Genomic DNA, 72,089 nt, shown 5'->3' on the forward strand with positions numbered 1-72,089 from the left:
GTATTTTCTTAATGATTATAGTTTTCAATATAAAAATGTGACATATGTTATAACCTGTTGAAATGGCCAAATGAGAATATTAAATCCAGAGCATTAGTTTTGAAAGATCTACATATCCTTTTAGATTTAATTGATAGAAGCAGTGTCAAAGGGATCTAAATTTTCTAGTCTTGATGACTCTTAATCATAATATTCCCTGTTGTCCATTGGATATTGAAACCTGTTTTGCCTAGTTTTTTTGCCCATGAGCAGAAAATGAAAACCATTTTGACATTCTCGGTTGTACTCTTAGTGGGACATGTGCAGTTTTGACAATTTTTCATTCCTATACATGTCTGCCATTGTTTTAGCGTTGAATTAGTTCTAGTGTTTATGTTAAAATGCTGAAAAATTATATATTTTGTGTCCTAAACTGGCTATTGTGAGTTTCAACGAGTTTCATGCCACCAATATTGTAAAGTTATTGTATCCTGAGCTTTGAATACCTTAGCCGTATTTGGCACAACCTTTTGCAATTTTGGGTCCTCAATGCTCTTCAACTTTGTACTTGCTTGGCTTTATAACTATTTTGAACTGAGCGTCACTGATGAATCTTATGTAGAAAAAAACGCGCGTCTGGCGTACTAAACTATAATCCTGGTACCTTTGATAACTAAATATACTTGTTTTGCCATGGATGGTTAACAAATAACGTGCACTACATTGGACAGTTTTCCTCAGTTTAATATTGATATAATATGCTTTTCTTCACTTATTTTAGAACAACATTTGGACAAAGCAAAAGAAAAATGATCTATTCAAATTGAGCAACACAATTTAGGACAAGTTCTTTCAGATTAGCTGTTTTTTTTTTATTCTTACTTTTTTTAACAAAAATTATAAGATGTTAAAAAAGATACTTAAATATTGAAAAGTTTTTGTATAAAAAAGGGATGGTATGCCTGAAAGTAGCAAATCTCATAGATAAGAATTGCAAATCTCCAATGCCTTAATCAAGTAATACTTTAATAGTAAGTTTATCAGTAGACCATAGAAGAATCACGAGAAAGAACGGAACTAGTTGACAGCATTGATAAATCAAACACAGTTTCTTGTATCACTGAATGCATTGTCCTTAATTTAGTGTTAGACATTAGACATCTACGTTAAAGTAAAATAGTCATGGTAGAATAAGGGCAATTAGAACGGAATATATTTGCAGTCCATTAATGCTTAAAACGTTTAAAACATTAGGGTTAGGGGGAAGGTTAATATCAAAACTCCACCAAATAATAGCTTATTTTAAGATATTATTGAGTTGTGAATCATGTAGGTAACCGATGTACTAATCTACTTGGTTGATCAATCCATAGGGGCCTAACATTGATCTACTAAGCTGGCCACTCACTGTATATAAGGGCTAACAGTTCACAAGCAGCGTTATCCAGCCAATGCTAGCGAATAAAGATCATTTTTTACAAATTTTGTATGTCCGAAAATCAATAAAGGGACATGTAAAGAAAACGTGAAAGATATGATTTTTGGGCACAAGCGTATCTTCAGTAACCTTCAAGTTGGTCTGAGGCTAGAACATTTTGCAACAGAAAATATTTAAACATTTGAAAGGATGAAAGGGATCTAACAGAATTCAACAATAAAAGCAAAACACAAATCTGACTATTGTCTGAGGATCACACCCAGGGCTGATATGCATAAAACTACTTATGTTAAGATGTGTTTCAAACAGACGTATTTTTCTACATGTCCTACGATCAATTAGTTCTACGAATGTATCTTAACTTAAGTGGTTTTATGCATATCAGCCATGACGCTTAGAAGAAAGTTCAATTAAAAGCGCAAGAAGCTCCATCACTGATTATCCATTCTTCATCGTTTTATATTAAAATTGGCAGATTGGTTTTAAAACTGAACATGACATATGTCAGATCAGATAACATTTAACTTTTATAACACTACACTTTCAAAATGGAAAATGATTACTACATTTTTAACATCAACTATTTAACAAGGATATTATATATACTTTCTGAAATGAATAATGTTAAAGTACTTCAATGATCTCTTGTATCAGTATACTTATTATAAATAATTTACTGTTTAAATATGATTAACACGAATGTATATGAAAGAAGTATATGTTTTAACAGAATAAGATAAATATACAAACTAAAGCCATTTGTTTTAACTGGCATATTTACAAAGAGGTGAGACATAAAGCATATTTTATTCTAGATTAAATATGAATTCCGTTTGTCTAAAAAACAAAAAAAGTGAGAAACGATAATAAATATAAACGAACAGATCAAAAAGCACATATCAATATAAACATTGTATGTTATTACGTAGAAAAATACACTGACAATCATGTTTTAATTGAAATGAAACGGGTCTAATGACGAAAAGTCATGTTGATATTTTAGAAATTGAACTGCTTATGAGCCAGCTAAGGAGGATAAGTCAATGGGGTTTTAGCAAACACTGACTGTTTCTTGTTTACAGTTCAGTGAGACATATTTCAAAATTGTTTTTACGAGAAAGAATTGACAATTGTTCAGCAAGTTAGGTTGATCAGGATGAATAGCGGCAACAGGAGAGTAACGATAAGTTGGATAGGGGACAAAAACGTCCGACTGTAGATGGCTGGGTATTAATACTTCCCCCGCAGCCAAACGTACGCTAGATGCATATAAACCAAAGGTTCTACTCCCGAACGGTCTGCAGGAAAGGCCATGTTGTTTTACCCTTACTTAATTATCCACTTTATTTCAGTTGGACATAAGGCTAAAACAAACTCCCCCACTTCTCTCTGTCCTTAGCCATGTACTGGGCCTGATCCCAGGTACGTGTAACCAAATGTTTCCAATTTTGCTGTTACAGTTCTTCGCCAGGTGATTCTATGTCTCCCTGGTTTCCTTTTTCCAGGTGGTGTCCAATATAGAGCTGGTTTATGTTTGCGGTTGTGTGGCCATCTCAGTACATCTAAATATTCGTTTTATTTCAGGTGTTATGCTCATAGCATTACAATTCTATCAAAGGCTCTTGTTGCTGATCTTATTTGTCCAGACTATTCTATTCATCTTTCGTAGGTAGCTAGTATGGAATGCATATACTTTTTTTTTTTAAAGTTTCTGATACAGAAAGACATATTTTATATGCTGTTGTTAATTAATAGTTTGGTCCTTAAACTGTACTGGTTGGCCGTCATTTCTTTACACTAGTCAACCGTTTAGTTATAAATACGCCAAATTTGGTGCAATCTATTGTTCAAATGTAATCCGTGATAATTATATCTTTTTAATGTATCATTTAAGATGCACATGTGTTTTGCCAAGGCTGTTACGTCTGTTGACAATCGTATAACATGACATTGTGATGAAGCTTTCTGGAATTTCTACAAAGTTTCAGTAGCTACATGTATATAGTTTTAAAGTTTGCGTCGTAGCGACTATAATCGCCTATATTTTATTAACGTAATAGTGCATACATGTATATACTCGAACCCTATAGCTTAAACTCGCACCTTACTATAAGTTCCAGACACCTCTACGTATACGGTACAATAATGGGTCAACGCTTTACTAACTATGATACAGTACTGCGTAAAAAGAGGGGCATATATATGTTTATTCTTTAAAAATTGTATTTTATTTTGTACTAGTAATTAAACAGTGGTGCATGAAAAACCCTCGTAGTTTTTTAGCTTCTTGTATTAAAATATAAAGATATTTGTTATAGTTGCTTAGTAGACAGGATACAATTCTTTTCACCCAAAAGGGGAGAATTGTCCAACTAAAATGAAAGACACCATCCTGCCTCCAACCATGAACAAACCCAATACCGGATATTAATCTACAAGAACCCCGAGATGGTACTTGATTTTTACAAGTAAAAAGTTGTTTTCCCTTTTTTCCCAAACGCCTTACCTTATGCAATATCTTGATAGTTGCGTGTTTTATATCGACCTCTAACAATACTAAAAATATTTACTTACTGGTGCTATAACCTGATACTTCCCAATATCTTCTCAAACAGGGCTATGATGATAAAATATAGAGAACATTAATTCATAAAATTGAAAATGGAAATGGGGAATGTGTCAAAGAGACAACAACCCGACCAAATAAAAAACAACAGCAGAGGGTCACCAACAGGTCTTCAATGTAGCGAGAAATTCCCGCACCCGGAGGCGTCCTTCAGCTGGCCCCTAAACAAATATATACTAGTCCAGTGATAATGAACGCCATACTAATTTCCAAATTGTACACAAGAAACTAAAATTAAAATAATACAAGACTAACAAAGGCCAGAGGCTCCTGACTTGGGACAGGCGCAAAAATGCGGCGGGGTTAAACATGTTTGAGAGATCTCAACCCTCCCCCTATACCTCTAACCAATGTAGTAAATTAAACGCATTTATAACAATACGCAAATTAAAATTCAGTTCAAGAGAAATCCGAGTCTGATGTCAGAAGATGTAACCAAAGAAAATAAACAAAATGACAAAAATACATAAATAACAACAGACTACTAGCAGTTAACTGCCATGCCAGCTCCAGACTTCAATTAAACTGACTGAAAGATTATGATTTCATCATATGAACATCAGGCACAATCCTTCCCGTTAGGGGTTTAGTATCATACCATCATAACATATATGAGAAGAACATAACCCGTGTCATGCCAACAACTGTTTTTAAAAAAATAATGTTTTTAGTTCCGATGCAAAGACCTTATCAGTGACTCAATATTAACGCCAACATATGCAATCTTTAATGACTTGACAACAGTATCGTAATTATATCCCTTCTTAATAAGTCTATTCAAAGGTTTTGTAAGTTTCTGAGGTGAATAATGACACCTTTGTGCTTTATAAAGAATATTACCATAAAAAATTGGATGTGAAATACCTGAACGTATTAGAAGTCTGCATGTTGAGCTATATTTACGAATGATGTCTTTATACCGATGATAAAATTTAGTAAATGTTTTGACTAGTTTGTGATATCGAAAACCCTGGTGTAATAATTTTTCAGTAATACATAAATTTCTCTCGTTAAAATCTAAAACATTGTTACATACACGAGCGAATCGTACAAGTTGAGATATATAAACACCGTAAGATGGTGACAAGGGAACGTCACCATCTAAAAACGGATAATTAACGATAGGAAATGAAAAATCATCCCTTTTATCATAAATTTTAGTATTCAGCTTTCCATTAGTGATATAGATATCAAGATCGAGAAAAGGGCAGTGGTCATTGTTAGTATTAGCTTTATTTAAAGTAAGTTCAACAGGATAAATTTCATTAATATAAATTCTGAAGTCGTCATTATTGAGAGCCAAAATATCATCCAAATATCTAAAAGTATTATCAAATTTGTTTATCAGATGTTGTTTCGATGGGTCTTTGCTTATTTTTGTCATAAATTGTAACTCATAACAATACAAAAACAAGTCCGCAATAAGTGGTGCACAGTTGGTCCCCATTGGAATTCCGATAATCTGACGATATACGGAATCCCCAAAGCGAACAAAAATGTTATCTAGTAAAAATTCAAGGGCATATATAGTATCAAAGCATGTCCAATTAACATAGTTTTTTTGTTTATTGCTACTAAAAAATGACCTAAAAGAGTTTGAACATATATATTCACATTCTGATTTTTTGAATGCCCATTTAATTAGGTGTGTGAATTTTTTCTTAATGAGAATGTGAGGCAATGTGGTATACAGGGTAGAAAAATCAAAACTTTGAACAGATTCAAAATCACCAATATAAGCATGCAATTTATCAAGTACTTCCAACGAGTTCTTGACACTAACTTTCTCATTCCACATCTGTTTAATTTAAATTTAACTTTCAACTTTCTAGAGTCATGGCGACTCTTTGTCGTTGATTTTTATATTATTTACTAGTATTCTCACATTGAATTCAGCTTGGTCTTATTCTTTATGTCTTCAATACTATTTTTTGGTTGTGGTCAGAGTAGAGCTAGTAATGTTGTGACTTTTATCAGTCCTATTCAAGTCTGCTATTGTTTTAGCCCTAGAATAGTTCTAGAAGACCGTAGTTTTTATGTTGATTAAGCACTGCTATGTACTGTGTTCTAAACTATAATATCGTGTGAGCTTCATTGAGTTGCGTACTATCATTTTTGTAAGGTAATTGTTCAGAGTTGTATATGCTTGTTATGCTATATGGTTTATACAAATAAAGTGCATTAAATTGTTCAAGCTTCTTACGCTATTAATTGAGTTTTTTTCTAAGGGTGGGGTTATAGAGAATGGGTAATCAGTGATGTAGCTTCTTACGCTTTTAATTGAGTTTTTTTTCTAAGGGTGGGTGTTATCCGCAAGCAGACAATTTTAATAGCAAACTTTTGATGTTTGCTTTTATTGTTCTGTTAGGGCCGTCAAGATTTATTTGTTAAAAAAAATCAGACATTTTACGTTTTATTTGTTTGTGTCTTTGTTGATTTTCGGACGCACGAAATTTATGAAGTAAAGTTTTTATTCTAGCACGGACTGGATACCACTGCTGATGGACTTCTACCATATTGGGGATTGACCAGCAAAGTAAATACTAGTAGAACTTCAGTACTAACATGATTTGTAACATATTTTTCTAAAATTCCCTGTTGATTAATTAAGAAATTACAAGTGAGACTAAGGTGTCAACTCTCTCAGGCAAAGTTGACCTTAAATGAATTTGGGGTTAATTTTAGGTTTTCTTTTGGTCAATAGCTTCTAACGTTTCTACGTATCTATTCATCTCGAGCTTTCACCAGGATGAGGTTTAGTAAGTATGGAGTGAACTTTTTAAAATTAGCAGAATTAATATCGTAAAACTTTGATATTTAGTGAAGCGTTGGTGGTAACCATCCCCATGTCATAAGCAACACTTTACTGCACATATATTCATCCTTAGATCTCCAGCTGTATCATGTCAACTTTGTTCTACAATGCCAAATGTCAGACACAACATCAAGTAATATACCTTCTACTAATACAAGAAACTGTGTTTGAAATATAAATGCTGTCAAAGAGTTCCGTTCTTTTTCGTGATAATTTTTTGATCGACAAATAAATGACACGAAAGTATTACATGACTGATTAATGGTGGAGGATTACCAGAAGTAAAACAGAGTGTTATAAGATCCTTATATATATATATATATATATATATAAGCCAAGGTTCCGTGTTGAAGACAGTCCATTGACCTATAACGGTTTACTTTTACAACTTGTGACTTTGATGGAGAGGCACTCATATAACATCTTCCTATATCTTTTTGGACACATGAAATGCAGACTTGCATTTTCTAGAAAATGAGACTGGCTGCTTTCCATCCTCTCATGTCTTTTTTTTTATGACTGTGCACATTTATAGAATCTCTTTCAACATATCATATTTTTTGTAACAGATAATAAAACAAAAATAAACAAAATTCAGCCAGGTTTTTTTCAAATGAATGTATGCCTTGTTCTTAAATTAATAGTAGTTGAAATTAGATGGGAATTCAAATTTCTAAACTGGGACTATTATTAAACTAAGAAAACTACATCACTGATTACCCATTCTTCATAATTTTATATCAAATGATATAAGCAAATTGTTTTTTAAACTAAACATGACATATGTCAGATCAGATAACATCTAAGTTTTATAACACTAAACTTTCAGAACGGAAAATGATTATTATATCTCTAACATCAACTATTTAACAAGGATATGATAATATACTTTCTGACATGAATAATGTTAACTACTTCAATGATCTCTTGTATCAGTATACTTATTATAAATAATTTTCTGTTTAAATATGATTAACACGAAATTATATGACAGACGTATATGTTTTTTCACAGAATAAGACAAATATACGAACCAGAGGCGGATTTAGGAGGGGGCAGGGGGCCCGCCCCCCCCTTTTTTGGGAAAAAATTTGGTTGCTTATATAGGGAATCACTAAAGCGTGACTGGAGCGGCCCCCCCCCCCCCCCTTAGGTCAGTCAGTGGGTCCCCTCTTATGAAAATTTCTGGATCCGCCACTGCCGGAATTAAAGCCATTTGTTTTAATTGACATAGTTCAGGGGCGGATCCAGCCATTTTAAAAGGGGGGTCCCAACCCAGAGTAAAGGGGGTGTTCCAACTATATGCTCCCATTCTAATGCATTGATCGTCCAAAAAAAAAGAGGGGGTTCCAACCTCCCGGCCCCTCCCCTGGATCCGCCAATGTATTTACAAAGAGATGAGACGTACAACATTCTGTATTCTAGATTTATTTAATAAAACATTCCATTTGTCGAAGAAAATAGTGAGCAACGATTAAAATAAATGAAAAGATCGAAAAAAACATACTAATACATTGTATGTTATAACAGGGATAGTCTTTACTAATTTACATTGGTATAGAAAGTACATGATTATAATTTAGATAAATATACACTCATAATCATGTTTAAGGGTCAGCTGAAGTCGGCTTTCTGGTGCGGTATTTTCTCGCTATGTTGAAGACCTTTTGGAGGCCGTCGGCTATGTTTTTACTCTTTGGTCTGGTTGTCTCTTTGACACATTCCCCATTTCCATTCTCTATTTTATTTAATTAAAAAAAATGTCTAATGATGAAATGTCTGTTCATTGATATTTAAGTGAATGGACTGCTTCTTATAAACTTATAAAGGAGAATGAGTCAGCGGGCTTTCGACAAAAAAGAAAGAGGTATTGAGTGTTTCTTGCTTACCGTGCATTGGAGAATATTCTAAGAATGTTTTTTACGCGAACGAATGAACAATTGTATATCGATGAGTCAGCAAGGTAGATTAAACGGGACGAAGGGCGAATTTTTGGACGGCCACAGCAGAATAATGACAAGTTATCTAGGTGACAGAGAGAACAGAATATTTCCCACCCGTAGCATCATTTTAACGTCGGACTAGACGTGGATGGGTATTTAAACATCCATCGTAGCCGAAAGTACCTCATAGTTTAGAATCTTCTTGAATTAAAATAAAACGAGAACACGATAGTAGATGACAACCATTAGATGTGCGCGTGGATACATGCAGACGACGAATGAGGACGGCTCAATATTTTAACAATTCAAGTCTTCCAGATATTATATAGACGTCATATCTACATTTTGTAAGTACATGTACCAGAAAACAATAGTACTGCTGTTGTTGAAAACTACGATACTTAGGATTACATAACATTAATTATAAGTATAAGTAGGCGAAACTATTTTAGTGGTAATATCCGCGGCTGCTTACCATTTCCTTTTTCGATAAGTTGGGAAACCGCTTACTTCTGGAAACCCATACATGTAAAGTACTAATACTCTGTTCGAACATCTTGTTTGTACTCGACAAATTTAGGGCGGATAACGTGTTTTGTGCTATACAATAATGTTATTTGCAATAGTCCATATAACATTAAAAAGTACACAAACAATGTGAAATATTATTGTCGCAACTAAACAAATACCCTCCCATATTCTGTAAATCAGGAGCTGCTGATTTTTCACAATTATAAATCAGACAGCTCCAGCATTTCATTCTTTGATATTTTCTCACTTCGGTCTCATAAATTGTTCTTGTTGTCTTTTAGTATTTTTATCCCTGTCATTATTGTATTTTATTCAGTATTTTATATCGTACTTTGAAAACTTCTTGCTTTTCATCCTCGTTCTGAGCCAACTGAAACTGAAACAGACATGACTTGATTGGTTGATATAATGCTTAGTTTTATGAGAGTTGGTATTGTCAAATCTTTAGTAGACGAAATTTTCTTCTGTAATCGAGTTAACATGCTCCAGGGACTAGTTATTTAGAAGTTTAATAATTTTCGATGATTGTCTCGATTAGGTATTGTCCTATCGATTTTGATTATCGACAGGTACCGTATCCTAATGACTTTTGTAAATATTCCAATCACAGTATGCTACGATCAGATGGATACACACTTCCACCATGTGTTTTGTTATAGTTACTGCTTTCTTCTGCACAACCTGCTTCCATCGACTGTCATAAAATATTTATGCTAGGCTTTAAATTATATAAAGATTTATTGGGTTCTGGATGTGATGGTCTTCATTTTTATAATCTATAAATGTTTCGGCAAAATTTCTGTTTTCTTTATTTATTTATAACATTTTTACCATTTGTATTTTCAGCGACACAATTGCCTCGAACCGTGATTGTCTGGCCTAGGTTTTCTATTTTGCTTTTTTTGTGGCCCATTTCAACAGTCATGGCCCATTATCATACTCTACTGTGTAACCAACATTTATACCATCGTTTTTATTCATTATTATTAGATAGTTATCAAACAAAAATGACACACTATTGTCCTATTGAATACGTAGTTTACTTCAACGTTAAATATTAACATATAAAGTGGTTCAAAGAATTTAGTCTTAAATCAACTACTTTTGATATATATAACTCATATAGTATATGACCCGGTTATAATCGTGACTACAAAATATGTGTCTTCTTATAAAAACACTCTGAGAAAATAATCTACTTTGAATGACATCGTTTTCCGTCATTTTCACCATCGTGTTTCTCTCGCATCCATTATTTGTTGCATCTATAAAATGAACTATTTAATTTATTTACACGACTAAACTGCTGTTTTCATTTCTTTGTGCATTCTACAATTTTACACTGGGATTTACATTATGGTGCATGTATGAATTTATTCCACAATTCAACCACTGATATTATGAGTCTACCACTAAAGCAGCATGATTCAATCAATATTAATATGCTTTCAGATCTGTAATTTTTGGTGTCTTTTTTGTCGTGGGGATGTATAAATTATTATACCTTGCCACGTTGGTCTTATTTTTGGTTTCTTATTTTTCTACTTTGTACTGATCAAATGAGTTAGTTTTATTCATATATTGTGCTGAAACACCACTGTCATATGTTTATGGAGGGTTGGGCAGCCGCAAATAAGTTTAACACCGCCATATTCTGTACAGGAAGGAAGGAACCTGTAATTTGGTGGTTTTCATATGTTGCTGTTTATGGTTTTTGTTTATTTCGTTCATTGTTTTGTACATGACGTACGTAAATAGTATTCTCGTTTGCATTGTTTTAAATTCGTCATTACGGTGCCTTTTATAGTCGATTATGCGTTATGGGTTTTGCTAATTGATGGTTATACTATAGTTGTTAACATTTATGTCATTGGGTCTCCGGTCGAGAGTTGGCAATCATAGCACATCTTGTATTCTTATATTTCAATAAATTTGAGCTTTCTCGCCCCATCCTAAACATTATTACTTCGAATCCCATTGGCTTGCCAACACTACCAAATATCATGTGATTGGCAGATAAGCAAAAAAGAAAAAAGAAAAGGAAAACCGAAACCACACTATTGTGTCCTCGATAACGACATTACAATGGAGGTAGATCTCAATTGATTTTGATTGTAAGTTGCTTTACGTCCAGTGGCAAATATTTAATGCCTGACTAGAACGACGAGGAGAGAATAATTCAATCAATTCAAATTACTCAAAAATGACCCGGTTATAACCGTGACGTCAAACAATGTATCTTTTTAAAACACTCAGACAGATTAGTTTCCGTTGGAGGTCAACAATTTCCGCCACTTTCACCAGCTAAATTGTTGTAATGTTTCCAATAGTGATAAGTAGATGAAGTAAAACGTGTACTGCATGGCATAGTTTTATCGTTTAAGTATGGTTTATACTATTAATGAATAATATTTTTTATAAAAAAAATTGTTCCACAAGGTAAGACGATGTGAAACAGATACGTACATACTGTATGTTGTTTTGGCCAACTACGCCATTGTTTATGAATAGATGAGTGCATATCCACGGTCAAAAGTTGCCGCATTACTGGTCTGACCTCGAGTGTGGATGGTCAAGTGATCGATTAACGGATAGGTTAGACCAAAGCATTGACATCGTTTTAGCTGCCTTTCCGCCAAGAACGAAGATTTAAGAACAGTCTGGTAGACATATGAGTCAGAGTAAGGTGTGCTGCTATGGTGACACGACTTCTGCTTTGTTAACTTGGACGCATCATGTCAGTCTTGTTCAACACATTATTTTTCATATTTACATTCAAATGATCGATTATTGCTTATATCGCTTGTAAAAAAAACTATTAATGACTTTTTACCTATTATGTTTGTTTCGTTCACGCATCGTTTTATACGACTGTAATATACAATGAGAAGTGTTGCTAGATAAAACCAGGTTTAATCAATTTAATCAACCCTTTTTTAAATAAGAAAATGCCTGTGCCTAGTTAGAAATATGACAGTTGTTATCCATTCGTTTGATGTGTTTGAGCTTTTGATTTTGCCATTTGATGAGGGACTTTCCGTTTTAAATTTTCCTCGGAGTTCGATATTTTTTTAATTTTACTTTTTGCCAGTTTCATGTACCAGATATCACAAAAATGTAACTAGAAATGTCATAAAACAATTCAGTACAACTAAAGGTCAATTTGAGTCGATAGTTGTATAGTATTGTGAAACAAGTACTTGGCATATTGTTGAACTTACTACTTTTTTCAGTCGCATATGAGTATGGTACAGTACTTCAAACCTCCGATGGAATGTATATCTTATCTATCATTAGCCTAGTAGCCAGTACTTTTGTATGTACAAGATATTATTTTGGGTTTTACTGTTTACTTCAAGATATGCAATCAGTGTTGTGATGTTATTTTGGGGTTATTTCAAATAGTTGGTTCGAGCACAACTATTGACTGATAAATTTTCAAAAGGCGCAGGTTTTGCAGCTACTTACTTTCTCTGGTATAATAAAGAAAGGAAACTGTTATTATTATTATATTGATGTTTTGGGAGGCGACTTTCCTGATATGGAACTTGCGCCCTAAGGAAACTGTTAGCTGATTTTGCTAGTATATATATTCAAATTTCAAAGTTGTTTTTTATGCTTTCTGTTTATCACAAGCTACTGACTATTTACAATAGTGAAACCTTTCTGTATTTATACAGTAAATTTTCAGTTGATAAAGTATGTAATTGAAGCAATAACACCAGCATTCGAACACCGTGAGAATCGGACAATGATGATTGGTTTGGTCTTTTTCATTTCGTCCGATACTTTTGATTATTCCTGTTATAATATCTTTTAATGTACTGCTTCAACTCAGTGATATTGTTTGCCTTAAATTACCGGAGAATAAAGGCTTTTTCCCCTGGAGAAGAATCCCAATTTGAAAATAAAATGGCTTAAAATTATTCCCAAAAAGACAACTTTTTTCCCAAACATTGCAGTCTCAGTGGTAATTGTGCATGAACACAAACTGAAAAAACACTCATTTTAACATTTTTCATGCCTAAAATGATTATATGTGCAGATATGAGGGTTTATTTACGTATCATCACTGACATTAAGAGGTCTTAATTCAAATTAAGGTTACCTCTTGAAAGGGGGTCTGCAAATTGAAGTTCCAGTCAAATTCATGCTTTGATATAATTTTCCCAATTTGATAAAAATGACGCATATTTTCCCAATAAAAAAGGGTAGAGGTAGTTTGAAAAAAGCCAACGATATCACTGCAACTATATTAGTAATTTTGTTGTTGCGATTTAGTCCTTGCATTTTTGTTGATCTTAATGCTCCCAAATATTAAGATGTCATTTTGCTTCAAAATATTTTGGTCATGGAGATATTTGATGAAGGGGTTTTAAGAAACACAAAAGACATGAAACATGAACATTAATTTAACATGGATATATATTTTTTAGGTTATATGATGCTTTGACGATATTCTTTTCTCTTTCTTAGCACAGTTCTACTAATAAAAGATACTGTATTTATCAAAGATATAAAACATGCAGTGGTCTCATGGTAGCGAGATTGCCTCTCGCTCTCTGTTTCTCTATATAACAGCACGTTTAAGATATGGTTCAGCTTTCTTGTCAGTTTAGAACAAAGCAGGGTTGATATATTCATATCGCATAAAAATGTTTAGTCCTGAGTATGTATTTAATTTACCACTTGACATTTTTTTTGTTCAAGCCATCCGTCATTGTTATAGCCATCATCAAAGATATAATAAATCTAAACCGGTAAACGATACACAAACCATAGATTTCATACATTTTAATACAAAAGTCTATAACATTGAAGTGAAAATAGAGTACTGCAAAAATAAATTGGCACATTTGGAATGGAAATTAAAATCACAATATTTAACGTTACGTACAAATATAAAAAAAATATCAAAATTACAACAACATCTTCTTTTTTGGAAGAGTGTCAATTTCCTCGTAAAGATTTACGCTGTGTAATGAAAAGTTTTCAGAAAATCTTTTTGACGGGTCGAAACTAGCCACAGATACTGGGGTCTCGTACCCCTCGTCGTCCTGCATTACACCAGAAACGGTATTTACTGCTGAAGTGTCGAGTCTCAATTTCAGCGACCGTCTTTTCCGTCTTATTCGAGGGCGTTCGGGCATGGCAAAGTATAGTTTTTCTAAAAACCAAGGATCTGTACTCTTCAGGTAAACTTTACTGTTTAAACATAATTTCAGACCAGGACCATACAGTCTTTTGTCTAAATAGCCCTTCTGAATTATAATTAAATTCTGGGCATTGTTTTTCAAAGCACTTTGATGAGCTATCTGAAACTCCGTGTTTCTCCATTCATTATTTAATAAATTGTCCGATAAAACTACGATTGTTCTTCGACTTCCTTCGATTGATCGATAAATTGTTTCGCCTATCGTTTGCATAATGGGAAATTCCCGGAAGTGAACGCACAACTTGTACCTATAAGGTTCCCCTTCTAATTTGCTGACGATTTCTTGAAAAACGAATTGTTCATCTTTTCGGCTGTATGAAATATATGCGTCATAAATTTTGCTCTCTTCCCCACCATCATGGCACATACGAAATCCACATTTTGAATAGAAAATCACCTGCAAAAATTCTCTACTCATGCAAAGAATTATGCAAGCAAGAAATATGATAAATAAAGTCAGTGCAATGGCAACAATCGATATCAAATACTGTCTGCTTCTGATCGCAGATAAAGAATCCGGTGGCGTATAATTTCCAGGACAGAGTTCATACAACTTAATGGAAAGAATTTCGAGTTCTTTCCTCTCATTTTCTTTTATCTGCTCGCACCATACGTGGTGACTGTCAGACATATTGATATTATCCGACGTAATTAGACGCTGTAAACGTGGCGTCTGATCGCAATCGCATTTCCATCGATTTCCGCTCATTCTGACATCGAAAAGGTCGGGAAGAACTTGAAATAAGCTTTCTGGTAGCGTATACAGTTTGTTATTTGCCAATGACAAATAGCGAAGATTTGGCAGCTTTGCAAACACATTATCAGAAATAAAATGAATGTTATTATTCTGTAAATAGAGAGACGTCAATGACTGTAGCCCATCAAAAACGCCATTTTTCAATCTCTGCAAATAATTGTCATTTAGATACAAATTAACGAGATCCATTAAACCAATAAAACTTCCTCTCTCAATAAAGTACAAGTTAGAATTGTTTAGATAGAGTGATTTGACATTTTGAAGTTGCACGAATGAATTTCGAGCTCTGTATAAATCTGTCATATTGTTTCCATCAAGGTACAAATCCGTAGCTATACTCGGAATGTGACTCGGGACGTCTTTGAGGTCTTCATTCGAACACATTATGTGATTTTCGTTTGAAACACCTGCTTTGCGGTAACATGTACATTGTGCAGGACACATATATCTACAGATACATCCATGATACTCACAACATACACACGTGTCTCGCCTGCAATCGTCACGATAAGAGCACAACATCATGTGCGGATCGACATTTTTCAACAAAGTTTCAGTTTCCATTTTGAAACCTTCATCGCATGTTAATAACGCCATATCGGCAATGACGTATTGCTGCTCCTCTAACGGCCAATCATTGACATGCTTTCTTAGCCACGCCAGACGACAATCGCATAAGAATTTATTCCCTCCAAATAGGAAAACTGGTGGTTTAAGTAATCTAGGCGAAACTGACAATGACATCTCAGTCAAACTTTTTAACTTATTGTTTTGTAAATTGACTTCCCTCAATTTTGGATATTCATAAAATGCATACATATCAATACTCGATATTCGGTTTTCTTTCAAGTTTAAAAATCCGACAGAAGGCGAAAACATCCCTGAACGAATTTTCTCATTTATCTCGTTATAAGACAGGTCTAGTTTAAACAGTTTCGGTAAAGGAGTAAAAACTAGATCGATGTTTTCAATGTAATTATGGTCTAGACTAATCCAGGACAGAGACGCCATGTCTTTGAAGGCATCATAACCAACAGCACTAATGTTATTATGCGATAACTGTAACATTCGTAAATTTGTCGCCTTCGTGAACACGTAATTTTGGATGTACTCGATTCGATTCCTAATAAGATTAATTCCTTCTAGTTTCTCTAATCCTTCGAACGTTGATGACTTGAACTTAGTAATGAGGTTATCTCTGAAATCCAAGATTGTCATTTTTGTCATACCATGTAAACTTGGAACACTCTCAAGTTTGTTATAGGAAATATTCAAATATACAATATCCGATGTATGCTTGAAATTATCTTCTGGAATTTCCGGTATATGATTATATGATAAATCCAATTTCCTTAACCTATCAAGTCCTCGGAAAGCAGCAATTTTAACATCAGAAATTTCATTATTTGTCAGATACAACGTTTCCAGTGCACTTTGACCGATAAATGTGTTCGTTTCAATGGTTTGAATTTTGTTGTCGCTCAAATCCAAATGTTTGATATGTTTCAGCCCTTGCAAAACGCTTCGGTCAATTCGATTGATATGGTTCTTTCCAAGTTGAAGCTCAGTTAGATTGTTCAGGTTCTGTAATTCTTGCCAAATATCGCCATTTATATCTGTATCGATAAGTCCTAGAACTTGTAACGATGACGTGAATCTGAAAAATCCGTTCGGAAGAGTTCCTAAAGGATTATTTCCTAGACCAAAAAGTTTCAGATTAGAATTATTCTTCAGCATTTCATTCGGAAGTCTAGACAGAGAGTTATTTGTAAGATCAAGCCATCCTAATCGAGGAAGAGAATCGAATGCCCCAGCTTGAATTGACCCAATTAGATTATTGGACAGGGACAGTTGCCATACATTCGGAATGTACCTTCCGAATGTTGATTCGACTTGCTTGATTTCATTTTCAGCTAATATAACATGAATAAGATATTTCATAACTCTTCTTTCCGGACAAGCTATCCCGCTTTCATTTAGTTCAGCAATATTATTTCCCGTCAAATTCAGAAACTGCAATATAGGAAGTCGGCATATTTTCGCCAACTGACGTAATCCACTATGAACGATAGATATTCTCCTAAGGTATGGCGTGTTTGCAAAAGCATCTGTATGAATTTGTAAGCTGTCGGCGTTTTCGATTGAGACTTCTTGTAAAGCTGTCAACCCAGCGAATGCATTTCTGGGAATGTATCGAAATTGACAATTTCGAATGCGAATTCCAGTGAAAGAACGTAGTCCAATGAAAATGTTGTCGGGAAGACTTGATGGTTTTGTAGAATTGCACGTGATGTATAAATTACTGGTTATATTTGTCTGTATTATAGAGAATTTAGTTTGTGCGTTAAGGACCTCCACCTTGCAGACGACATCGACAATGATTTTATTACTGTTTCTAAGGTAGCACGCGCACTCTTTAGGACACGGATATGTTGTAAGTTGTCGTTGGGAATTAACGTCTGCTGCCGACAATATGGTCGCCAGAATCACCAGAAATAATGTTGGGGTGTCCATCCTGAAACGAGAAAAACGTAAATCAGTTATACCTTTTTAAAGGCAAAGAAAGGAAAACAAATGATAAAAAGAAAAGGGAAAGGGAATAAACGACCAAGACTTCGGGATTAAACAAACCTCGATCAAATATGCGATTCAATATGCCATTTTGATCAGTCCTTCAAGCGTTTTTAGCTTATATAATATTATCAAATACAAATCGCTGAACACAATATGGAAGTTATTTTTTTATGTTTTGCGTGTTTCATGTCGTCTCCAAAATAACTAATACTGCTACTGTGTAATATGTAAAACAGATAATACTGTACGTTCTGAAAATCTTGCAATAATTGCAACGGGATGGCTTAGGGAGCTACCATTTGATTTTTATGGGGGGGGGGGGGGGTAGGATGAAATTTGAAAAAAAAAGGCAGGACAGGAGTTTTGAGTAAAAAAAAAGGCAGGATGAGCAACTTGGTAAAAAAAAAAAGGCAGTTTTGTGTAAAAAAAGTCAGGATAAACTAGTAAAAAAAAAAGGTAGGACCGAATAGAGTAAAAAATAAAAAGGCAGGACAGGGATTACAACTAAAAAAAAAGCAGGACAAAATTTTTCATCCTAGCCCCCCCCCCCCCCCCATAAAAATCAAATGGTAGCTCCCTTATGCAAAAAAAAAAAAAAAAAAAAAAAAAAAAAACACATTTTTGGTTTTGATAGCATTATTAAAAAAAGTATAACAAAAATACCGAACTCCATTGGAAAATCAAAGAGGGAGAATTCTATCAAAACTTGACAAAATCACACGTTATATATAGACTTTATCAACCAACAAAATAAATGAAATACGACTGTCATGCATGTCCAGAATCGCATTTTTACATAATTAAGTCTATTATTCCTCTGTTGCAATAGTAAATGCACATATTCTGAATGGACAGTTTTCTGGTTTAGTATTGCAAATACTTTTTTTCAAACTTTGTGTACAGCCCGTATTAAACAGAGAAGTGATCGAATTCGCGTTTCTTTACCGTCAGAATAAGTTACGTTATCGACAAACTTATTTCAGAAGTGACATAATTTAATTTTCTTCATCGACAAAATATTTCATGTACAATGTGTAAGTTTTCATTCTTTAAGTCGAAGTTTTTTTCTTTATATCGTCTATAATCTCTATACTTTCGTTTCCATGAAAAGGCAAATATAGCTTACGTTTACATAGAACAAGAACGAATTGCACTGTACATGCTGTAGTTTATACATTGTTTCTTTGAAAGTCGTTATAAAGAATTATTTACATCACTGTATACAGGTTCATTTAATTTTAGAAATAACCGATTATTTATTATACACTGCTTGCACTGTGAATATTTATGGGATTCAACACTGTAAAAGTTTTTCTTTCGTCTGATACAGAATACCCCATATCTTTTCTTTTTCATACCTATCTGTTTATTGTGTCCCCGGGATTATGTCAATCATACATTGTTGCAATACCGACATATAAAAAAGAAGATGTGGTATTATTGCCAATGAGACAACTATCCACAAAAATACCTAAATGACACAAACATTAACAACTATAGGTAACCGTACGGTTATGCGTGTACTTTGTCACAGAAAAAACTGAAATAAATTTCTTTCAAATCGAAGCAAAAAATACAAATGTACCCTTTAACATTTGAAATTTGAAATGTTAAAGACAAAATTGCTCTTTATCTTAAGTTATTGACGAATATTTGAAATTTAAACCTCTATAAGATGTGATGTACGGCATTTCATTTTATCATTGGTAATGATCCATATCTGACAGAGAAGAAATATTCATAATTCTCAGAAAGTTTTCGTAAATATTGTTAGATACCACTAATCGTTCCAACAATCAAGACATCAGAGACAAACAGGAAAAAAAATATGAAAATGAAAAGATATGACTTAAGTGTTAGCATGTTCAGGGAGACGGCACCCAATTTACAAAAAAAATAATTGATGTTTTAAGAAACTGTAGAGAACTCCACAGGTTTTCAACAAGGGTAGAATTCAAAACCTTGAATATGAAAGCCTCGAAATCCATGATACTTTTTATGTGCGGTAGTTATATCTACAAAATCCAATCATGTACACGACATATAATACATATATATTCATACATGTATATGTATATATTGGGAATTTATTTTTGTTTCCAAACAGAATTATAAGGTTATGTATAAGTGCCTACGTTCACTGCACAATTGTAAATTGTCTTCCTAACGACCAGCAAAAATAAATGGCACAAGTTCACGTAGTCATAAAAAAAAGTCGTATAATTTACGTTTGAAGTACCAATTATATATATATATATAATATCACAGTATTACATAGTATTATACTTATGGTAGACCAACTGACATTAGATTATTATTACGAGCTTACGAGCTTCAAAAGCTTGACTTAAATAAGTGAATGGTTAGGAAATCCCGTTTCCCCTGCGTGTTTTAAAAGTCAAAGACAAATGTTTTCCCTGATACAAACGTTTTAAGAACTAGCTTTGTGTAACCTATAGACAAATTCGACTGTATATAAGGAAGTGAATATGTTTACTCTGATTTGAAACTATCTTATAGAACTTGTTTTAGTAATTGAGAACCTATGTTGTTTATGGGTAATAGGTGAAATGTTGCATGACCCAACAAAATGACAGCAAACGCAGTTTTCCGGACGATTTTTATTTGTACACTGTTACGGGCTGTATGTTATATGGAGAATCGCAATATATCCGTGTTTAGAAGCAACCACCAATTTAGTAAGGTTTTAGCAATAAATACTAATTTTGCAAAAAAACTATCAGCATAATTTATTATTAAAACCAAGCAGTTGTATAGTAAGATCATATCTTACATCATATCTTACTATACAAATCCTTGTAAAAATTAAAATAAGTATAAGTATTTAGTTAAAACATACTAATCAAAATTATTAATCATTTTTATAAATTCTTTATGTTTCTATAAATTGAGTTTCATTGTTGAAATATATTTACGCTAGTATCAGAATAAATTGCGGCTTACCTCTTAAAAGAATTCCGTTATGTTAGCCACGCGATTATAAATTGAGTTTCATCTGATCTGGTATTGCAAGCCTAACGTTTTGAAGTATCTTACAGAGGCAAAAAGATTCTGAGAGAGTGAAAATCAATAACAGTTTTGTTGATAGAGATCTTAACATGGTGTCATATTTGTGTATAGTTGAAATTTTGTAATTATTTCTTGCAACATAACGCGATGCGCTTGAACGGATGCTGATCACAGCTTAAGTTAAAAAATATAACGGTAACAGACAGCTATTAACCTGGCTTTGATGTTATCTTAAATTGATTTTTCTTTATTTAATTCTGACCTAACAACAATTGATACGAGTTTTTAAAATGTATGCACTATAAATATAATTATAAAAATTGGAAATCAATCAAGTGTGAAGTCATCCAGCTGTGAAAAATAAAAACACAGACGCCAGATGATGTTTTAAAAAGAATATTAAAATAAAGCCCCACGAGAGATCACGAGATGTTTCCAATATCCGTTTTATGCATCTGTTGTGTATATTGATATTGTGTAAAATTTGTAATCTATCGAATAAGAAAATATTCATTTTCTGCATATTTTGATAATTTCAATGGAAAAATCACGTACAATTGTTCGAGATAAAAAATACATGAAAACTATTTTACTGATAACTGTATTAATATTGATAAAAGCTTAACTTTACAAGTTATAAAGATGAATACAACTATCAGATCATTTTTATGACAATATTTCAGATAAAAGATAATTTTTCCCTAGACGAAGGTTGCAATTGTATCTTTATTTGACGAAAATTGACACTCAACTGTAACAAAATTTATTGCTAAATCAAATATAATTTTAGATGCGTCAATAAATAATTTGGTTTAGCAAATAATGACTATTGGATTTTGATTTTGTCTTGAAAACAAAATTACGACATGGACAATTAGTAAAATGAAATATTTGATAGTTTGTATTTAGTTATGATTACTTTTCTTTTAGTGGTATTCGTTTCGGGTACGAATTGATTTATTAACAAAGGAATTGATGGTATGGAAGATTAAAATTAAATGTAATCTTACAAAAAATAGAGACTATCAGAATTGAAAAATTCTCATCGCAGAGATGAAACGTGATTTTTTTAACGAAAATATAGAGATATAAATTTAGAAAAAAGTAATTGCAATTGTCTCAATTTCACTCTTAAATTTTGTGTAAAAAGCTTTTTTTTTGTACACATGTTTATTGGGGGGAAAGGAAGAAAGATATGTGTGTGTGTGTGTGTGTGTTCAGCTTTCAAACGATGTGTTTATAGATGTCTATAGTATATGCATAAAAAGATTGAAATAATTATTTACAAATGCAAATTTTTTTATATGTGAAAATTCAAGTCCAACAACGTCTGTTACGGCACGACAAAACACACAAAACAAGAAAAAAATTGACCGAGAGAGTGGGTGCTCATCATTCTCATTTTTAATGTTAGAAAAAAAAAAAAAGCTGCGTCGTAACACATTCTCTTTTCGCGTTCTTTATTCAACAGGGATTATTTAAAAAAATAAATAATCGGAATTCAAAATCGTAGAATAAAGTTGGTCCAAAAAAAAATAAAAAAATGATATCACAAAACTAAACCGAGGCGTTCTCGGATAAAAAAAAGAAAGACCAAAAACAGTTTATATAATGTTTATTGGGGTATATTGTTAATTCATATCACAGAATTTTATTTACAATGTCAAAGAGTGCATTCTATAGAAAACTTTACATTCTTAGAATCTTCAATCAAATAACAGTTTTTATACAAAAACTTGAATAAAATTGAATGATTTGATCTTTAGTTGCACCATAAATTGGTTTAAAATTGAGACATAAATAGCAAAACATTCAAATACTTTATTGGTGTTTCGACTTATTCAATGAATTCCAGTAAAGAAATATAGATTTATAAAAACTTGTGTCTTTTGATGTGCATATCAGACAGTTGTCCATATAGATTTCAAGAGGACCCTAACAGACCATATATATCTTTAATGTGAACAGTCAAGTTTGATCAATCGACCATCAAAAAGTTCTATAAATAGTTACTTGTATCAATAGTCAATACAGCAAACATTTCCTTTTTAACTTTTTTGATTCGGGCGCCATTGATGAGTTTTTTGTATCTACGAAACGCGTGTCTGGCGTTAACAAATGTAGGCCTGGTATTTCTTATGAGTATATTTTGGTTACATTAAAGCGCTACTTTCAGTTGTGTCGACAAGTAGAACGGTTCTATGGCCAACTATGACATTCACGTTCGAGACAAACATCAAGGGTGAAGCTGCCATTGAAACAAAGAACCATATAAGAGAATCATCCACGAAAGATCTGGAATATGTTGCCCATCCAATATTGATCACAAAACCATGACAGGAAGACAAGATACTGATCTGCATTTGACAAAAAGGATTTCATTGTGTCCCCTATTTTTTCATTCTTAATACACGCGATCACTATTGTTATTAGTCCGTGATTACTCTGACGTCCAACGGCTGTTTTTCCACCCAGACAAGCTGACCACGGCCCCAGCTTGTCTGGCAAAACAGCCGTTGGACGTCAGAGTAGTCTAGGACTATATAGTTTATGCATAGATAGAAATGCATGTCGAAATTTAAAAAAATAAATAAACGATTAACATTTAAAATCCATAGTTGCAGAACAGTATTTGCACATTGCAATGTGTTAATTAGGATATCAACAGCTGTGTTAATTATTAAGTGTAAAATGATTTATTTTCGTGCAATGCAAATTATCAAGTTTAAATATCAAGTACTGGAATATAGATTCATCAATTTGTTTTGATGTGAAGCCATATTAAATGAAAACACTTATAGATTTGACAAAATGTGCGCGGAGGTCGTATTTGCCTAGTGCACAAGATTGAGCGATTCAATACAAAGATCTCCACTCTAAACTCATCTGCTGCAAGTTTGATCAGATGCCAGTCAATAAGAAGAAACCCATCAAATCGACAAATCATTAGGAGCTTGATAGAAAACGTTTCTGACAGTGATTGAAGGAAAGAAATGTTGAAGGTTGGGGTGGTTGGAAAGTTATAATTACATATATTTTTTGAAATCTTTGTTTTCCCCTGATAGAGGTGGATAATTACCCTAGAGCGTATACTCAAGGAGGTTATATAACCTCCTTGGTTTACTATACCAATAGCGAGATTTACAACTACTAATTTTAGACCCCCTTTTCTATTGTTCCGTGTAGCCTGTATTTCAACGAAACACGTGACGGTGGCTTGATGAGGGATCGACCACCCTCTTATTGAATCCGCTTAGAGAAGCGAGTTAAAACGACTTTCGTATATTCTTAGTTATTATATAACTATATTTGTTACTGTTATATCTACTACTCGTATTTAAAATTATTACAAAGATCTTGAATATTTGGAACGCTTACTTCTATGAACAATTAATACAACTTTAACCATAGTCACAAGCATTATGTAAAAAGAAGGAAAAAAGAATATCTTGACCCAAAGAAAGGTATATATATATATATATATAAATATTGAAAAAAAGTTAAAATAGCTTACTTCAATTTAAAGAACCTCATCGCTATATGAGTATACATGAGTATTTAATGATAATTATAATATGCGAAAGGGTGGGGGGAATGGCACGATTATTAATATTCGAAAAAAATATAATTTTATTCACATGTTTATTCATAAATTTTTTATAAATTACTTATTTCTTTTTCAATTGGAAATACTGCTATTTTTAAATTTCACGTGTAATATATTTATCATATGTATTTCTCTCTATTAAAACGTCATTTAATGTTAAAACAAAGCATTGGAGTCATGTGCATCTAAAAGTTTCAAATGTTCTGCTTCTTTGGGTTTGTTTTTTTTTTGGGGGGGGAGGGGGGCTGTAATGACTGATATACATGGTCAAATATCAGTATTGTACCATTAAAAAAACAACAAATAAAAGCTAATTAATAATTTCATTTTGGTCTATATTCATGTTGTAAAATTGTTAATAGATATAGGAAGATGTGGTATGAGTGCCAATGAGACAACTCTCCATCCAAGTAACAATTTATAAAAATAAACCATAGGTCAAGGTACGGCCTTCAACACGGAGCCTTTGCTCACATCGAACAGCAAGCTATAAATTGCCCCAAAATATTTAAATATATCAATTATATATACTTTTTAACATTAACACTCCATTTTATCCAATTTATGATTTTGATCCTTTCCCATGAATGTGAAGTGAAACAGATACTAGAACATTATCCTCTTCCGAACTTCGTAAGATCGGCATTATCCTCTACAGTGACAGTGACTAATGTCATTTTTTTAATACATGGCCGTATTAATGCCTTCTACTTTAATGGCTATTATGCGGAGGTTAAAGTTCGTCTATGAAATGTAAAACTTGCTTTCACCCAAACAAAACACTGTCTTTAATTATGAAATACTGCGACAAATGGCCGGACGAGTTTATATTTATGGTCAGTGGTCAATGTCAACAAATTAGCTCGTTTGTCAAATTTGATTTAAGCTTTTCCATCACATGTTACACATCATCTGTAATTGAATCCTCCCATTTTTCAGCTACATTTGTCCAATAAACTCTAAGGGTACCTAAAACTACAGGGAGATAACTCTGTAAAATCCGCTGAACGTTTAATTACGATGTGTTGTTAAGGGAATATTAAGCTTCTCAATGATCAAAATTAGTGTTTGTCAAACTGCTATATAACCAGTGTATTTTTTCTGATAACATGGTTGGTTAAAATTTTTTGAATTTTTATTATATTTATGTCAAATTAGGCTCAAAGTAAATACTTTTTTTTGCAAAAATTTTATGAAAAACAAACGAGCCAAATTAATTTTAGAGAAGTGTTGGGTACCACCTTAAGATGATATACTGAAAAAAACATTTTTTTTTTGTATTTCAACTAGTAAAAGTTTTTGTTAGGGTTTATTAAAGGTTATTTTTGCCCTAGCAAACTTAATGTTACCAGCGGCGTGATTATAAAATAAATTTTTTTTCCACCACTGTTTTTATAACTGTCTTCCCAACATTATCAACTTCTTGCAAATATAATGTATCAATATTATAGTATACTTAAAAGTACCTGCACCCATAACATTCATTGACAAATGACAAATCATTTTAAAAGATCTTCTGAAATAGCTATTATAATACAGATGCTGGATAAAACAAATGTATATTTTTATACAGTTTTGTAAACGAGGTTAGTATTTAGTTTCTTCAATCTTGATTTGACTGTTCAAAAAATAAAATACGATTTTACTATTTGCTTTTATTCTTAATAAGCCTGCCAATACCGTTATATCAAAATTGCCCTTAGATATCCAAAAACCCTTAGTTCGGTCAATCATGTAATTTAAAACTTTGAATAAAATATACTTACTTCGTAGCAAATGAAAAGCTAATAATTTCCAAAATGACATTGTCGTTCACTAGACCCTTCTTTGCAAGGAACCAAAGTCAAATTCGGATGCCATGCAGTAACAAAGGACTGCCTTAAATTAATTTATGAAATACTGGGACACATGGCAGGACGGTTTATTTCTTTGGTCAACGGCCAATGTCAACAAATTCTCTTATTTGTCAAATTTGATTTCAGCTTTTCTGTCATATTAACTGTAATTAGATGCTCGCATTAGGCTACAAACATCTTGGTATAATATTAGTGAAATGCAATCCTTTTAACTGGTGATTTTTAGATTAAATTTTAAGACTGCTTCACCTGGCATTCATTTTGAACGTCCGAATCTAATAAACTATTTTTTTTAATAAAATTTAAAATATTTTGCTACATGTATATGAAATTTGAAGTTTTTTTGTTTTTGTTCAAGTATAACGCAGCTTTATGTACAACGATGCAATTATTTCAATTAACCAATTCTTTTCAGTATCATTATTGGGGTAAACGTATGTCTACAATCCTACACATTTTTGTAAAAAAATATTAATTCGTCAATTCGGAAATAGACTGTCATAGTTCAATTCTAGCTTAATTCAAATATTTATTGATTGATTGTTTTGTTTGCTAAACATCTGGTGGCAAATATCTCATACAAATTCAAGACGAAAACATTTAGTACAATACATATAGCTAGGTTTTGCCAAATAGGTTTACCGAAATGAAAAGCGGACAATTTGGACTGGAACTGCATGGAAAATCATCCGCCTAATGGGATCATTGGTTTTGATAAAAAAAAATATTTTACCTTGCAACAGGACATCTATCGAATCCTAAGACAATTATTGTAATGATTCTTTAAAGGGTAGAAAGTTAGGCATGCGAATTAAATTTCTCATCAGAATCAACGTCCTAGTTGCGACAGGGCGTGCTGGTGTATTTAAACATTCCACACAGACAAATGGATGCTCCATTTTAGTAAGGATTCTTACTGCCTGGGGAAGGGGTGTTCATTGCTGACCATATTTCTATTGCTTATCGAAGTAATACTGTATCATAAATTTGAGAATCGAAATGATAGGGAATTTGTCAATGAGACAACAATCCGACGTGAGAGCAGAAAACAACTAATGGGTCTTAAACATAGAGAGAAAATCCCACATTCGGAGGCTGGGTTCATAAATGATTCTTGAAATCTGTATTTTTCTTACAGCAATATTAGGCAAATGAATATATCCCCGCTGCTTGATACAAACTTATCATTTACTGTCCAATGCTATACGAAACCTGTTAATCTACAGCTAAACTAGAGCACAGAAAACAAACATCGAAACATAATAAATGCCATCAACGTCCTGAATACATATTCGTTATTCATTCGTCTCAACTCGGCCGATTCCGTACCCTCAGAAAATGGAGAGTAGCGGATTCTACCGAGGATTGCCGAATGGTTCGGTATTAATAATGCAATGAACCTAAAACAAGTAATAAGTGTTACATTTATCGGAAAAGACAAAAAGAGCCAATACCTGCGAATGATATCCATGACTGATAATTATATCCTGGCAAATTAAGTTCTAAAGCATATCCTTCATCATGTGTGGTAATATACATATGAACGGCATGTTGTTTCTTAAGTTATGATAGTCTGGAAAGCGAGGGTAGAGAGTACATTTCTGTATAATTTGATTTCAGGGATATTTTTTTTGCATTCATTATTCTGTATAAACCCAATCCAAGCACAAAACTTAAAGAAAAACAAACATATGTGTAAAATAAAACACAAACTTATTAAATACACACGTTAATAATTGTGTACGCCAAACGCGTGTTCGGTCAACAATGAGGCGCGAATGAAAAAAAGTAAAAAGGCTAAGTAACTTCTCATTGGTTTTGCCAAATAAAGCTGAGGTGGTCGATAATTTACTTGTTTTCTAAGTGACTTCTGATATCATGTAAAATCTAAATTCCCCATTTTCGTGTTTTACAAATTGAAACTCTTCTTAGAGGTCTCTTTATCATATGGGATTTTAAATGCAAAACATTAAAACATCATGAATAATATCTAAAAAAAGATCGAGGCATACATATTTTAGTATACATCTGATAGTGGTAGGCATACATATTTTAGTATACATTTGATAGCGTTCCAATTTACACTATGAATGTCAGCTTATAACTAATACATGACCATCTCATAGCTTGTCATTTTAAGTATTCTAAATATCCTTTGTAATTTTATTGCTCTTCAGTGGTTTAAAATGTCTTCGTAGTTTATTACTTTAGTGCATTGCTTTATCGGTGCAGTGTTATTGGTATACGGATAATATTGTTAAATCTTATTTTACAGAGTAATCCAGAAGTTAAAGACAAACCCAATTTCTCTAAATATCAAAGATTGAACATCGCTTTTCAATATAATAAATGTTATACAAATATAAGTAAAAGATGTGATATCATTGTTAATTCGAGACACTAAACAATTCAATAAAGTACGTGTTTGTAAGCAACTTTAGCCGGCTACTGTAGGGACCTTCGACAATTTTGCATAACACATACGGGAAATTCATTTATTGAAAGTGAGGTCAGATAAAAAGGCCATGACATGACAAAAATGGGAAACAAGTCACAAGATGATAAACAAAAAAACAGATCTTACAGATAGCCACCAACGACAACAACTGAAATGCTGTCTTCCGTCTTTGAACAGGTATAATAAACATGTGGCAGGTTAAGCGAATGTGCGAGTGCACAGCACAACGTAAGAACAAAAAGATCTATTTCATCATCTATTCATTTTAAGGTTAGTTTACATGTAACTGAGGTGCAGATAATTAGTCAGCTGTTTAACATAGTTTCGTCTTGTTTGACACTAAGCAGAAGCGTTGTCCGCTTGGTTGCGCTGGATGAATAGATACACAGACACATCCGTTTGGTTGCGCTGGATGTATAGATACACAGACACGTTCGTTTTGTTGCGCTGGATGTATAGATACACAGACACGTCCGTTTGGTTGCGCTGGATGTATAGATACACAGACACGTCCGTTTGGTTGCGCTGGATGTACAGATATACAGACACGTCCGGTTGGAATTAAATCGCTAAATCCGATGCCATGTTTAGGCAGCTGCTATGTCCCTATCTCATCCAAGTATATGTTTTAATTTTAAACGCACAAACAAAGAAAATGCTACCGTAATATTATTTTTCATTTATTTTAATATAAGAAGAGTTTGTTCTGTTTAAAGTTCAAACAAAAACAACATTAATTTTACGTTTTTTTTATGTTTGTAAAGTTTAGCTTTATTTAATATACACTTTTTATTCATCTTGTTATCAGAGTATAACATGGCATAATAGTAAATAATTTGCTTGAAGCTAGTTATTGATCCATTTCAATACAAACAAACTTTGTAGGACACGGTTCATTCGAGGACACATTTGATTTTTCAATATTACAGTTACGCCTGCATTGAAAGGAGAAATGTGTGGACGTGTGCGTTGAAGAGACAAATTATTCCACTTGACAAATTTTATTGCAATCGGTCCATTGTAACTATTTGAAACACAAAGGTGAATCTTTGAATTTTCAAAAATAAAAAAGGTTAATAAATAAGTCGAAATTAGGAATAATAATGAATATATAAGCAAGTGCAAAAGATAAAAATCTGACACATTCAATAAAACATGAGTCACAACTTTACATTAATCATGAAATTTAAAATTTGATTACCAAGGATAAAAGCCCGCATCTTCGTTGTAAAATGGGTCCTCAATGAAACAGTTTATTTCTAATTTAACACAATTATGAGGGGCTGTATTGGGAGGGGGTATATAATACGGGACCAATACTACAAAAACAGACCATAATAATAAAGAACACAGAATAGTCTGCAAAAAAAAAAACCCAGCAACAATAGAGAACATTAATGGAGTAATTAAGTATATAAAGAATAAAGAGTATTGAGAAAATAAAGTATGGAGAATTATGAAAGAAATATAAAGTATAATAGTGAAAATTGATTTAAACACTAAAGAAATGAAGGACCCTCATCTGAAACCCTCAACTGTATATGTCTTCATATTGCAAGTGTTCTTTCTAATATACTTTTCGTGTTTTTGTGACTCGAAGATCAAGAACATTTGATTGGGATTTTTATAGCTGACTATGTGGTATGGGCTTTGCTCATTGTTGAATGCCGTACAGTGTCCTATAGTTGTTAATAGCTGTGTCATTTTGGTCTGTTGTGGACAGTTGTCTCATTGGCAATCATACCACATCTTCTTTTTTATATTGTCCCCTTCTAGTAAGACTTATTCGAAATTGAGCCTGCCTGCATAGACAAAAAGTTGAAAAGTTGAAATGCTCAGGCGCTTAAATTTCAATAAAGCCACGTTTCGATTGGACGGACCAATTTCTGGTATAGTTAGTGAGTTATTCATATTCAAATAATTACATAAGATGTATATTTCATTATAATACTTTATTCTGATTGGCTAACTGCACATGACAACTTTTCATTCATGATAACACGTGGTCCAACAATAAAGTGCACTTGTGAATTAAATAAAAAAATATATAAAATTCGTGTTTTCATGATCATAGCTAAAAAATGTAATTATAAGTATTGAATGCTTCTTTTTGTAACTTTATAGGGTTGTAAAAGCGTTGACCGTGCGCACATTTTTAGAATGAAGCGCTTCATACAAAATGTACTTCGGTCAACGCTTTTACACCCCAATAAATTTACAAAAAGAAGCATTCAATTCTTAAGTAGCATCAAATTACTCTTTGAAAAATAAAAACCAAAAACATATATTGTCAAGGACGATTGGAATCATCATTAGTCAACGGATGTGTATAAATGACACATGATTACTGTTTTTTCCGTTTAAGCACACATATATATAAAAGCTTTTAACATAATAGATTCAAAACAAATCAAATCGGATATTACTATTATGAATAGTTTGTTTCTAGTATCTTTTGTAGGAATTTTAAAATACGAGCAAAATACCTAATGTAAAATCAATAGCTAAATGAGTTTCAGAGCAGTTTCATTTGTTTAAAATCGTAAATAATTGAAATTCTACTTGTCGGATACAATTTCATGATCTGACTGTTTCCGCTTCTATGTTAATAATTTAAGTCAGACAGTGACTATTGCTCGACAATTTGTTTCAAACAGAACTGTGATTCTGTTTGAGAGCAAAACTAGAATATTCAGAACTTCAATAAAAAAATCAAAGCATGGAAATGAAAAGAATATATTAATGATCGAATTACATTTTCTTATGTGGTATGATGTAATATGTCTCTGATCCCCCTTTATTTAAGCTAATACCACGTTTTTATTTTTATTTGTATTGTGTTAATTAAATCTTTTCAAACCTTTTAAGACCTCCTTGAAACCAAAACACAAAGTGATGCACGGGAACACACACAAACTTAATATTTCATTTGTTCAGTTTATGATTCTTTTTTCCATTAAAACTATTCTTATGCAATCACTGCACAACAGTATTAAAAGTGCATTTGATTTGATAGTATTATAATGTGTGGGACTTAGATTCAAATGATCCCTTTCCAAATTAAAAAAAAAAGAATTCTTTTGTAATACTATATTTCTTATTGTTCTCGGATCATCAAAAACATATACAAACAAGCGAATACAAAAACAAGGAAAACACATATTTGGCCTTCATTCAAACGTTAATATAAAATATAAAATACGCTTGCAGTTAAATGAAGTGAAATATACTTCCACGAACTTGTCTTAATTTGTCCTTAGTGTCGACGAACGAGGCTTTTAATGATGTTAAAGCATAATATAGTTGACTGTTCCTTATTAAAGCAGTATTGTAAGTTGATACTAATGGGCTTGCTTGCGGCTTATCGATACATTTCAAAACAAAAACAAATTTTCAAGTTCAATTGAGGACAAGCTGTTGTTGAATATTCAGAAACAAATTTAGACAAGACCTGTGTTTCAATTATGTTTTTAACATGTGTATAATATTCGATAAAAATATAACTATTTTTGCTTTATTATCATTACATGGCATATCTTAATTATATAAATATAGAAAATCAATGACAAAAAAACAATATTTTTTTTATCGATAACATCAGTATTTATCAGTTAAGCTTTTCTTTGTGCAACAAAGCAAAGAACATTATATTGCAATCCTCTATCTGGTTGCATCTTCTTTCGATTCAATTTTGATCAAGATGTAGCTATAGACGGGTAAACGTCAATAAAATAGCAAACACACGACACATATTTAGATGTCAACATATAGTTTGTCATCAGAACATTAAACGCCAAGATTTTTGACTATACAAATGGTAATCAAACGCCAAAATTCCTGCAAATAGCAAACCCATACCACAATCTGGACATACGTTTTTTGTCAATAGATATGCTGTAAACATACAAGTAAAAAAACCGTACCAAACTCCAAGCTTAATTCGAAAAAGGGAAAACTGTCCATAGGTTTATGTGACAATAATTGGAATTCGGCAGACAAAAATTGACAAAAAGACATCGATCGACAGAACATTAATAAAAGAACAATACATTGTATATAATTAAAAAATAATGAAACAGGATTCATAAAAAACACTGGCTAACAACATATCAAAACAATCGCCAACAACTCACTTATCGGGAAAGAAATCCGAACCAATAGTAACTAATTAAAAACGAATACTAAAGAAAAAAACATAGTCCAGATACATTTTTAGCATGACTGCAAACCTGCAAGGTTACACCTTTATAAAAGACAGCGAAACTGTGTTTGTGGATCTATCGGTGCGGACAACTTTAATAAACCAGGGGCCGTGTCAACGAAGCTGTCCTAGGACTAAGACATGTCTTATGATGGTCTTAGGACACGTCTTAGTCCTAAGTCGGATTAACGAAAGTCTCCTAAAATAAGATATGTCCTAAATTTGGTCCTAAAGTTAGGATATACAATTAGGTATCTTAGGATAGTCCTAAAGGTTACATCGTCCTAAAACGTAATAAAAACAACAAATATGGCATAAACTCAATACTAAAAATACTAATACACTATTAAACTATCATTAGATAAAATTAATAAAAAAAAAATTGCTTAATGTTTGTTAAAGATTTAATTGTATTATATTAAATTATTTCGTGATGCCTTTTTTGAACCTAAACAATACTATCATCATAAGCAACATATTTTCAAATATGGGAAAAAGTTTACTTCTTTTTTACCTAATCCTGATTCGATACATGTAATGAAATCGAGTGGACCTAAGGACAAAACTAGTTTATGTACCAAAACGAATATCACAAAGTTTTGTGACTATTTACTTTTTTTTCATATTAAATTCATTTATATCTTTTATCATATTTAATAATGTATTTATTAGTATTCCGTAAAAAACTTCATCCTCCCTCTCTTTACATATACGTTCTAAAACACAATTCAATCTATGTCATACAAATCTCTACATATATTTTCAATTAAATAAATGTGTTAGGATGGTCCTAAGACCACCGTAGTTAGGAATGTCCTAAGACAGCTTTATTTGACATCCTAAGACATGTCTCAGACAAGTCCTAAGACCATCCTAAATAATGTCCTAAGACCTATCTTAGGACATGTCCTAGGACACTTTCATTGACACGACCCCAGTGTTACACTGATCAAAGAGCTAATGTTTATTTAAGATAATTTAGCTGCTTCATACTACTTGCGTTATTTGGTATTATTTGGTCTTTCCAATAATTGATTTAACGAATAGCAAACTCAAATTTATGTCTGAAGAAATGTCAAACCATGTCCGTTGAGATTTCATAATTTAAAAGAAATGTCAAAATTTCAATTTACGTCCAATTGCATTAGCATTTTCAAGCGCAATATTTATTTCTTTGCGAATATTATGTAATTTAGAATTGTGCAACAGGCAATAACTATTTAATCTATTTCATGGCTTGTCATTTATAGTTCATCAATTTCCGCCGTTTCTATAATATTTTATTACATCTGAACATTAATATTACTTTTTATGAAACTTGTGATGTTTTTGTTACATTTCCGGATCTTCAATATATTTCATTTTATAGATTTGCATAAAGGAAACGGAAAGGCGTAAATCAGGCAAAATTCATTGATCATGTCAGCGAGTGTGTTTTAAATGACATTAGAATCAAAGAGAAATTAAAGAAATGTTTTTAAAGGAATCGATGACTTTACCGAAACTAAAGTCAATATTTCCTTTGATGCCCTTACAATCTTGGCGTAACAATATGAATTTTTAAACATTGCGTTATTTAATGCGCAATACATCAATCTCAAGTTAATATGTCTGTTCAAAGTCAAGAAACTCGACAGTACAGTATTTGTATTTCGTTATATCTCACCGCTTTTGTACTTTAACAGAAGATGATGATGATGTAAAATCAGTGTTATAAAAATAATAAGACGTGGCATGATTGCCAATGAGACAACTTTAGATCTCCACCAGAAACCAAATATGACGTAAAGGAATAGGAATGATATGTCACCTAAACAATAAGCAAAACCAATACTTCATAACAAGCTATAAAAGGCCCGGAATAAAAGGTGTAAAACAATGCAAAAGAAAAAACTGACATAGTCTTTTCAATTCATTCATAACTTTATTATTTTCCCTTATTATAGAAATGGCTTTGGAAACTCTGGGTAGGCTCTGTAAAAATGCTCACACAATGTTTCCATACTAGTGGATTAAGAATTTTAATCACAGATCAAATCTAAACATGTATTTTTATACTGTCAAAAATCGCATTTTGACTTTGACCCCTACCAGGAATGTTTTGTTCTCGAGTTGTCTAATTCATGTTGGACTGGCATACTCCTATTGTCACTTTAATTTTTTAAATAATTTTGCAATCACTTGCTTATGTTATGCTATTGTCTTCTGTAAAGGCCAAGAATGACCTAGATACACATCCGGTTGGAACGCCTATGGTACTTTATTTGACCATATCAAGATAAGAGATCTTTAGATCATTCAAGATCACAGAGGTTTCCTTAATGCATACAATACATAAATTTGAATGAATTGAAGCAATTATATTGTTATATTTGAAGTACAATCATATGTAGCTCTTCAAAAGAACGTTACGTTTCCTTCACATTATACCAATAAAAGGCAATTGAAGCATTACTTTTAGAATTAGAGACAACAGCCATTATAGTTATCTGATGTTCAAATCTTATAAATCTATTTACTAAAGAAGATTATAAATTCAGGGAAAAATTCTAAAACTGAGGAACTCTAAAAACAAAATGAACTGATTGCCTGAGAACGGCGACTGTATATGCTATAGTGTACTAACTGCACTGTTTGTCGATACTTAGTTAGTGATGAAAAGTAATTTTGCAAATATAAAACCATCATACCCTCAAGCATGCATGTAACAGTTTGTTTCGTAAATAGCAGAAATAAATTACATTATGCATTCCTTGCAGGTGAAACTGTTTGTAAAACATGTTTAAATGCTACTGATGCTTTAAAGCTTTATAGTACTTTACATTAAAACTTGTTGGGGGAACACTTTGAAATAAAAACAGATTTTGATTTATACTTTGTGCTAAAACTATAAATAGAATATTTCCATGGCTGCACTATAAAAGGTGGGGGGAGGGGGGGGGGGGCGACGATTGTAATAATGACTTAAACAATATTGGTGAAACATGTTTAAACCAATTTGAGTAGTCCAATACAAAACAAAAATATTGTTCATGGTTGAAATGGTAGACATTGTATTCAAAGGTTCTACCACTCATAGAAATTTTATCAGATTTTTTAAATTTAATCAGTTGAAACCTCTTCATGACTTAATGTTTTGTTCGTTTTTTCAAATGTTCTTTTATCAGGATCACAAGACGTAAAACTTGATATGACTATATACCATGTATTATACTTAGGAACAAAATTTGTTTAGACAGGTTTTCGGTTCATGCAAGATTCGGTTTAGAAAGGTTACACTGTTCATTCAGTTACTCTTTTACACTATATAAATAACACCTAGCTGAGAGGGTGATAGAGCATATTGTTACCCCAAGAAAACATTGTCAACCGCGGCGAAGCCAAGGTTGACAATCCTTTTACGAGGGGTACCAATCTGCTCTATCACCCTCTCAGCTATGTGTTATTTAGTTTATTATACTGAATGTCCTATCATTATTGTCTTTTACAGATTTATTGTATTTTAAAAGTATTTTCTATGACGTCACGTGCATAACTCAACGTTACGGGTATTATAAAAAAACCCAGCAAAAGTTAAGTAAGATGTTTTTTTTTTATTTAGACAGTCAAATAATAAATTCCGAGCAAAAAACGTAGAACTAAGCATTGTATTTAATTACTTAATGTAAATTCGATTCATTTTCCTTTAAATTTTCGATTTTTGATTGGTCTAGACGAGAGGGTAACATTAAAAAAAGTGTCACCCTCTCAGCCATGTGATTGAGTAAATTAACACCCTCGTATTAGCCAATCAAATCATGGCATTTTAACGTGAAGTATAATAAAATATGATATTGCATTACTTATCATTTCCATAATTTACGATAAAACTTGCAACAACATTACTGAGGTGCTACCAATATACATGTTAGTTGCTAACAAGGAGGATCAGCACAAGTAATTTGCCTCAATATACAGTATATTTTTGTTAAGGTTTATAGAACACGTTGCCGAATAGATTGTGATAATCAATAACATACGATCTGATGATGTGGGGAATAATCGAAGTCATGTGCCGCTCTTGACAAAAATTTCAGAGAGATAAAATTAAATATCAAAGATAAATAAGAAGATGTGTTATGAGAGCTTATGAGACAACTCGCCATCCAATTCACACTGAGTAAAATTAAACAAATATAGGTAAAAGTACGGCCTTCAACATGGAGCGTTGGCTCACAAAAACAAGCAAGCCATAAAGGGTCACTGTCCAAAATGACTAGCGTAAAACAATTCAAACAGAAAAACAAACGATCAAAATTGAATGCACATTTTTTCAAGCTGGTGGTTGTTAGATTAAAATGAGGACGAGACAACACAGCCAAACGATTCACATTATAATCGAGTAATCGCATATTCTTCAAATGATCGATTGAACCGTTAATCGGTTTTTAATTTCATTTAACGACACTAAAGTGTAACTATGGTTGTTTTTGTCCAGACAATTCCCATAGAACGCGATTGTCTAATGATGGCTACAATTGATACAATTTAAACGAATTACGCTCGGTTTATAGTGGGAACTGGTCCAATTTCAATATAGAAATTCTAACAAAATATTATAAAAAAATCGTCATTCATGACAAGGCATATGGTCAGAGTTCTCAAACACCCTAGTAAATGTACAATCTAAATGTTTCCCTTTATTAACACATTTTGAGACGACCTTTGAGACTCTTTTCAATGCACATCCCTGTCTGATATCTAGACATGATTCGTCGATTGTTTTAAACTAAACTTCCAGTGACAAATATTTCATATATCGCCCCGAATAACACATTATCGATAAATAATACAGGTAAATTATGCAAAGTGGGTCCACTGGAATAAACGTTGGACGTTAAGCCTCTAATTGAAAAGAGAGTAACCATGTTCGTCAGGGTATATTTTTTTTCATTGCATCGGCCTTCTTTAAACAAGCAACCAACGAGGCATTTGGAAGTTTTCATCTTCACCATTCCAACAAGTCGTGACTGTGTATTTATACATCCCTCAAAGCCAATACCCTTCCCTCCCTCATTGGCATTGCTTGTACTGCCAGAACAAAAGTCGAGGTTACCATATTAATATACCATGCACAGTCAACCCTTGATATAAAGCAAACAAGATTTATATAGTTCACGGTTATGAAATAAAGCGTTTGTGACTTCAAAGTCAGATGCGCTGTCAAGTTAATCAAGTAAGATAATGTAAACATCATACAAAAACAAAAACTAACTTCAAAGCCTGATACGGAAAGTAAAGCAATAAAGTTAACCTATTAAAATTCCATTATCTTTGAAATGAAGAATCTCTTCTTCAAGGTGAAGATACATTACGTAATACTATCTTTTAGAAGCACGTGGTAACGATCAATTATCAACCATTTGCATTTTCAGGTAAATCATCTCAACAAGAGACATAGTTTCTGCTTCACGTTTTGTAAACATGGAATAGTTTGTTTGTTCTCTAATATAAAAGCTGGAAAGTGTCGAATTTTCAAGTGTAAACATCCTCCAGATTAAATAATTTGGCAAACTTACCTGAAATTTAAGTCAATTATGTTTGCATCGTAAAATTGTTTTTGAACGACTGATAACCTGTTATGTTATAGACTTTCCTGTGAGGAAGTTGTGTAACAGCTTGGTTAAAAATGTACTACATATATATTATAAGGGTAAATCATATTATCGACATCTTGAAAAAAAAGAATAATTATAACGTTTTTATTGTCAGAGTTCATTAGTTTAAGGTTAAATATAACTATTTAATAAGCTAACTATAATGCATTAGAGATATAACCGAAAGCTCAACGTTCTAACAGAAAAAAGAAGAAAGCGGAGCATTTTACATGGACTTGCCGGAATTTGGGGAATAGTCTGATTTATTCAGAATTAGCTGCAAGTATTTGTCTATTAGTACACCAAGACAGCTGTCTGTACATATTCATATTGAACAAAATTTATGCATTAAATACACTGTGACAGATTCTATGTCGTCTGGGGGACAATAATGATTTTTGTGGTTTATTGAATTGTTTTAACGTACGTTATTGAAATTTTAAGACGAAAGATTCTATTTATCATTTATCCGCTCTAGACTATAAAAGCACACAAAATGCAAAAATATTTTATCGAGCACATGCCTTGTTAACTGTTTATTTCAGACTTATTATAATTTTGATATACGTTTAAGTATGTTAAACTTGGCATTGCACAAGGTCATGTTTTTCTCTGGCTGTTTATGACGTCTTTACACTAAATCCATTGGATGTTGGATGTGTACGGATTGATAGTTTAGTCTTAGATTCATGATTTTTTATTAGTTGTTAGTGGCTTTGAACTAGCTGTTAGATAACTGCGAGTACTCTCAGATCTGTTTATTGTGTCGGGATGTATAACCCGCCCACGCCCACTTGTATTTTTGTCCATCTGATGAGTTAAGCCTTTTTCAACTAATTTTTTTATAGTTTGTTCTTATGTTGTACTGTTATACCACTGTCCCAGGTAAGGGGGAGGGTTGGGATACTGCTAACATGTTTAACCCCGCCACATTATTTATGTATGTGCCTGTCCCAAGTCAGGAGCCTGTAATTCAGTGGTTGTCGTTTGTTTATGTGTTACATATTTGTTTTTCGTTCATTTTATTTTTTACATAAATAAGGCCGTTAGTTTTCTCGTTTAAATTGTTTTACATTGTCTTATTGTCTTATCGGAGCCTTTTATAGCTGACTATGCAGTATGGGCTTTGCTCATTGTTGAAGGCCGTACGGTGACCTATAGTTGTTAATGTCTGTTTCATTTTTGGTCTTTTGTGGATAGTTGTCTCATTGGCAATCATACCACATCTTCATTTTATATAAATTAAATATGAGAATTTGAGTCAAATCAGTGAACATAAATTTGTCAGCTAATGTCCCTTTAATGCATCACATTCTCCTAATTTTAATAAAAGTTCTTTAAATTGGAATATGAAACCTTGAACTTTTGGGAGACGAGTTTAATGAAAATACAGTTAAAACCCATAATATGATTCCATTACTAAAATGTTTCCCACTGTTACCAGAATGATAAATTCAAACATATTAAAATATCAAATTATCAAAATTGCTTGTGACATTTCTATAATGGCAATCAAAGTTCGCTTCCGGAATAAGTGCTCGTGAAAATGTCAGAAAACGCATCCAATTTTGATCATGGTGACATATGCACTTTATGATTTATGCTAAATTACTGAGAATTTCCGAACTAATAGCGTTGAATGAGTTATTATGTATTTATTTAGACATATTTATAAATCTAAGGAGACATAATAATATACGTCGACTACCAGCCTATAATAGGATAAGATAATTAGGTTCTCTATTTGAACAATTTATATTTTAGCTAACCTTTTTCTCTCGTGATTAGCCGCGGGATGAAACCTGATTAAATATCTTACCATTTTTACTTATATATTAATATATGAGATATCACTGGATGGTAAACAAATAAACAATTAAATTAATTCTACGTGCCCCCGCCCCTTCCCAAAAAACAAATCACAACAAAATGGTGACACAAATCTATATAGTCCGCGCATAAAATATAACTCTTCGTTCTTGTTAAAGTCAAAATTATAGCCCAATTTATGCTTTAGATTTAGTAAAAAAAAGTTTTATAAAATACAAAATATCCTATAACATATGTATTCTTGAAACATTCAAAAAAATATTAAACGATAAACTAAAAGACATGATTAAAGAGGGTTTTGTTGATTCAAGTTAAGGCCCTTCAAGTCTTAAATTTTATTTCTCATACACACATTTATAATGTTCTTTTTCCACACTTTTAATTCTGAATATTCGAATGTGTTAAACCTATATTTGCCACTTCATAAATATTTGTAGCAAAAAAATGAACCTATAATGATTTAATGAATATATGCAAGTGACAGCATTTAATGCATAAACCGTTTATAACTACACTCCATTACAGTCATTTTCCTTTACAATTGTATATCAAATGCGAAAGATTAATAAAATAGATCGTATAAAATATCTGCATAACATCTGCAGACAGTTTTGTAAAATTTAATTACAACATCATATTTATTGCAAACTTTATTTTTTACTTTAAACTCGGCAATTAAATATAGTATCTATTTTTTCATTTTTATAAAACTTTAAAATGACATATTAAGAAGTAAAACATATTATAAATGTACTTTAACATAACTTACATGTATTTCTTTGTGATATTCTTACGACGCAACTTCCATTCTTAGCAACTACTTGACAACTGTCGTCTGCGCACTGTATTAAAATCCAGATTAAAGTATTCTAAAGTCGCTCGTCATCATCTGAAGATGTCTCTTTGTCTGGATGAAAAAATAACACATCATCGCAATTTGACTGGTAAAAAATCAATCTCGGATAGCTCTCTCTAATTTTTGCCATAGCATGTGTATTGTTTGATCGTGAGAAAAAAAGCACACCCAATATTGCTCCCTTTTTCCTTTCGGAATGCGTCAATTAGTGATTCATTTAATAAAATAGGACACACATAATGTTTAAGAAGATGAAACACTTAAGAAAGTTTAAAGATGTTCGTTAAAATGATGCCGTTTCTTATTTACGTCTTAGTTTCAGTCGACTTAGCGCAATTAACTAAGCACTACATTTTCTTTTAACCGTATTCATCAATGAAAGCTAGCTTAGCGTTTTATGTTATGTTTATATATACAAAGATTCATTAAAATGTTTCTGGTATGAAAATAGGACACTTCATTATATATTCACCATGTGATTTAAGAAATATGTGATTAAAGGAAATAGTTAAAGTTTCTATTAAGTGATTAAACGCCCATATCTCTCTTAAGGCCAACCACTGTCTTCTTCATGGACAACACATTTAATTATTTTCAATTACTCTGAGGACACAACTCGGAGCTAAAGTTATTTATGGAATTCATTTGCATTTATAAATATTCGTTCAATTGAAGTCAAAGAAGACGTGTATCTATTTGCTTTTATTGCACACATGTCTTCTTAATTTCATGCGTTCTTTACTGTAAGTTTTTTCTTCTTTTAACACAGCTTGTGTTTGTACTAATCTTCCTATCTTAATGCTTTGATACTGCTTAAATTTGATAATAAACTGTCAGTTTTTAAATCAATTCCTTGTGCTGTAACAGAGGAGTCAAATACCTATATAGTTAAGACACATAGTTGCTTTAATCCGCTTCATTTAGACGCTGTTGGGTAATTGTCGCATTGACAATCATACCACATCTTCTATTTTTTTTTTACTGAAATCAGAGCTAATTAAGCTTAGGCGGTATTGGTTGTTATGTTTATGCACATTTCGTTTGATGATGCCAATTAAGCGCGCTTTATGTATTTTTGACCTGTGAAACTAATGGTGTGTTGAAGCGATTGTTTTTATAGAAGTCCAGTGGCAAATATTTCAGACCTTTTCATTCCACGTTATTTGCTTAACAATCAGTGGCAGATATTTTTCGCATGCCAGGACGATTCAAAATCTAATAATGTAGCTAATTCGTGTACATTGGTTGTGCAAACATTGAACTACTTGAATGACGTGCATGCTGGAATTCAGACTGACAGCGCAAAAATAGGCCAGACAATTTGACTTCACAATAGGTCACCACCTACGAACCTTCATTAAAAATTGATGTAAGTGCAAGGGTTCACTATAAAAGATGAAGCGATAGTGATACTCCTCAAAAGTGATACTCTCGAGCTCACTACAAGAGGAATCAGACTTAAAAGTTTTCATACGCATTGGACGTAAATGTGTATTTATACATCCCGTAGAGCCTAAAAGGACGTCCTCATAAAGCATTAGTTTTTACTGTCGGATAGATGAACATCAACCCAGAGACTTCTTTGTCACAAGCATACCCAATGAAGTTACTAGTAATACCTGTAATCAGTTTCACACATTCCTTTCTGCTGACTGCATTTTTACCGTTGTACGTTTCTAGTTTTTGAAATAGCGTATTTGTTTTGCGTTCAATTTTTTACACAAATAAGGCCCTTAGTTTTCTCGTTTTACATTGTCTTATCGGGGCCTATTATAGCTGACTGTGCGGTGGGTGTGGGCTTTGCTCATTGTTGAAGGCCGTACGGTGACCTATAGTTGTTGATGTCTGTGTCATTTTGGTCTTTTGTGGATAGTTGTCTCATTGGCAATCATACCACATCTTCTTTTTTATATCAGTATTTCAAAAAATATGTTGATGGTATTCGTGAACTAGGCAGTCTGTATAAAATTAAGTATCTCTTCCTTTCGTCAAATTAATTGCTGTTTGGGTGGGATGAATGGTTTACTATAAATAATATGACAAAAGACATGCACAATAGATCTTGACCTACCTACTTATAAGTATAGATAAGTGGGTATTGATGACATCTACTTCAACAACACTTAAACCTGTCACAAAAATGTCTCGTTTTTCTAATTTAATCATCATTTTATTTATTAAAGAAACTTGTAATAACCAACAGGACCAATCTCTTTCTCAGTGACCGTGGGAGGGACGAGGATATTGAAAAATGAATGACCTATAACTTTCAAGGTACACAGAAAATCTATGGTGTACATTGCTAATACCCTCTTAAAATTCTATAATAAAATTCGGTGACTTAATTCTTTAAAAAAATGGTTTCAGGGGAAAACTTTGTCTTCGGTTTTGAAGTGTAAGATCTTGTACCTTGCTGAGTAGGCATCATATGTATGCATCTGTTCTTGAAATGGAAAAATCAACAAGATGACTAGACAACTCAAGCTAAATAGCCATTAGCAGAGCAATGCATATTGTTTTGGACATATTAGGGGGTCTCATTGGGGGGGGGGGGGGTTCTGATCCCGGATCCCGCTTACTGTTTTGACAGATTCCCGTATCCCGCTTACACTATGTACTTAAGCAATTCTCATTTTTTTGTAATTTCCCGGGTCCCGCTAGACTCCATTTCCCGTTTTCACGGCACAATAATTCGACTTTCACGTGTCACGCTTACAAAAAATCGGCAATCCCGCTTCACGCTAAGACCCCAATGAGACCCACATATTACCGTTGCGGACATAACAAAGAGTAAATTTGAATAATGGATTATGTAATGGAGAATGGTTAAGTGTTATGGTGTCAACTTCCGAAGCAAGGTTGTCGGTTTTCGGAACTTTTCGAAGTCCTGCAATTGCTTGCTGAGTTCATGAACCTCGGTCCTTGCTTGGAAGATTGTTATGGTGTATACAGTATCGTGTAATGGAGTCTGATGATCATGTAAGGTGTACTCGTGTATTGGTGTAAAAAAATTAAAACAACACAACCACCATGTTTCGAAAGCACTTTTCTGACCAATCAAAGCCAAATATTTTAAAGCCATGGATGTACAAGGACAGACAAATGGTGAAGAGCAATAAAACAAAAAGTAATACTAGTAGCTAAATCCATCTAACTTAGAGACCATCTTTGTCCGAGAGAGTGATTGTGTATGGTTTAAAATGATGATGTACACCATAACAGGACGACATGTATTCATAAAATCCACTCTCCGGAAAAACGCGGACATTTTTTTTCCCATTCTTAATTCGCCTTCCTTGGTGTAGCATCTCGTTTGTTTCTTGTGAGGAAGTGTTGTTGTTATATCATTTTCTTAACTAAAACGCTTTATACTTGTGAATATCTATATTCGTAAGCTAAATTGAACAACTGAATATCTAAAAGGACAATTCTGCAGACAAGAATTTAATCAAGAGTGGTATTTACGACAGGCTTTATATGCAGTGATATAATCAAAAGTAGTATTTCACGCAAAACTCTACTACAATAACATTATTTATATATTGGACTTATTGATAAAGGATATATTTTTACTACTATTATTCAATCATTGCGTCTGGTATTTTTTGTTATTGCTTATATTATATATCTGCTATTTATAGTTTTCAACAAAACTAAACAAAATGTTTCTTGTATGGACTCTTATACTTCCAAAGAAAGACCCACCACAAACAACCATACCAATTTACTCTGAAAGAGTTGGCACAATGTGTGTTTTGAGATTTATTAAAGGTACACAGCTACTTTTGCATAGGTACTATTTCTGTACCAAAAATCTGTAGTACTGGAAATCTACTTTTAATATTCAGTACTTTTTTGTTACTTAAAAAATTATTGTAAAATTTAGGTACCTGAATTTTACAGTACTTGATTTGTACTTGAAATTTAAGTACTACAAATTTTTTGTTGCATGGAAACATTTTCAGCATTTTGAAAGTTTGTCTTCTTCAAATCTCATAAAGTTATAATGTTCAAACATGGAATACTGTGATCATTGTTTGTATTGTTTCTGTACCAATATTTTAAGTACAAATCAAGTACCTAAATATTACAATAATTCTAAAGTAAAGAAATAGTACTAAATATTAAAAGTAAATTTCCAGTACTACAAATTTTAAGTACAGAAATAGTACAGAAATAGTACCTATGCAAACGTAGCTGTGTATTACTTTGATTTAAAAAGTTTTGTACATTGTTAGTACAAAAAGCCAGCTACTATAGAGGTTAACATACAAATTTCATCGATAGCATTGTTTGATCATATCGAATCTTGATTTTTTTCTTTGTGCATTGTTTTCACTTGCAGCAATGAGAGATATAGAGATGATGAGTAATCGCCGATGAGCAACCCATAAGATCATTGACCAAAGAATATAATCGTCTAATACCAGTAAAGGAATTATAAATTAAATTTTCTATAGCAATTCCATCGGAAAATAGATGTGTGTTCCTAATCAATCCAGAGAGTGTTTTACCCAAATGGTCAAATTCGAAAAGTATTAGAATTTGGTTTAGTTTTACATGTATCACGTTAAATAGCATGAATAATGTAATTGTTTTTGAAAAGATTTCCAATTAATGACTTTACATATACATGTACACGATGAACTGTACACTGATACATACATTGATGATATATTTGTTACAATATTGTGAATTTCACGTTTTTTCGTTGACGTTGTTCAAAGCGAATGTAGAAATACATGAAAATTTACAAAAGTACCGTCTTATAACTTTCTAACTTTTATATTTTCAGAAACACGTTATGATGTTAGTAGATCCACATGTGAAGACGTGATTCTTCGTGTTTTTTGAAAATAACTCTGATGTGAAATAGAACACATCTAAAGGTCATTAATAGGTATCCAGTATCCTATATTAAGTTCAAGGACATTGATTTAGATATTTAACTCCTGCAACGCACTTTTATTTTTCGCTGCACGTCTTTTATCTTTATTATTTTTTTTCCTTCCATGTACAAAATATCGTTTCTGATTTCATGTAGATGTTGATCTTGTCTTCATTTTTTGTCAGAACTAGCAATGGGTAGGGGAACTGATCGCTCACAGATACGTTAAACCAGCCTCATTCTGCATCATATTGTACCTGTCCTATGTTTTCGTTGGTCTTTTGAATCTGTTCGATAAAAATCAGGTCGTCGCTATTTCGTCTGTAGTGAATGATTTGCTCAATGTTGAAGGCCATGCATACGGTGACCTCTTTTATTGCCTATATCTATATATTTAGATTCTGTTGGATTATAGTTATCTCATGGGCATTCATACAGCTCCTTGTTGCTTAGTATAAATTATCGTTACTTACATTTTACTAGTATATTTACTTACTCTAACTGTAAATATAAGTATATACTCCAGTATGGAGAAGCTTATTATTCTTAACGGAATTAAATTTTTATATTTCAATAAATCAGTATTTTTGAAATCATATCAGTATTTGAGAATACTGCATCGGTATATTTAATGTGTTATTCTAATGATAACCCTTTCACGATCATATAAAGAAAATAATCAAATCTACAGGCTCCAGGGATTAAGTGAGAACTACAATTTGCTGCAAAAATAATGAAACAATTTGATTATAAGACAAATAGCTTGATGCTCTGCTTTTCCTAGTTTGAAGAAAGTAATCAATATATTTTTCATCACATAGGCCAACTTATTTACATGGGAATAAGAAAACATGATTGCAAGTAGATGAACTATTCTAAATGAAATAATTTACTTAGATGCGCTGCCTTTATAGATGTAATATTAAAATCTCTGGTATAGTATTGTGATATTCCCTGTAGATCTTATCAAAAGTAAGCATGCAATATTCTGCGTATTGCACGAGTGCAATATATCGTTTTAAAATTGATATGTTGGAGGACGGTCGTTGAAGATATTAGTTTAAAAATAAGGAGATGTGGTTTGATTGCCGAGCAGCCAACTATTTACCAAAAGTTCAAATGAAGTGAATGCAAGCTATATTAATAGGCAACCTCACGACCTATAACGAGAAAAACCTATACCGCATACCCGGCTATATATATATTTGGCATAAATTTTATATATATATATATATATATATATACTAGATACATGTTATTCTTGTCGTTTGAGTTTTTTCATACAGTAGCATAAAAGAGTTGTTGTAGTACTAATTGTTTATATTAGACGTTGATTCAGCACAAGGAGAGGTGATCAGTCTCAGTATTGCACTCGAAAATTTATGCCAAAAATTTCAATTGATTGTTTAGTAATACAAATGAACGAGCTGAGGTTACTGTGCGCCGGAGATTGAGAGATCGTGCAAAAATGTTAGAACATGCATGGATAACAATGACTTTGGAGGCTCCGGGTTTAGAAAAGGTACACGATAACATATCTTTGTGCTCCATTGTTTTTCAAATTGTTAGGTGCAATATATTTATGATAATTTATTTACAACCACTGGGTCGATGCCACTGCTGGTGGAGTTTTCATTTCCCGAGGGTATCACCATCCCAGTAGTCAGCACTTCTGTGCTGACATGAATTATCATTGATATGGTCATTATTATAAATTCACTGTTTATAAAACTTTTGATTTTTGTAAGAATAATAAGGCTTTTCTACCTCAGGAATAGATAACCTTAGCTGTATTTGGCAAAACTTTTTAGGAATTTTGGTCCTCAATTCTTCAACTTTGTACTTTATTTGGTCTTTTTATTTTGTTGGATTCGAGCGTGGCTGATGAGTCTTTTGTAGACGAAACGCGCGTCTGGCGAAAAAATATATGATGAGTTTATTTGATTTAATTCTGTTTTCCGAAAATTAAAACATGATTTGAAATGTCTTTATTAACTTAATATAGATAATTAAATCTTAACATCCAATGATAGTTTCTTGAACATAATATTAAAATCAATGATTTATATTCTACAGTGTTAACAAATAAACAAATGGATAAATAATGATAATGCACAATTTAACAATGAAAATAATAATTATTACAAAGTTTACTTGTTTAGATGTTTTCGTGTTAGAACTTCATTGTTATTGAGAAACTCTTTCCGTTCTTATGGACAATGTTTATTTGTTCGAAGGTAATACCATGCGTCTGGCGCTTTCATATAATTCCTTTCAATGGCAGTATAGGGATTTCTTTTTAATCATGAAACAAAGTCAACAGTGTAAAACTATCGATTCTCTTTGTTCCAAATCTGTCAAGAAAGGCAACGGACTGTGTATTTTTAGATGAACAGTAGTACGATGTGTTAATGCATGATTTGTTGTAATAAATAATTGGATAAATTGATTCTCTCGAGTCTGGCATTTTATTCTAATAATCGTATAGTCACCAAAAATGTTGTATTATTGGCAATAACAAAGGCTATGGCCATCATTATGCAAAATCTGAACCATATATCGCTTATTTTTTGTTATATTAACTTTAGAAAAAGTGGTTTGAAAATAGTCAAAATGTAAAAGCGATTATAGAGGAAAGAGAGACGGTTAGTCAAATGAGAGCCCACTTATTATACAGGAATTTAAAGATTGTGCTACACTAGTACTACACATGCATGTACACATACATGTACGGACTTAACAGTTTTGCTTCTCTAGTGGCCCATGTTATCCAGCTGATGAATTAAAATGATAAGATTTAAACTTCTTCAAGAAATTTTAACCTCAATTGAATTTGGTAATCTTTTGGGGCCGTTTTCTTTGGAAAATTTCTGAACCAAGTCAGGAATATGACATTTGTTTTCCGCTCGTTCTGTTTGTTGGTACTGTTGATTTTTTCAATAGCTTTCATTTTTTTTTACTTCCCCTTTTTGAATTTACCTTGGAGTTACTTCCCCTTTTTGAATTTACCTTGGAGTTTGGTATTTTGTTATACTTTTTAGGTCATAGAACTGTTAAAAAGTTTCTACGTATTCTAATATTAATGGGTTTCAATAGAAAAAAAGCCCCTCTTAATATAAATAGAGAGTGATTGTTTTTTTTTTTAACTGGAATGATGCTACATCAAAATAGAAAATTCTCAAAGTGAACGATTGAAATATCAAATAGATAAAATATGAAATTTTTTATTATAAATATATTATAAAACTTAATGTATCAAGTTAATGTCTGTGTATTAAAATAAGTATTGAAAATATATAAATTGTCAAAAAATAATGTTGTATTAAACTTATCTAGGAAAAAAACCCAAGTCAACACCCGGTCACGATCTAGTAATTTCATTATCTTAGTATTTCTCAAGATGAAGACCAACATTAGTTTTATAAACCACACTTTAGTTGATATAAGCGGATTTCTTAACACGCTACTGAATATAATTATAGTACGAATAGAGGAAATGCAAATCTTGTATAAATTAATCTTTTCTTAACAAAAATTATTATTTTTTTGAAATTATCGATTTACTTACTTACTAGAGGTAAATAGTAAATTTTGAAACCCTCTTTCAAGTTTTACAAATTTTACGATAAAAAATATACATGCATCTGGAAATATACCAAAAATGATTCGACAAATCTTCCCACTTAATATACTAAACCATTTCCCTTCTATAAGCAAACATTGACAGATTCTCGATACAGTATTACTTTGTGACAACACTTGATTGCCTTAATTGGATCTCTGGAGGCTGGCACATTTAATCCATTATATGTACGGTCAGATTCTCTCTGATTAACAGGATCTCTGTTATTAACAGCGATACGCAGTGAAAAATTGTACACATTAGTTAGATAGCTTATTATGTCTTCAAGAATTCTTTCCATGGTGTTGAAAGAGGCTAAGCTATATTAATTGGTGAGCTTTGGTCAAATAATTTCAATCGACGGTAGAAAAAGGAATAATATAAAGAAATGGGGATCTTAGTTTTTTTTTAAACATAAGTTTTGCTTTTTTCAATAACTAACTGCAAAGATAATTATATCTACTGATATACATATTGTTTTGACATGTAAATAAAAGACAAATGAAAGTAACTGAGAGAGTAGATGTACAATTTATGCTAATCTATTTATTCATTATGCAACTGGAAAGGTTATTATCAAGGGTTCATAACAACAGATAATAGAATGAAATTCAAAACAGTGTGGCTGTGGCCATTGATTGACACATCAAATTCATACATTGACTGGGACAATTTAGGTGAAAGTTTGTATGTAACGACCACTGCTCACTATGTACTTTTTAAAGACATTTAAACTAGGGGGTCACCAAAGGTTCTCAACACCTTAATAAAGTAATTCGAAAAATTAATCAGAAATAAAACGATGTTTTGATTTATAAATTATATAAATCAAAACATAAAGGTTATTCCTGATTAATTTTTCGAATTATTTTATAATGTAAGGCGTTAAGAAACCTTTGGTGACCCCACAGTTTAAATGTCTATCGTAGGTACGTCGTGAACAGTGGTCGTTACAGACAAACGTTCACGTAAATTGTCCCAGTCAATGGATGAATTTAACGTGTCAATCAATGGCCACAGCCACACTGTTTTGAATTTCATTCTAAATGTAAAAACAAGAACTATCTTTAAAAAAGATATCCGACGTATTTAAATTTGAGTATATGTTTAAAGCTATCATTTCGATAACCTTCAGAAGCACAAAGATACCATTTAAATAACGTTTTCTCTGTTTGTGTTCAGTATTCTCGGTCCTCGTATCTTTCTGTTTACATTCACCAAAACCCCGCGGAAATCTCACATGCGTAGTTGCATTCTAAAAGTCATGTACGTTCGTACAAGGATTTGTATAGTCTTACAAATCCTTGATTGTCCCGAATAAACAGCCGTCACGGATGCAAAGAGCTATTGGAGAAACAATTATTTTAATAAAAATATAAATCTTTGTAAGATCTAATTCAAATATTTATAGTTTTTCACTTGCTTTTCATTACGATATAATTAACGAGACGTTTTTTCAAACACAACCAAATCACCCACAATGACAGCATTTTGTCCAATCACAGAAAGGATTTTCGAGCATGCGTATTCTGTTGCCATAGTTAAGTGTCCTTAAGTTCAAAGGGCACAAACCGAAACTATATCGACTACGTCGGAAAAAAATAAAATAAAAATGTGAATAAAATGTTTTTGTAGAGAATATTTATTACCAAATGAATTTAATTGAACGCAGCCCTAATTTTTGTTTTAGTTTATCTATATGATGTTTTGGGGTTAGGGGAAGGGAAAGCAAAACCATGGACTTTACCGCCACATCTACAAGAGAGGCAACATTTTATTCCGTATTTCGTCATACACCTCTTTAATTCTCGAGTTGTATATTATTTTTTATTTTATCTTAATTTTAAATTTGTTCTTCTTTGAGTTTTTATTTTTTAATTCTTTATTGACTATTATTGATATAAGTTGACTGGACCATTTAATCCGGAATATCATACAATATATAAATGCTGGCAATTAGCGATACACACAATATTCACAAGCTTCCATGCAGTTGATGTGAGTTTGTTGTTGTTATAAAAATATTTTTTCAACTTTTAATGCTTTCTTCATGCTGGTTCTCTTCATGAGTTCATGGTATCTGAGTTCCGAGCTAAACAGATAAAGGAAATGGAACCAGCCTAGTTTCTTTTGATCTCAAACGTTTCCCTTTTTAGATTTCAATTTTTTGGGTCTAAGATTAAGCTAGGTTAAACCTTGGAACAGTTACTGTAGTCAATATATATGTTCCTGGTTAAACAAGGAACACACTTTGTAAGAATGTAAATCATACTATGCGTTTTAAAACAACTGATCGATTTGAAAAACCCCAGCGACATGAAAGAGTTTGCAGCAATCTTGAACAAAATAAAAAAAACAACAAAAAAAAAAAAAAAAAAAACGGATGTGCATTTTGATAAATTAACCGTCACATTGCATTAAATGCAAAGTAATGACAAACAAATCATATAAAAGTTCTGTAATATCGTTGATTTTTTTGACAGATTCTTATCTGGTTTAATTTTCTAAAAACAAGAACGTTTGATTAACGGAAAAAGGCTTTATCTTAAAAGCCACAGTTTTTATACAGAGCTTTATGTTGTTTCTATATTATTATCTGAAGAAAAACATAAACTAATATTCTTTATACAGCTTCGTTTGCGAATTACTTCCATTTGATTAATTGGATAGCGTTTAGAGATTTCATTCTTATATGTCAAAATTTAATCTTTACATAACGGCCAGACACAGTTGATGATTTTAGAAAACAATACTTGATAAAGGTCACGAACATGTTTAATCCCGCCACATTCTTTGTGTGCCTGTACCAAGTCAGAAGCCTGTAGTTCATGTCTATCATCATTGTTTTTCGTAAATTGTTTTCTTTCTTGTGACAAATACTTCATTAATAATATGAGGCAGGAATTACCTATGAATGGGGACGAAGTCTATGATTTTTTTTAAAATCAACAATGTTAAAAAGAGAAACGGAAATACCGTAACGTTTCCGATTTTGGTTCTGTTGTTAGGGATTTTAGTTGTGACGTTATTTAAGCTATGACGTCATATTCAATGCAAACAAAGAAACGCTGTCATCAGGTAACGTTTTTTTAATAACAAACATTTTTTAAAAACTGAATTAGTATTAGTTCCTTTCTTAGACTGATAAATACACATTTTATTCAAAGTCTCATGTAAACAAGACCGGAAACGAAAGTAGATTTCTGCGCCGATCCGGAAATTAAAAAACGCGACAAAAAAAATTAAATTGGACGATTTTGAGTTCATTAGTACAATGAAAAGTTCGGGAAATTTTCCCGATAAAAAAAAACAATTCTTTTTTTATTGAATTTTCTACTGTAATAGGGGACTTTGTCCCCATATCACGATAGAAAAGTGTTGATGCAACACACATGTAACTTAAAAAAAGAGAGGTTAAACGTTTTGAGGATCAAGAATCATTTTGGGACAAATCAATGATGTTTTTTGCTATTTGACGAATGGAACTTAGCGTCCTCATGGTCTCTTATGAAATGTTTTTTAGATAGAATATATTTCGAGAAAATTAACTTCATTTGAACTCTAATGGATAGTTGTCTTATTGGCCATCATACCACATCTCCTTATTTTTATATAGTTTGATTTATTGTTTAATGCACTATTAGTATTTTGTGGCGGTCGAGGAGTAAACCGCAGTACCTCGAGAGAACCAAGGATCTTCAATAGGAAACTAACAATCCTAGTCAATTAAGATTGGGGTCGAAAGTGCTGCAATGTTCTGGATTTTAACCCACAACGTCAGTGTTGACAGGCTAATGAGACAGTGGTTTAGTTCTTTTATATAAGTATAAATAAAGGCAACAGTAGTATACCGCTGTTCAAACTCATAAATCCATGGACAAAAAACTAAATCGGGGTAACAAACTAAAACTGACGGAAACGCATAAATATAAGAGTAGAACAACGACACAACACTACAATGTAACTAACACACACAGAAAGGAGGGGATACAATACATCAAAAATATTATATATCAAGTTCTTGAAATTAAAATTGGAGAAAAAAGCCCATGTACTGTAAACAATTGTAGTTAAATCTGATATGTTCTTCACACATCTTTACAAAAACTAGTAGACATATTTCATCAACTTGTCACATAAATCTGTGAATCTCTGATACCCAAGACGTACAGTTAAAAGCATTTTGTAATTTGTTTTTATACCACTTCCGTGTAGTATTGATTTTAGCATCATTCAAGAAATTTAATTCAATACTGTCAACACTGTTAGTGTTTACGCGTTAGATTCTGAGAAAGATTGTTTTGATTTTAGCGAAGATCTGTTTTGAGACTTGAGAACCATACATATTTTACAAATGCATTCATTTTGTCTAAATTATATATTTCCAGTATGGCTTAAAGAGGGACGAAAGATACCAGAGGGAGAGTCAAACTCATAAATCGAAAATAAACTGACAACGCCAAGGCTAAAACTGAAAAAGACAAACAGACAAACAATAGTACACATGGCACAACATAGAAAACTAAAGAATAAGCAACACGAACCCCACCAAAAACTAGGGGTGATCTCAGGTGCTCAGGAAAGGTAAGTAGAGACTTAAAAACATCAAAAACCATTAGTGACAAAATGACCTCCGTAGACTTCAAAATCGGAAGACAGTGCAGACCAGGACGCAGCTTACTTGGCTTTGTTTGTAGATGTCTAGAGACGAATAAGTATATGGAAAGTCGATTAAAAAAAGGAGGAAAGATAGAATGTGAAAAGAAAAAAATGCTACCATTTAATTACATTTTTAAAGTTACATATAGAATAGTAATGATTATCTGATGAAAATAATGTATATACCATTTACATAAGCTAACGTCCTAATAATAATAAGCTTCAAGGTGTTGCTAGTCCTAATAATCCTAACTTGATGAATTCTAAAAAAGATAAATGCTAGCAATGAACTATTGATCATTTAAAATGAGAACATTAAGGAAAAGTGAACACAACAGCTGTCCTAGCACTCTAAGCTATTTGAGACATTAACAATTTGTAAATTCATTCGGACATTTTAGACATTGACGGTCACCAAATATGAAGCCAGACATATTTGTTAATCATTCATTGTTGTAAAAACAAAATATGAAGCCATTATAATAGTTTTTAATAATAAATTAATGTAAAACAAACCATTGAGTCAAAATCAAATCATTTTATTGGTGTAAAACCCAAATATTGGACTGTAACCAAGAAAAACATGACATTCGTTACATACATACAATATTTAAATTTACACAACATTTATATTCTATTAAACTATATTTAGATGTTTTGGAGGAGGTGATATTTTGCAAATTTGAAAGTACAAGTACAAAAATTCATAATGCAATTGTTATATAATATATAATAACAAATACTATAAGAAAAATATAAAATAGTCATAACTTTGTGACATTGACTAGTTTTTCTTATCAGCTAGGCTATTTCTTAAAATTTCTGAAAATATATAAATCATTAACTCCCTTGACAATATGTTCTTTACAATTTTGTGTCGTTGGATTTCTTTGTCTTTGACATATACGAGCTACTTCTTTTGTTCATATCATCATTTGCTGAAAATAAAACGAATATATGTAACACTCCCAAATGTGTCCTGTCCCCCAAACGTGTCCGATTCCCCCAAACGTGTCTATTCTCCCTAAACGTGTCCGTAATATCCAATATTCCCCAAACGTGTCTGATTTTATAACCCCTAAACGTGTCCGAAAATTGTTATTCGCCAAAACGTGTCCACTATTTAACGCCAGAACGTCTCAAGTCTTTTAGCGCTAATACATGTATAAAATCAATAACTTTTACGGCAATTCTATAATGGGGGACACAGTTGATGAAGTGGTCATTTATTAGTATTAGTTGGTTCAATGCCGGTTGTTATTGCAAATTTAATCTGTAACATATAAATCGACTTTTGACTGAAATTGCTTATAGTCCAGTTGCAAGTATTATGCTCGTTTAGAGCGCACAAACATGTACAAACAATTCTAGTTCAGTTGAATTAAGCGTTTACCATAGGATAACACCCAATTAAATTCAAATACAATATATTCAGATTAAACTATGCCTATTTATATTGTTTAAAGATGCCAATCTTATTTACAAAGATTGTATTAACAATTACACAAACAAAGCAAGCAAGCCAAACAAAGTTTTACTTTGCAAGCATTAGGAAATCAGCTGTAATCCGCGAATACTGCACGGTAGGATTTTAAAAGAATTGACTTCCCTTTTTTTCAACAGTTCTGATATTTTAAAAGATATTCAAATCATAAACTGGTTATCAGGTATTTTAATAAATTTTAGATTTCCAGCATCACTACTAAAGTGAAGACATACAAACAAGAGTCATAAGTCCAGTGCCAAATATTTCATGAATTATTTGAACGATATCATATTAACAATACATACTTTACATAAGTTTTATTATCATATCGGGGATTTAGGAACGGGCCTAATTTTGTTTACGATTATTCGTGATAAACATTCGTAAAAATTAAAAATAAAGACCGATTTTTTTTATAACTTCACTTAGAAACTATTTGATTCTCTCAAAAAATGGAAAAAAGCTCTAAAAATTATAAACTGTTAGTAAGGATTTATATTATGAACTTTTAGTTTCGAGCATCACTTAAATACACGCAAACAAGAGAAACTACGTCCAGTGGTAAATATTTCATGCATGGACAGGACGACAACATACTTTGGATAAGTTATATAATGAGATGCGGAAGAATATTTGCCGGAACTCTTGGATTGTACCTTAATTATTCCGGGAATTTGGGATTAGGCCTATATGAATTGTGTACAGTTATTAAAAATTTACACTTTACGGTTATTAGGAATCTACACTAATCGTAACTCGAAATTAAATTATATTTTTTTGGAGCGGAAAAGGACAGTTTTATTTTTACGGAATATCAGTATTTTAGTTTTTAGTTCTCTTTATATTATAGGACAAGTTTGGGGGATTGGGCACGTTTGGGTGTTTATTAAAAAATGGACACGGTTAGGCGTTTAAACAATACAAATGACACGCCGCGTTTGACGCCTTTTGTACAACTAGACATGTTTTGCAGTTCAGTGAAGTCGATGTGGACACGTTTGGGAGTATCGGACACGTTTGGGGGGAAGGACACGTTTCTGAGTGTTACATATATATACAGTATATACTCTTAGACTAATTTGGAGAATAACTATGGATATTTTCGATTTTCTTGATTTGACAGAAACAAATCGATTTCGACTCATTCATCGCCAAACAGTACGAGTAAGAAGTATTACTATATCAACGCTAAGTGCCGTATTAGACGTATAAACGATATATTTAGCCCCAGACAACTAAGAAACGTGATAGCTTACGGGTTTACGGGTTTACGGTTTTATTGCTTTTCTAATTCCTCAGAGAGAAATTAAAGCGAATATTTATTGACCATTGCCATTAAACGCAAGAAACACGAAGCTAAAGAATAAATACACGAGGACACTTCTATAAGCGAGTTCGGAGTTTCGATTACTTCCGGTACATAGGAGATTTGCCGCTTTGCATTGTGGGATCGGACGGAAGATAAACAAAGCATTTTGGCGGTTACATTTTGAGGAGAGAGAGTTGGTTTTTATCGAGATGTCTGAAAATGACACCACGATTGATACTTTTAAACGGTGGACGGTACCAGTGCTGCAACAGTATCTGCGGATACGTGGTTTGAGAACATCTGGGAAGAAAGAAGAACTTGTAGCACTGGTTTATTCCGCTGATTTGATGAAGATTAAGCCAGTGCTAACACCCGCCGAAGAGAGAAAACTGAAAGCTGATCAGTACTGTGACAAATTGAAGGCACCAAAAGGTTACCTTTATAAAAATACATTTACTATGCAAAATACCCATAGCTCTAATAAAAAAAATATAAGATATACAGACAGCCTATACCTGTATACTATAAGTCTATATAAAATGCAAGGAAAGCATATATATTACAATGGGTATGTTCCAGACCATACGAGTATTTGGATCGTACAGTCCGGACCGTATACGTATACTCGTACGGTCCGACACTACGCGTACGGTCGGACCGTATGGGTATACGCGTACGGTCCAACTGACCATACATGTTTTGGGATCATATGGGTTAAATGTTAAGAAACATTTATCAAAATCTTTACTTTTAGTTATACACATTGTTATTATTACAATTAGATGGATAAAGTGAATAAGCGAACAATTAAAATTAAATATTAAATTTTGTTTAATTTTATATCCGTGAATCCTATTTTGTTACTCTGGCCCAAGATGACACTTGCTTCCACAAGGAACGTCATATATTTTTAACATTAACATGTTTTGTTTATGCAGTTTCCTTTGCATATGCATTTTTTGTAAAGTTCCTAAATATTCTAAAACAATTGTCCTCCCACATTATGTTTACTTTCGATAACTTCAATTTCAATGAGCATACTGGGCTGTAATAAATGAATTACTGACATGCTAAGTACAGGAGATTAACAGATTAAATAAGCCTGATTTTTTACAAATAGTTAAAATATTAAGTTTTTATTTCAATAACTATTCAACTTTTTATGTTAATTTGAGATATAAGTTATATACATTTGTATCTAATAAACTTGACCAAATTCTTAATATTAGTGTACGCGTACGGTCCGACCGTATGCGTATATTGAAAAAGTACGCATACGGTCCAGACTGTACGCGTACGGTCCAAATACTCATACGGTCTGGAACAGGTATATTGTTCTTAATGCTTACTGACTACTGCTGTATTATTTGGGGTGAATGTAAAAATGAAGGGATAACAAGAATTTTAAAAGTCATAAAAAGGGCAGCAAGATTAATTCTAATTTCTAGATGCAGATCCTTTATCCCCCTCAGCCCCCTTATTTAAAAAAAAACTTTGGTGGATGCTCGGGGGGCTACTTGCTATATAATTAGTGGTAGGGATGAGCCGCTGGAATAGGTCACTTGTTCATGCTCTATGATATATGAAAATAGTGAGAAATTCAGATTAAATATATCAATAGGTTGATATTGTCCCTTGCTTGATTATATCATAAGTATCTGAAACTAATCAGATGTCCGTATTTATTCTTGATGCGGTTAAACCACAGTCGTAAATGCAGCAGTTACTTGTCAAACCAATTAAACTCTATTTATTCTGATGTGGTATTTCCACTGATGCCAGTGATAGATGCAATAAATCCAACTATTTTGACATTTGCACCTAATTAACATTCAAGGGTTTGTATACATAAAACATGATAACAATTATTTAAAGAAATTCCATTGTGACAGCGTCCTTTAAGAGGGAACGGCAATGAAACTTTTTACCAGTTTTTAATTAATATTTAAACATGTTAAAATCAGTGAAAGTGTTACACTCTGGGGTGATATTACATTTATCTGACCACAGATGTACATTTTTGTAATACCATCTATGATCTGACCAAACGTCTTTTATATGTACATGTACAGGCGTGGATCCAGCCATTATAAAAAGGGGGGGATTCCCAACCCAGAGTAAAGGGGGGGGGTTCCAACTATATGCTCCCATTCAAATGCATTGATCGGCCAAAAAAAAGGGGGGTTCCAACCCACGGAACCCCCCCCCCTGGAACCGCCACTGATGTATTGTATTTTGGAATTGAAATATCTTCATAATGAAAGATGTAAAATGGGCAATAAGAAAAAAGTGTTTAAGATGTGACGAATTTATTGGAAAAGAAGGTGATATTATTGCGACTATTTTCCTTCTTAACAAGATGATAAGCGGGGAAAATATTGAAATATATCTATAGTTCTGTTTTTTGTTAATTAATATATGAAAAGGGTGGGGTACTTGATGTCTCAGCTGCTCACCCCTACCAAAAAAAGTTTGAAGTAGCCCCCCCCCCCCGAGGGTGGATGACAGTTGACAATAGAATAAAACATCACAAATATTTACTTCTATGTCAATATTTTCATGGACACTTTTTCATTTTTGAGGACATATTTTTATAGGAAATTGTGACCTGGACACATTTGAATAAGTAAATATTGTCCATGGACATTATTTATTACAAAACTATGCCTGCTGGACATTAATTCATGGGCCGGGGACATTATTTTAAAAATCCTACATAATCAATTATCCAATTATATGGCATTACCATTAATGAATCATTACTGCCAGAAGCTTGTAACCCTATCTATTTGAAAATAGTTTATCCTTTGGAAGTACATGTAGCAAAAATAGCTTTAGTGTTATGAATAAATTTAAATTAAATCATTTAAACGATCATGAAAATCTTCTTCATAGGTATTGTCCCAGATCCTTTGATAGACTTGACAAGTGGATGGGTAACAGAATCCAAGGGTGTTTCTATGTGGCCTCCAACTATGTACTATGACATAGCCACCTTCCTTCAGAAAAAAGAAGACAAATCGCTGAGTGACAGGTTGATGAAGGACTACAAGGAGGGAAAGGCCTACAGTTATTTTACATCTGGATGGCTGAAGGAAGTTCATTACCATCATATCGACAGCAATAGTCCTTATTGTTTTTTGAAGGCAGAATGTACTGCATCTCAACGCATTAATGATGTGCCACATACAGCATGGGTTTTACTTGAGAAAGTTTCTGGGGAAATTCAGACAGCTTACTGTTCATGTTTTGCTGGGTATGTTAAAAAAATATGCAGTAACCATTATAATAATTTGAAAAGAAAAAATATTAAAAGATATATATATATATATATAAAAAAAAATATTTAGGATCTTTGAATGGACTTATAAAATTAATAACATTCAAATTGCAAGGCTTCAAAGTCATGAAAGTGATATAGAAACGTCTCTTTTAATCTTTTATTGATGTTTTTCATCTTAAAGTCATCATATTCACAAGTGTTACACAGAATTTTTGACACGCATATGCATACTAGAACATTTTCTAATTTGGACTGTTGCATAAAGTTTTTAACTTCTAGACAGACATGTATGAAATGCTGCCATTTGGTGCCATTGCCACTAAAAACTTGAGCGTGTTGTTTTTTTTGTAGTCAGACCATGTTTGTGCTTGTAATTCCATATCTCGGGGTCTTTCAATGAATATTTCAGTACAGTCTATGATACACCTAAGATTAGGAGCAATTGAACTATATACATGTGGCAATGTCTCTTTTGTTATTTCTTTATCTGGCCAATGTATAAGAGGCTTCAACTCGTACGCCAGAAACTTCAACCATGTATTCAACACCTGAGAGACAACTGAGAGTTGAACACCAAAAAAATCACCCAGTAGCTCACTGTTCATACCAACCTTACACTTCATCAAAGTCATGACAAGTTCATCTTTGACAGACAATTTTCTTTTAGGACCAAATTTTTTAGGTGATTTTTTGAAAACCCTTTTCGCTTTCGTGCTTACGATTTTCTTGCTTCCACTCCAATAGGTCAACCGCTTTGCACGTGGTAACAAATGCTTGTATAGCCTATCAAATACATCTGCATTTGGCAGCCCTGTGTACAATCGGGTTTTGCTGTCATCTTTCACTATGTTATTTGTCATAGTTGTATGAACCATGTTTTTTGTGCCTTTGCTGTGTAGTTGTTGTTGTAAATAAATTAATTGAGAATTTAGTTTATTGATAGTTTGTTGCTTGGTGAAGCAACCTTTACAAACACAGTTGGAGGAACAGTCACATTTAGAAGCATATGAATGGTCTGATTTATTAAGATGATTGTCAGATTGCAGCTTTTCTTTACATGTACTGTTTTTCTCTTTATTTATACCAGTGTAACAGTGGTCTGATTGTGCAGATTTTTTAACATAGTCAATATACGGTGTAGCAGTATATATTTGAATGTCTTCTGCTGGTAAATTTGTGTCTTGAATGTCTTGCAATACAGATGACTCAATTGTACTTGTATTTTCAGACACAGACTTGCTTTTCTTTTGAAATTGATGTTTAACAATTATCTTTCTGGATGGTCTTACAGTTGTTTTTACAGTGTGCCCTAAATTAACCGATGGATAAGGAGTACATTCCTCAAAATGATTTGAGCAAACCCTGTCATGAGCTTTTGGAGTCCAGTTTTTATTAGTTGTTGGGTCAATTCTATTTACTTGAATCATCCATTTTTTCCTTAACTCAGGATTCTTGTTTTCTGTTGGAAATGGAAACAATTTGAAGGGTGGTTCACAATCACAAGACCTTGTTCCTAAATTACACTTATGAACTTGACACAAAGTTTTCATCCATTTGTTGAGGTGGTAGGTGGAATTACCACACCCAACAACACAACAAATTCTCATACTATACAACTTCTCTTTAACATTACAATGAAACTTTAAATATCTTGACCTTTACTTTGACTAATACCTGAAAGAAACAAAGACCAATAAAAACCTATTGCCACCAAGTAATAAACATTACAGAGCAACCTGTGTAAACTGAATAAAGTGAACACCAATATTTTGTCAAATTCTAATACTTGTTAACTAAAAAAGTTTTAGGCTAAAGAGATCTGCATTATTAGCTGATGACCAGTACCTTGTGCCAATTAACCAAGATATATTACAAAACTGTTGTGCAGTGTCCAACTATCAACTATACAAATCCTTGGAATAAACTAACAAATGACTGCCACTATAAACTTTATACATTGGTTTTTTTTTTTATAAATAACAGAATTTTTTTATTGTGATGTGACATGTGTGTTAGACTATTGTTAGAATTTGCCCAAAACACTTTTTAAGAAATACTTTCTGTGCATTTCCAAACTGTCATTATGCACATTAATTAAGAACAGTTTGTTATTTCTTTATTTATTTTTAATAGTTGTGTTATACATGTATTGACATGGTATAAAAGTTTAAAGCATTTAATATTTCTTGTGTTTTGAGTTTTGTCAATGGTCACATTTTGGACATACATGTAGCATATTTACTTTAAGTTATACTGTTCACACATAAATTTGTAGTTTACATGTACATGTAGGTGGAATAATTTAAGTGCCTTCCTTGCAAATACCTATTTTTAAGTTGTGTTTATCTTATTTAAAAATAAATAAATACACATGTTCTTACATAAAGTGTTTCAGTATTTATTCGAGTGTTGTTTATAGACTAGTGGTAAAAAAAAAGTCTGTTTATAGATATAAAAAGATGTGGTATGAGAGCCAATGATACAACTATCCCTTCATTATTTTTATAATAAGCCATCACAACAAGCTATGAGTAAGTTATATGACTATGATCTGGGAACAGTATATATGTTCCTGCTATGATTAAGGCCATAACGGGACCCAACAATTACTTGCGTAGAATCATTCAACATAGAAGTCGCATTATTGCCATCGGTACTGTCATGACCGTCCAATATCTCCGTTTTTTAATTTTTCTGGAACAATTTTCCGTGAAACTCATTTGAAAACCCTCTGTTCATCATTCAATACTACCGTATGTTGCGTAACAATAAATATGTTTCTTCCTGCGCAACGATTACTAACGTTTTAAAGCATATTCACGATATCCGTTGTGTATTTATCCCGTTTGTTTATCTGCAATGACCTTTCGACCTTAGTGGGTGATCTCCCTTGAATTTTTTCGCACCTGCGCATTACAGAACTCCGAACTCGCTTATTGTCGCAAGCAATGTAAACAAGTATTTATAAATAGATTTTTTGAGTGCATATAAGGTAATGACGGAAATTTATCATTTAATAATGATTTGAAAAAGGAAATCGTAATTGTGGAATATTGTACACATTCATTTAGTTCCTGCTTTATATCTATATGTATACACGGTACCTGATCATATAATGGTTCCTTTCAAAAATAGTTTTCAGCCATTGTTTGAAAAATGGACAGAATAATTTGACTAGTTTATGTCACCTTTTTTCGTTCTGATCAGTTATAATACATTTGCATTAAAGGAATGCATGCATTACCGTTCTGCGCAAGCCTTGGTTCGTTGTCTGATTTGACTATGTATCCATAAGTTCTTTTCGGTTATATCAGCCCTGTTTGTATTATATCTTAAATTTAAAAAAAAAAACACAATTAAAATTGTAATGCGCATCTGGTACAGCAAAATTGACATTTGGTACCGTTTAGTGTCATCAAATTAATTGTAAATAATTGTTATTGTTTTTACTTCTGAACGATAACCCTTCGTTATATACTTGAGTAAAATCTAAATGTGGTAAGATATGGTAAACTCGTTAAAATTAGACTTTGCTTTTTAAAGATGTTTCATGTAAGTGCTTCTGATGCATGCACTGTTACAGATTATTACTGATATTTCATACTAAAACCTGTTGACAAAAACGTTAAAATTTCAAAAAAAAAAAAAGACCATACACACAGGAATAATTGTGGATATTTAGCAGTTTGACAAACGCTAATTTTGATCATCGAGAAGCTTGATTTCACCTTATTTACAGTATGCTATTATAACGTTCATTTGATTTTTGAGGAGTTAACTCCCTTATGTGTTCTGTATCCCTTTCAATAAACTGATATGTTGTAAAATAAGGAACGGAGAATAGTAACTGTGGACAGAAAACAAAACTTCTGGTATACTAACAGGTGAAAATAGTTATTTTTAATTTTGAACTATGTTTTTGCCGTTGTATTTCTTTGATAAAACTGTACAGACACACGTTTGAATTAATATTTGCAAGAGCGTCTTACTGTACTATTTCTTACGCTATTGTATGTTATCTTAATGTACAGCGACCGATATCAGCATCTAGACTGGCTTGCTTTCATATTATCTTTAAAAGTTTTTGCTTTTTTTACCTGATAGCATTCTTTGATACGGAAAAAAAATATAATAATAGTTTTTTTTGTATTAAATTGTTTTTACTCGATATTGATTATTTTTTGTGTATAACATTTGTGATTATTAAAAGCTGTTTAAATAAAACAGAACAGCTAAATCATGATATCAAGAAAAATTGTTAAAATCCATTTGCACTACTTGTCGTTTATTTTATGAATACACTGTGTTTGTTGTCTCCCTTCTCATATGTCTGAATTGAATTAGTTTAACTTTATTATTTTCCAAAATATAACAAATTTTAAATTGCTGCTTTGCTGTTTATCGGCTACATAAATAAGACGCTTAATTTAAATTTTGAAAGTTCCTTAAATGAGCTTGCATCAATATGAGTGTTGTCTTATAGGCAATCGGACCACATCTTCTTAGGTTTATTACAGTAAAACAATATGTGGTTAACAATATGTAAACTGGTAGATACATGTATTTGCTTACTTTAAAAAATGGTGCACAAGCAGATCTAGTAACATGACGACGAGTCTTAACATACATTCACGAATTTTACAATTGTATTTTTATTGTTTTGTTCTTGATGTTCCAAACCCTATAAATTGATTGATTGTATGATTGGTGGTTAACGTCACTTTCAGCACATCTACTATTTCGTAGCGGTAAGTGTGTATTAGTAAAGGAGTCCGTAGTACCCATAGAGCTACCGACCTTCGATATGAAGACTGTCAATCCTAGTGAACGCAGACTGGAGTGGAACTAACCTGCCACGAACTAACAACCTCAGTCAGGTCAGGGATACAGAAGTTCAACTACTTAGACATTTTGTACACCGATGTCTCTCAAACCCTTCTACACATCGGGATTACAGAAGCGACGATACTGAGAGAACTGGATTAAGATTATTCAATAAAAACGTGATATACGCCCTGAGACTAGTTCATTGTACCACATGTTCAAAGTGTGATAAAAGTTGAAAAAAGATCTGTTTTAAGTTCATTTTGTTACTTTCTTTTCTTTAAAGTTAACTTTTATCTGGGTTAAATATCAAATAATTGTCTTTAAAAAGCGTTTAATTTTTAATACGCCATCAAAACACATTTTTCTGTATGTCAATGTTTTTCTCGTCTTTAAATTCAATGTTTTTCTCGTCTTTAAATTCAATGTTTTTCTCGTCTTTAAATTCAATGTTTATTTTGTTTAAATCATTTAACTGTTGATCTTCAATTTTAATTTTTTCTTTCACTGGCAATGCAAACACCAACTTTTCCCAAAACCAAGGATCTGTACGCTTTAAGTATGTTTTAGTTTTCATATAAAGTTTCAGTTCCGGGTCAAGTTTTGCAGGGTCAATATCCTCCATTAAAATCAAAATAATTTTCTGAGATTTATCTCTTAACACACTGTGATGAGCTGTTTGAAATTCATATTGACACCATTCACTATCTAAATAATTGTTTGATACTATCATAATTGTTCTGGAACTTTCTTCAACAGACCTAATGATTGTATCTGCTATACATGCACCAATCGGAAAGTCCCTGAAGTGGACACATAACTTGTAGTCATCTTTGTTCTCCAGCCTTTGCACAAGCTCACGAGCAACAAATCCTTCATCCTTGTGACTATACGAAACAAAGGCATCATACATTTTGTTCTCCTCGGGTTTTACACTAAATAATCGTATTCCGAATTTATTGTATATGACAACCTGTATTAAGGTTCGATTCATAAACACAAGCGTGAATATTAGTATAAATAGGACAAGAATAACGAGCGTTGAAGTAAGTGCTTGTACTTCTTTGTAATTTAGAACCTCTCGGTGTTTTTCGATTGTTCTGTTTTGAAATATTACAGATTGATTTGGGCAAATGGACCAATAGTCCAATCCGACTACATGTTGTTTAGAACCGATCGGAAAACTTTCATTTTTTGTATTATTTACAAAACAGTACATGTCATGACGGTCGTAAATGACATCAGCTAATTCATATGTTAATTCTTTAAAGTCATGTAGGTCGTCACAGTCACAAGACCATGGATTATTAGATAACGTCAGAACCTTCAGTGTTACCATCGATTCTGCAAAACCATATGGAAGAGATACAAGCTTGTTGTAAGCTAGATGCAAAACTTCCAAATGTGTTATCCTTTTGAATGCGTCATATGCAATGAATGCAATGTTATTGTGTTCTAGCTGCAGAAATTTTAATGAAACCAACCCATTTAATGAATCAACATCTACACATGTTAGGCTGTTTTGATTGAGGTATAGATTTTCTAATTTTGTAAGATTAACAAATGAGTTAGGTTGAATCACTTCTATCCCACTTCTATTAAGATAAAGTGTTTTTAGTTGATAAAGTCCACTGAAAATGGCGAATTTAATATAAACTAGGTCGTTTCCATCCAGATAAAATGTTTCTGCTATTGGAGGTATGTGTTCTGTGACATTATTTATAAGCTTGTTACTGCAATCTACAATGCCGTTTTGATGATTAAAGGACATGAGACAAGTACAGTTTGTAGGACAAGACATTTTACAATTACAAGATAAAGATCCACAGCAATCACAAATGCCGACGCAGGGATTTTCAAACTCACACAACATAGTTTCCAGTTGAGCATTCTTAATCAGAGAAAATTTTCTTATTTTATATCCACTGTAGCAAAGCAAGAATTCGAATTCATCAATTTCTAATCCTTTGCATGAGTCAGTCCATCTGTTCAGACATTGTCTCATCCACGAAAGATGACAATCACAGTTAAATCTATTACCCCGGAAATAGAACACTGGTGGAGGAATGGTAAGTGGCGAAAACTTTATATTGTAGGGTTGCAAAGACGAAATATCATTATATTTCAAATCAACTATTTCTAGATGTTGAAATTTAGAAAAGGCTGATCCTATTATACTGGTCACGTGATTATTATTCAAAATTATTTGTTGTAACGCAAATGAATTGTAAAAGTGTCCAGCGTGGATTGGTCCATTTATTTTGTTATAGCCCAGGTCGAGTTGAAGTAATGATAGCATATTCGTGAAAATATAAGCTATATTTTTAATATTGTTATGTTTAAGAAGTAGCCATTTTAGTTTTGACATGTTTTTAAAAGCGTCCCCTTCAATGAGTTTTATGTTGTTATTGGATACTTGAAGTAGTTCTAAGTTTGGAGAATTTTGGAAAACATTTCTACGTAAAGCAGTTAGTTTGTTCCATGATAGATTAATGCCGGCTAAATTTGGAAGTCCCACAAAACTCTTTTTGTCCAGCTTGCTTATCCGATTATGGCGTAGATCTAATACAAATAATTTCGTTAAATTGTGCAAACCAGGAAAATGATTCAGTTCATTGTAAGATATATTCAGCATAGTGGTGTCTGGCATGAAATTTAGCGTTAGCGGGTGTAAAGTCTTCAATTGGTTACTAGTCAAATCCAATTTATTGATTGATCGCAATCCCTGAAAAGCGTGGGATTCAATATAGCTGATCTCATTATGAGAAAGTAAAAGTGTAACCAAATTCACATGGTTAATGAAAGTATAATTAAAAATTTTGCTTAAATTGTTTCTAGAAAGATCTAAATGTTGTAATCGTCGAAGTCTACCCATGACAGTAATATTTATATAAGTTATCGAACAATTTCCAAGCTGAAGTTCATGAATAGTTGGTAAATCGTATAGATGATTCCAAATAGAATCTCCAACTCGCGTTGAACCTAGAACAAGTACTTCCATTACTCTTCCTGAATGGAAAAATCCATCATCTATCTGTGAAATTGGATTTGGACCTAATCCAACGACTTTGATGTTTACATTGTCTTTTAGTAAGCTACTTGGCAGTTCAGACAATTGGTTTCCGGTTAAGTCAAGGAGTTCGAGGTTTGTTAAATTTAGCAAAGACTGAGATGAGATATCTGCGACCATATTGTCTGCGATTGATAGGTACTTGAGATTTGGTGTAAATCTGCCAAATGTAACGTTAATCCCATGAATTCTGTTATTATTCAATATTAATACAAACAAATCATTAAGTGGTTCGTCGCATTCTATGAAATTGTCATTGGATATATCCTTGATAACATTGTTTGTAAAATTAATGAACTGTATTTTATTTAATCCATATAAAGGGGGAAATTGTGTAACACCACTATTAGTTATGACCAGTCTACGAATGTTTGGTGTATTAAAAAATGCTTTGTCATGAATAGAAAGGTTTCTTGCCTTATTGATATATAATTCACGAAGGTTACGTAGTCCGTAGAAAGCGTGCTCATGAATGTAATCAAATGAACAATCCGACAATTCAAATGCGCTAAATGAATAAAGATGTTGGAATATTCTATCCTGTAGGTAGGAGTGTAGTAAAGATTCACAGGCGATGTGGAGAACACTAGTCACATTAGTTTCCAATCTAGAAAAATCAAAATTACTCAGTTTCTCTATGGAACAAAACACGTGAACGGTAGGTTCATCTGCTGTGTATGTAACATAACATTTGCAAGGACGAGGACAAGCCTTGTAGTTGTTAAAGTCATGAGATCTTGTTGAATAGATAAACAGCAATACAATCCAGTTATTCATTTTCTCATTCCTGAAAATAATCACCAAATAAATTGATTAATTGTTTGCCTAATGTATATTGACAAATCTCTATATTGGTTTCTAAATATTATTGTTATACACATATTCATTTTCCCGGTTCTACAATCTGACGATGCTTTCTGTGTTTTTTTTAAACAATAACCTGTGTATGCATATGCAACTGTATTGAGCATGAATATGAAAATATTTCAATACGAGAGATACATATTCAAAGGAATTAAAGTCATAAGAAACGAGTGACCGGTGAAAAATAATGTTCTTCCAATTCTTGAACTAATGCATACAAACATCCTAAACTTCGTCTTCTGTGCTCGAATTTATCATTTTTTTCGTGTAAATTTCGTATAATTGTCAATTTTTTTTCTCAATCGGTCAGTGTTGTTGTGAAAATATGGCAGGTAATTAAAGTTCGTGTTTTGAAGCCGAAGTTTAACGATTGTCACCTGTTTGTCAACAATTGACGAAAAATAAACAAAAAAGCATGGAAATTGAGCACGTGTTTAACATGTAAATTCAGATAATAGTTTATTTTAAGGACATCCATGCGTATTGTGGTCACCGGATTTTTACGAGATGGGTCACACTGAGGTCACCTTGCATACGGAAAATATGTCGGGGGAATAGCTTGCTGGAAGGAAGCTATTCAAATAAAGTAAACTTCTTCTAAATATGAATAAATTAAAGAATTTTCTTCAGAAAAAAGTATATGTACATAAGTTTTATAATGAAAACTATCCATTGAGTTATAAAAATCATATGCATTAATTTTTTTTGATTTGAGGTTTCTTATGACTTTAAGAGCCATCAAAATGCCAAATAAAGGCACATTTCTGAAAAACGCTTCAGTTCACATCCCAGTTATGTTTTCCAAAACATTTCATATAAAAAAAAATCAACATGTAGCTTGTCCCAACTACCAATATTCCTTTCTTAGTCTTGCAAGTTCTTTTTTAATTTGAGTTCATTTATATGTTTCGGAGTTTAGTGTGACGTCCATTATCACTCAACTTGTACACATTTTCTTTTAGTAGCCATCTGAAGCTAATATCTTGTTGGGGATATTCTGGCTGTGTTTAAGACGCATTGGTGGTCAATGGCTGTTTCCAGCTCTTTGGTCGGGTTGTTGTCCCTTTGATACATTCCCTTTTTTCATTTTCAATTTTATTGACATATCATATTCCTATTTCCAACCACACATTCTCATCTTTATTTAATTTACATTTGTAGTAATTGTCACAATTGTGCAACTTTTTGAGCAAGATCTCCTTACCCTTCCAAAGCACATGAAATCACTTCAAAATTTTGGTTGGATTTTTGTTGATCAATCGTTTATTTTTATGTTTGTGTTTTGTATTCTATCGTTTGTCTTTTTGTCTTTTCTTTTTTTACCGAATGAATGTCGTTCTAGTTCCTCTTACCTCTCGTTTAGATAGATGTCTAACTTATATGTACAATTAAGTATGAATTTTCAGAGGAACTACTTGTAATATATCAATAATATTTCCAAAATGTTGCATTTAGAGACTTTTTGATAACTATCATCAAAGTGGTCAGAAAATAAGCATAAGCATAAGTAAATAAAATATCACACAAACACAAATAAAACATATACTGGTAATAGTTCTGTATCAAACTGATGGGTTTGTGTGATATTGTAAAGAAATTGCAGGAAATAATTTCAAATAACATTGCGCTTACATTTCTATTGTTAACTGTTTTACCTTTTTTTAATGGTTGCTCTCGTCCATTGTCATATATATATGTATATAGTTTCCTCTGTTAAATTGTATTCGCTATTAAGCACAACAAAGCTTCATATACTATCAATATGATCACGATGGCAATGTTCGTAGCTCAGGTTCTTTTTTTGAATAAATTTTTAGTTTGCAAGTCAATCCCGTATTGAAACATGCTATCATACAATTAATAATTTAAGATATAGAGTCATCTTATGATTTGTAACAGATTCAAGTCGTAATCCTTCCGTCATAATTGATGTTTATTACATGTGACATGAGTAGGTATTTCCGATTAACAGGATGAGTACAGGATTACATATATACGCACCTAAAGTGAATATAGAAAAAAGTCACCTTTATTTGAACGTTTTACCTGCGTTCGATTTTTCACTGTTTTAATAATCGCTTTTGAGTGACCCTTCACAAATAACTGATAAAATCACTTCAACGTGAGTCTTTGTAACACAATTGTGTTTATGTTACATCTTTTGCAAATGTTTTTGCCATAAAACATGTTTACTTCTATCTTAAACATTGTTAAAGGTTTGTTAACTTAGAAATTGTCAACGTGTTATTTATCAAATGATATCATTGCATAAAATTGGAAAGAAATCTATAATTTAGTATGAATTAATGAATGAGTTTAGTACCGGATTGCATCTTTGATTTTTGACATTGTTATAAATGAGTTGAGTATCGGACAGTATTTTTGGTTTTGACATTATAATCAGTGAGTTGAGTATCGGACGGTATCTATTGTTTGTGACATTATAATAAATGAGTTGAGTATCGAACGGTTTCTGTGATTTTTGACATTATAATAAATGAGTTGAGTATCGGACAGTATCTTTGGTTTTTGACATTATAATAAATGAGTTGAGTAGTCGACGATATCTGTGTTTTTTGACATTATAATAAACGAGTTGAGTATCGGACAGTATCTGTTTGTTTACATTATTAAAAGATATTTAGTATGTTATTGAACAACTGACCTGGGAAATCAAGATGAAGAAAAACAATTCACAAGTCTTCGTATAACTGAAATACACTTGTGATCAA

General features: G+C 32.4%; 2 protein-coding genes across 4 annotated transcripts in view; both read right to left on the reverse strand.

The window, feature by feature from the left end:
• Positions 1–14,111: 14,111 nt before the first annotated feature.
• On the reverse strand, positions 14,112–41,762 carry LOC143047318 (uncharacterized). Of its 2 annotated transcripts, none has more exons than XM_076220355.1 (2): positions 41,266–41,762; positions 14,112–17,819 (listed from the first exon to the last, which is right to left on the reverse strand). In XM_076220355.1, coding segments are annotated over exons 1-2 (3,570 nt in total). In that variant the 5' UTR covers positions 41,268–41,762; the 3' UTR covers positions 14,112–14,251. The 2 variants fall into 2 exon arrangements, with proteins under 2 accessions (XP_076076470.1, XP_076076471.1); XM_076220356.1 differs by lacking the exon at positions 41,266–41,762 and adding an exon at positions 38,589–38,649.
• Positions 41,763–65,097: 23,335 nt separating this feature from the next.
• The window catches only part of LOC143047319 (toll-like receptor Tollo), a 9,514-nt gene continuing 2,522 nt past the window's right edge, over positions 65,098–72,089 (reverse strand). Inside the window, exons 1-2 of one of the 2 annotated variants that reach the window (XM_076220358.1) lie at positions 71,013–71,280; positions 65,098–69,280 (exon numbers count right to left, since the gene is read on the reverse strand). In XM_076220358.1, the coding sequence (XP_076076473.1) occupies positions 65,776–69,270 (3,495 nt within the window). In that variant the 5' untranslated portion in view covers positions 69,271–69,280; positions 71,013–71,280 and the 3' untranslated portion in view covers positions 65,098–65,775. Of the gene's footprint in view, positions 69,281–71,012; positions 71,281–72,089 lie in introns of those variants that run through there. The other variant, XM_076220357.1, reaches the window with a different exon arrangement.

This window comes from Mytilus galloprovincialis, chromosome 10, assembly GCF_965363235.1.
Source record: "Mytilus galloprovincialis chromosome 10, xbMytGall1.hap1.1, whole genome shotgun sequence".
Classification (NCBI taxonomy): Eukaryota; Metazoa; Mollusca; class Bivalvia; order Mytilida; family Mytilidae; genus Mytilus; species Mytilus galloprovincialis.